At 42.3% G+C, this 71,446-nt stretch overlaps 4 protein-coding genes across 5 annotated transcripts; 3 read left to right on the top strand and 1 right to left on the bottom strand.

Moving 5' to 3' along the window:
• The first annotated feature begins 242 nt into the window (after positions 1–242).
• LOC115810229 (putative SERF-like protein) lies at positions 243–1,673 on the top strand. Its single transcript, XM_030772156.1, is given in 4 exon segments — positions 243–301; positions 303–405; positions 984–1,040; positions 1,611–1,673. Coding segments are annotated over 4 exon segments (282 nt in total).
• On the top strand, positions 971–3,107 carry atp5mj (ATP synthase membrane subunit j). The gene is made up of 4 exons (XM_030771137.1): positions 971–1,040; positions 2,028–2,151; positions 2,322–2,342; positions 2,745–3,107. Exons 2-4 carry the CDS (start codon positions 2,028–2,030, stop codon positions 2,756–2,758), a joined length of 159 nt encoding a protein of 52 aa, XP_030626997.1. The 5' UTR covers positions 971–1,040; the 3' UTR covers positions 2,759–3,107.
• An 11,407-nt stretch (positions 3,108–14,514) lies between these two features.
• ppp1r13bb (protein phosphatase 1, regulatory subunit 13Bb) lies at positions 14,515–54,067 on the top strand. The gene is made up of 18 exons (XM_030772155.1): positions 14,515–14,628; positions 21,543–21,690; positions 25,536–25,655; positions 27,045–27,115; positions 39,670–39,771; positions 41,482–41,656; positions 42,475–42,671; positions 44,132–44,272; positions 44,686–44,878; positions 45,600–45,746; positions 48,065–48,237; positions 48,521–49,028; positions 49,386–50,119; positions 50,439–50,576; positions 50,715–50,848; positions 51,233–51,399; positions 51,524–51,723; positions 52,223–54,067. Exons 1-18 carry the CDS (start codon positions 14,515–14,517, stop codon positions 52,262–52,264), a joined length of 3,504 nt encoding a protein of 1,167 aa, XP_030628015.1. The 3' UTR covers positions 52,265–54,067.
• Positions 54,068–55,890: 1,823 nt separating this feature from the next.
• ckbb (creatine kinase, brain b) lies at positions 55,891–58,832 on the bottom strand. 2 transcript variants are annotated; one of them, XM_030773037.1, is made up of 7 exons: positions 58,640–58,832; positions 57,714–57,910; positions 57,508–57,640; positions 57,105–57,276; positions 56,873–56,996; positions 56,365–56,554; positions 55,891–56,207 (listed from the first exon to the last, which is right to left on the bottom strand). In XM_030773037.1, the coding sequence occupies exons 1-7, from the start codon at positions 58,830–58,832 to the stop codon at positions 56,029–56,031; spliced, it is 1,188 nt and encodes a 395-aa protein (XP_030628897.1). In that variant the 3' UTR covers positions 55,891–56,028. The 2 variants fall into 2 exon arrangements, with proteins under 2 accessions (XP_030628897.1, XP_030628898.1); XM_030773038.1 differs by having other exon boundaries at positions 57,756–57,910.
• Between the last annotated feature and the right edge of the window lie 12,614 nt (positions 58,833–71,446).

The raw sequence follows: 71,446 nt of genomic DNA, 5'->3' as shown, positions 1-71,446 counted from the left end.
ATCAGATGGATAGTGACAGGTATAATGGTGTTTAACTGTCTTGTGGTTGCTAGTGCCATCTGATGGACACTTTGCAGAACCAGCCTTTCTTATGTGCTCTCACAATTAACTGTACTTTCAGTGATGACATTGTTCTCCCCTCAGACATGTTTTGGCCGAAGCACACAACACAGTTCAGCTGGAAAGAATAAAACAGCCTTTTGGGTGAGATTATGTGGAAAACCGGTCATTGTTAAGCAAAAATGATGAGGGGAAACCAGTGTGAGCTTGCCCATCTGAAGAATGCTAAGAACCTGGCTGAACAAGGACAAGTGAAGCAATGAGAGTCTGTTAGCTTCTGCCAGGAAGCAAAGGGATGCTGATATCATGCAACAAATATCAAAGAAGGCAATTGAAAAATCAGAGGCAACACTCAAATAGCAGCTGTTAGAGTACTGCTGATATCACATAAACTCTCCTCAGTAAATGTCATCTGTGGTGTTTTAAGATCTCATCTGGAATTATTTAGATTTAAGACAACATTTATTCAAGTCTCATGATCTTTCTTGGAGGAACATGTTACGTCGTTTAGTTTCACAGATGATGCTGGATTTCCTGAAATTAAAATTCAGTTATAGATTTGTTGGAGTGCGCAGGTCTCACTTTTCTTGAGCAGTGTTTACAATGAAAAAACAAATGAGAATGATAGCTTGTATAACCTGGAACCACATAATCTTGTATTTTTACCCAGCCCCCATGTACTTTACTTGTACCTTAGTAAATTGTAGCTCCTGAAGGGCAAAACAAAGCTAAACTAAACTAAACTAAATTAAAAATCTTGCGCTTATTTTCAGGTGTAATCAATATTTTGTAAATGTATACACTTATTATACATCAGCTGCCAACGCTTTAATACGGCACCGCAGTTGAGGCACTGGAACTTTTAGTTTGAAAAACTGCACGGCCATGTTGTAAAACGCATTACTGTTGCTGGGTTCACACAGGTGTCAGAGTTGGACAGTGACCTTCTCCGTGCAGCACAAGGCACTGATATTCGAGAGGTGAGTTCTAGTTCTTAAGTCTTTAGCGAAATCTGTGAATGAATGAATAAATCGTAGCCTGGTTTGCATAGTTACTTGCCGGTGGAAAAGTAGTAATATTTAATTATATAAGAAGCGGTCAATAAAAAGCTTCTCCTGATGAAGGCCCGCAACCTACCTCCATTGCTAGTGAGTTTCACACGTAGCTAACGAGGCGCAGCTAGCAAAGCTGGAAAATCATTATCAATAATACACCATTTTCAGCCGACAGATTGCATGTAGTCTTTCGTTCTACATTTAAAATTGTTCTAGTGTTTGAATGAAATACATTATGGAGTTTTTTTAGAGGGACTGGGAAGGTTAACGGGCTGTTCTATGTTCGCTGGGGTTAACTAACCTAGCTTAGCCGTCTTGCTATAACGCTAATTGGCAGGTCAGCTAACCTACGTAGCATAGCCGGGTAATTTGGGTTGTAAATGTACCATTTAAAATGTAAAATACAGTAGTTAGAACCCTCGAAAGCTTGCTCCCGAAAAAACACAATTAAACACCAAGACGTTGTTCCCGCTGGAGAACTCTCCCGCGCTTTAGGCGTTTGTGATGGTCTTAACGATATCGTCTTTTGATCATCCGGAGAACTTGCATATCAAGTAGGTAACTAATGTTAGTCTCCGCCAACCATCTGTTAAAATAGATTAAATGTTTTTGATACCATGCTATCTGACCAACGTCAGGGTACTTTTACACAGATTCAACAGAGAACTTGTGTAGTTTGAAATGCGGGCATTCGAATTGAGTTTCCCAGCACATTTATCTAATGACCTTGCAGGCTGAAATTTGTCTCTCTCTAAACTACACTAATTACTGTATGGTTTGATGTGGCATGTTCCCCATACTCATTTCAACTGAACAGGGACCCTAGGCAGAAATGTTTGAGCAGTACCAACTGCTTTACAATCTGTGTGGTGTCCATGGACTGACTGTATTGTTTTTTTTAATGATCTCTAGATGGCAGGTGGAGCTTTCGCTGGCTGGTGGGCCAAGATGAGCCCATATTACACCAAGGCCTACCAGGAGATGTGGGTTGGTGTTGGAATTATGACCTACCTGTACTACAAAGTATCCTATGGAGGTGGGAACTTTTATTATTATTGTTGTTGTAGTTGGCATTGTTGGTTATGGTGGTGAGTCATTCATGTTTTACAAACCATTTAACACTACTACCAGTGAAAATGTCTGTTGTTAAAATACTTGCTTTTCTCTCTCTTTCCCCAATCTCTGTCTCTTGTTCTGGCATTTTAGGAAAGAAAGCAGTGAAGCAGAGTGAGTATTCATAGCACTTTGCATCATTATTAATCGCTAGATGTAATTCTTGGTTGAGCAATTTTTGAGCAGTGATATGTTTGGATCATGGAGAGAATACATCTTGGCTCAAAATCAAATTAAATTTGAAAATAATCCAGGAATTTCAAAGAGTAACTTTACCCAATAGTATATAATAATGTTGTGGCCCAGTTTGACATACATAGCAATTTGTGGACATTAACTATTGTTCTTTTGAAAGTTCTGATTTACCCAGAAACACACAACTTATTTAAAAAAAATAGAAATTCTGCCCATAGATATATGTGGGCATATCATACATGATATGTCAAACATATCATGTTTGCTGTACCCATGAGTTCTTGTATGGTTCTCTGATTTTTTTTTTGTCTGTTTCTGCAGAGCCTGCGCATTGATCGAACAACTAGACCAAGCTGTCACTTCCCCCTTTCTTTCCTGTAAATGGATCCATAGTTCATACATACACACCAAGATCTTTATCTGTGACCCTGTGGGACTAATAAAGTGATCTGTTTTGATCACCCAATGGACAATATCTTTGGAGTCTTCTTATACTGGCTTAGAGATGTACTCAATAAATTCAGAGCACCATTTTTAGGAGACAATGAAGTCTTTGCATTGACAAGTTCTGTTAAGAGACATTTGTCAGTTGACATTGTATTCGTCTGTCAGTGAAACTGAAAAAATGTGGATATGATGATGCATACTCTGCTTAATAAAATTTGAACTCCATTGTGTTTAGTATGAGTTTGTCTGCTTGCATGAACATCATAGGATTATTACATGTATAAAATTAATAAAATAACTTAATGTGTAAATTTATGAACTGAAGTAATCCGTAGAGAAAGTTAAAGTGGTCCGGAAACTGAAATAAAGAAAATTGTGCTATGCTAAGCCACTTAGAAGTGTAACTGTAGTGCCCTCTTTGCCTTTGACTGTTAGTTAAATGTGAAGAAGCCATCAAACCTGGAGTATGCTGATACTGACAACTAACCACTAGCAAAATCATTGGCTGCCTGAAGATGGCTATGTTTGCCATGTTACTTAAGGATATGGCAGAGAGATAAGATTTGTTCTATGGGTATGATAGAGTACACAAGTTTACAAACTGAGCTCATAAAAATACTTAAACACAGGTTCAGGACTTTAATTTGCATGACCTCTTTACTCAATGACATTAATATGCACGCATATACTTGTAATAAAATACAGGTGCAGTTTCTTTATCACCTGTGTGCGCTGTGTGAGTTGACTTAAGAATTTTCAGATTTTGACATTAGGTTTTTCTGAGTGTTCTTTTTTAATAGGGAACGCAGATCCATACATTTATAACGAGTATAATATCGACTATGGGTGTAAGGAGCTTGTCTTGTGGAAATCACATTTTTTGCATTCCACGTCGACGTGTGACATCATTTACTACATTGACAACGGTAGTGTTGTGCTTAGTAAAGGCTCATGGACGGATCATCAACAGGATAGAACTCCTCCGTGTCTGTTTAAGCGAGTCTGGTAAATCGTTTAGTTTTACTTATGCCCTGAAGCAAAGCGAATAAGCGTAATATCAATAAACGAAGTGCTGTTGTTTGGAGCTTTCCAATAATCTGTGCTGCTAGTCGGCTAGCATGCTAACAATCTGGTAAGTGTGTGGAACCTTCCGAGATATTTTTGCCTCAGCTAATCGATATCAAGCTGCCATCACCACCTCCAGGCACCATAGGTTCCTCCTATATATTTAAACAAGGATTATCGTCAAGCTTTATATCTGATTTGTGAGTAAAAATCTGACAGCCTGTTTAAAGCTAGATACATTAACGCTGTTTTTATCTGCAGACTTGAAATAATTTTCATTCGTGGTGGTTAGCCAGCAAGCTAAACACCCTTTTGGTTCGGAGCCACATCTGTGTTAGTGGTTCGCTGTTTTGTGATATTGTCGTTATGTGATACCTTCAAATGTTCTGTTACAATCACAGATGTTAAAATGTGTTGCTTAACCATCTCTGAGTGAAATAAATATTCTTATTTATTATATCGCGTTAGCTTAAACTGTAGTTATGCTTGCCTGCATAGCTAGCGAATAACCAGTCGTTTACTGTTAGTGCATTTACGGGCCAACCTCATTTAGCTAACCATCTCCTAACGTGCAGATGTTGTGGAAAAAATGCATTCTGGCATTACTTGGTAAAGAGCTCTCGTATTACTTGTTTACTCAAGTCTCACTCTTTTCTGATGGATGAGTTTGTGATAATCCGTTAATAGGATGTAGGTGGTTATATTATGTTCACATAAGCAGTGGATTAATGCTATCTAGCAACATAATTTAGACCTCTGAACCAGTCGGAATGGTGGTAAGAAATCTGTCAGTTTTTGATCCTTAACGTCCTGGCTGAGTTAGATAGATAAGCGTCTTTGTAGGTGCTGGAGTAAGTTAGTCTCTCTCTCTTTTTTTCTTTTCTTTTTTAAAAAAAAGTTAAATCAAGGCTTGTTTCAGATATATTTATTTTTTGCTCAGTTCGCAGTGCATGTAATCCCCGGTGCCTAACGCTCTGCATCCCGTGGTGTTGGACTATAGTGACAGGCATACCTTGGAAAGAATCGTCATAACTCGACGTTGAGGACAAGACTAAAGCACCAATGTCCCTCTGACACCTGCAAATATGATGCCTGTAAGTACTTTCTATGGATGAAATGCTTCTCGATTTTATTGATTTTATTTTATTGCTTTATGATTTTAATTAACACACTTTGCGTCTGTCAAATATTGAGACCAAGCTATAGAAAGCCCTTTCAGGTGTCTGCGTCAGAGAGGAAATTCGATGTATGGCCTCTCTATGGTCTCATACTTTAATGATAATCCTGGGCAGTTAAAGGCACTGAATCTTCCATTGCAAAGTGTGGTTCCTGCAAAGTAATGAGAAATGCGTCATTATTTAAACAGGGGTTTGGGATGGTAGTTGGTGAGTACATACTTGAGTGTAAGTTAATAGGTCACACAGGTATGCAGGGCTTATGTAGGCTACAGCTTGGTGAGCTTGTTTTAAAGGTGGAATAACTTCTTTCAGTTATTCTTTGTCGGCTCCTCTGAAAATGAGATTAGTGAAAAGAAAGTGGCATCTTTAAAGAAGATTATCTCTGCCATCTGTGGGGATAGCCCCCCTACTTAGAGTGCTGGTCTGTACAACTCATTAGTTCCCATTTTCTCAACAAAGGGAGCCAACGCTTATGCTTCATTGGATAAACAGGTTGTTCTGTGTGGTAGAAATCCATGACTTTAATCCACACAACATGATGTGTTTTTGAAAGGATACATATGTGTTTTCTAAGTGCTCTGTGTATGACTCTTAACTGAGAGATCTCTCTGCTCACTAATAGCAGTGATTTGTTTACAATGGTGTTTTAATAGCATAGTTGACAGTTTCAGACCAGGCTGCATTCATTCATCCTCAGTGACAAACTAGTTCCAGTAATTCTTCAAGGCCTGTGATTGACATTTGCTTGTGCAGTACAGATTCCATAGAAAATCAGCTAATGTACTGTTCACCCATACTGAACTAACAGCATAAGACGCATACTCAGACCTGTAATGAAAGAATTGTGGAAGCTGTTATTTTTGAGTAAAGTCTTTGTGAAATATCTGATAGCATGCCATCTCAAAGACAAAACTAAATGTAAAATGTAAATGCTGAGTTATTTATTCAGTTTTATATGGCCTTGTTTGACCATCTTGTGGCTAACATTTAGCACAAGAAAGTCAGTGCACTGAATTATGCTCTAATACACACCTTAAATTTGATTAGAAGGCAATGTTTTAATCCTTAGGGGTCTTTGTCAGGGCACTGTATGTAACAGCCACTACAAATGTGAACCAGCCATATAAATTGATTTGAGGTCACAAATTAACCCTGACTGAAGTCACTGGCCATCAGATATTAACTTTAGTTTGGACTTTGCTGACCTCTACCCTGCTCTCGCATTCATTTTTATCCCTCTCCGCGAGCCCATGGCTGAAGGGGTGACCTTATCTGGTGGACTGAAGATAAATTGACCTTGACTGAGTGGGTGTGCAGTGTGGTTAAATACCTGCTATGACTTGTTATCTTGCCTCATTTTGCTGGTTTTCCGGCGCTACTGAAATCTTGCAGTAACTGCACTTTGCTCGATTGAAGCAAACAATGGTATGTTGTTTCTGAAGGTAAGAGAGGTGATATTTTTAGACGATTTGTATTTCCATGTAGGTTTTGGATTCTTTGATAAGAGAGTGCTTGTGTGCTAACTCTTTAGAGCCCAGATGGATTTCCCAACATTACCATCAAATGTTATCACCTTAATGTTTTGTTCTCACAGTGGGTTTTTTTTTTCTTTTTTTTCCTTCCACTTTTTTTTTTCACTTTTTTTGCTGCTTAAGGCTGTGAGTAAAATCATTCCTATCTCTGCCTGTTAATTTGGCGACTCTACTGTTTGTGGAGCTCAGATCAGATCAGATCAGGTCAGATCTGACGTAGAATCTATCCGTGCCATATTGCATTGTGTATATTAGGCTAAATGTTAAGTCTTTTAGATCATATTCAGGTCAGAAGAGTTGGGTCACTTCTCTCATCCCAGCTCAGATTCTTTGGTTGGATTTAGCATTAGCAGTAGCCAAGCCCGTGTGCTCCCTCACTTTAGTGACTGTGACATTTCTCTCAGCGTAACTACGGCAACCGAGCTTGTGCCACTGCAACCAAGTTCTGTTGTTAAAGGAACCACCATGGTGAGAGAGAGAGACAGAGAGAGAGAGAGTGTGTGTGAGTTGCTTTTCTCACCTCATACATGAGGTGGAGTTCAAACTGGGGTCATCTGTGGATGTTATGTGTTATCCATCTGTGTAGTCAGAGACCTAACAACCCACCCCCCAACCATACATACACAGATACTAACAGACTAATTCTTTAAATATCTTTACTGGTTCTACTACTGGACTGACCCTCGAGCCTGCTTTTACAGAAGACAGTGGTGTTGACAGGAGTCATTCCCTGATGTTTTTGTAAAGAATGCTTTCTCACTCTCACTCTCCCAATTTTTTCTTTCCTTCTCTTTTCATCACTGATAAATTGAATTCTAAGAAGTTCGGGAGAACTGAGACCTCACTGATAATTTGATTCTCAGGAATTCCAGCATTTTAAGTGTGGAAGCAGTTTTCAGTTGTCCTGGCTACGCTAAACGGATGAATGGATGTTGATAATACGTATCCTCTGCTATAGTGTTGGGTTAGGTCATGTTGACATTGTGTTTGCTGTCCTCTGATCCTATAGACATTTTGGGTAAAAGAGTGAAGGGAAAAAAAGGTTGAAAATTGCAGAACAGGAGACCCGTTTGTTTTTGACCTATGGCACCACTGTAGTGACCCATTTGCCGTTTCCCACGGTAACTAGCCCCAATCCCATAGCTCTCTAGTTCATATTCCGATGCCTGTGTGACAGCCCCATCACAAGAGATGCCGGCACTGACCTACATTGTTGTCTCGAATTGGGAATGCAGAGGTGCATGATGGGAATCCTCACATACGATCTGCATGAAAACACACATACAGAGCTCTCACAGAAACCCTGCAGTCGTGAACGCGTACAAAAACAGTGAAGGCAAATGGAAACGGTGAACGTGCAATTACGGGGCTATACAGATTCATACAAAATCATTATAAAGATGCTCTTGTTCAGGGACCCTTGAACTGGTCCTGCACAAGCCACCAGTCATCTGTTGTGTGCATGAGAGGAGCTGTTCCAGAGACTGCCGGTGAAATGGCTTAGCAGCGAATCGACAAGGTGCTGTCTGAACTGGCAGATAAGTGATATGTTTACTCCCTGATTCTGGCAAGGAAAGATAATAATGTGTACATTGAACAGGTCAGATAAATAGTCTCATTTGAGTTTAATAAAGAGCGCCATCCTACCGGCCTGTCGCCACATGTTCTCACGCACACCCTTCGCTTGACCTTACATTAACTCAAACACTGAGCCGGCTTTGACACCTTGCTAACGCAATCAGAGGTCTGGAGGAGTGTCTATGCATTTGCAGGAAAGTGATGAGAGGGATAAGTCTGTTGATGCGATGTTAATTTGCTGAATAGATTCTATATGAGGAGACTGTCATGAGGAGTTTTGCAGGGGTATCTAATATGCTTTGATAATGTGACTAACCTGTTGGGGTGTGTGTGTGTGAGAGAGTGTTAAGGTTGGTGAGAGTGTTCTGTTAGGAGTGTCCTGAAATGAAGCATATAGGAATCGTCTGTGGATCTGGTCAGTAATGCCAGTGGACTGTTGATCTCGTTTTCAGCTTACCTTAGTTTCCCATTGCACAGCCTACACGCTCCTCTACATCCAGTCTGTATGTGTCTCTCTGAGTCTGAATTGCTCCCTCTCTCCCATACACAGAATCACACGCCCACTGCTGGTAGCGTTCAGTGTTCAGTAGTAAGTAATCAGCGGTGACCACCTTCATGCATACTGTCATTGTACTTTATATGTGTTTTTTTTAATCTTTGTATGTCCTTTTAAGTCCTCTTTTCTGTTAGATGTTTTAGGCAATTATTATAGTGCAGTACTTTTTTGTTGTATATCTATACCGTAGCCCTGAGGGGTTCTGAACTGTATTAAGGGTCTGAATCTACAGCTGTCTCAGTCAATACTATTGCTCTTTTTCCCTTTTCTTACAAACATTTTCTTTCCACTGTTAGTGATGCACCTTGTATTACTGCTTTCCCATATTCTCTTACAGAAGCTTTTTTCTTGGTTTTGCTGTGAAACTTAAAATTTAATTGCCCTGTAGCCAATGCAGAAAGCATCTACAGACTTCACCTTGGCTACTGTGAGTGCACAGAAGACAGAGCAGCAACTGGCCATTACAAATTGGAAGAAAAGGGGGGAGAATAGGAATAGGGCTCATTAATTTTGATAGCAGCCCTTTATCTCAACTCTATTCATTAGAAGCCTGGTCTGTAGCTTTATTTATGTTATATGTTGTGCTTATGAGGTATGCAAATGAGTATGTAAATGAGGGATTTCCCCTTTAGTATTATGACTGCAGTTACAGTGCATGCAGCAGTCATGTGTCACATGGACACTGACTGCCCTGCACCTTTAGACTCAGATATCTTATTCAAACTGTATATTCAGCATCAAGTATCTTCTAAAAATTTTCCAAAAATGTACTCATCCGGACTAGAATTGTAGATGACTTTAAACATGTTTGACATGAGTAAGCCTAAATTTTTGATTGAAACAGTACTGGAAGGAGCATTCACGTGTTTGTTTTGAAGGAATTAGATAAAGGAGTTGGAAATGCCCTGACGAATCACTCTTGATTCTTTCACATGCTCTGCCTCTCTGCCTGCACTGTGACAGATCTCCTACCAGCCAATGGGGATGACTCTGAAAGCAGTCAAAGGGCCAATGAGGACGTGTGTTAGAAGCATGTGAAGGGGTTGTCGTGGTATTTATCCCAGTGCTGTGCCAGAGTGTGGCATGTGCCCTGCGGTGGCACAGTATCATCAGCATCACACAGTCAGTCAGCTGTGGACTGTGCCCCATTCCCTCTGCCCACATGTGACTCAACCGACCAATCAGGATGGGAGAAATGGCTGTGCAGGCTAATGCGCTGTTGTTGGGGGACTTTGGAACTGTCAAGATCTGACTTCCTCCACTGGCTTTCTAGGATTGAGCTGCAAAGAGGTTTTAAGTCAAACATCTTGAGAAAATGATCATACTCAATGAGTGTTTCAGTGTTTCAGACTGTTAGAAACAATGGTCCAGTTTCCTTCTAAGTGCTCCTGTTAGCCAAATTGTTAGAGTTAATGTAAGTAATACATGCGGTTTACACGAGAGAAAATAAACAATATCCAACTATATCCATTGTCAACTTGAATATTCATGTTGTATGATAATTATCAATTCATTCATGCACATGGTAGCGCCAAATAACATCATGTACCCATGAGTGAATTACATGAATTTACATGTACAGATAATATGTAAAATGCACAGGAGTGTAGCGCCCATGTAGAAAGTTACACACTCATGTAAAACATTCTCAGACTGGCTATGATGAATAATAGCATCTTTGAAAAGCATTTGGAGATTTCATTACAGTTGGGAGGTGTGATTATTTTAAGGTTATTCTTATATTATGTCAGGCTGTGAAATTAGGCTGTATCGATGCAAGTTGAAAATGCTGCCTTCTTTCTGTTTTTTTAGTCCTACATAGCCGAACTCTTTGGCTTGGCTCTGTGGTTAAGTCAAATTAAGCGCTGGTACTGATTTAGAATCATAGCCTAGATGATGAGGAAGTGAGATGTAAAATTTAGGCCAATCATTTGCCAGCTTTCACTGGCTCTGATGATGGAAGAGAAGATTAGATACTTTTTAAAAGATAACCCTTATTTGGCGATCCGGTATGGAGATGTACAGATGTACCTATGTGCAAGTTTATACATTTCTTTTTGGAGGTTTTGGTACATCTACAAAGAAAGGTTTTACATTATTTATTGATTGATTGATTGATTGATTTTCAAGAAAATCTGAAGGGTGCTAAGAAATGCTGTCCTAAAATAGGAACATTCTCTTCTGAAAGTCAGTGACATGGGTGGAAATTATGAGCCGTCTGGACCTGTGTGTAGGTGAATGATTTTCAGGTGACTGCAGATTTTTTTAGTGCTCATTCAGTATCCAAAAACAGTCTCACTAATGCAATCGGTAGGAAATTATTCAACAGCTTCTTATTCCTCCCCTTCTTAACCTTCCTCCTCATCTCGCCGAACTCATTGTAAATTCATTCACTCACGTTAATGCATCCTCCTGATTTTTTTTTTTTGTTCTTTTTCTTTATTTTTGTCCTTGGAATCGAGGAGCTTCTCAAATATGAATGCTGATTGTCACAAGAGCTATGACTCAGAGAGAGAAGACTCCTCACAGACTCGTTTTTTTCCCCAAAAGATCTCCATCACTTTAGTATTAGCCTCTGAGGTCCTATCTGGATGAGGGCTAAAAACCGCTTCAGAATATGAGAGCTTATTAAAAGGACCCCTATCAAATCTCTAGAAGTAGGCTGTAGATCTCTAAGTTGATTTGAATACTAAAAGTTCTCCCTGGTTACCATTTTCAAGGTCTGAATTTACAGTTTTGTAATAAGATTTGTGAAAAATAGTAGGATTGTTTGTTACTTGTTGACACTCATTGTCGACTCAGTGGTGGTGGTTTGAATGCACCGTCACGAAGGCAGCGGCATTGCAGAAACAAAACACTGTTGAGTTTTCGTTCACTTCAGCTACGCAGAGCGACGCAGGAATGTGGCAGCTCGACTGTGTGACTTCTGCCAGAGCACCATGGGAACTCATTAACATGGACAGAGTGGTCTGTTACCTGGCTCTCTTCTCACCTTCTATGGCTCATACTCAACTCATGCACCACGACGCCACTTTCTCTGCCAAAGAGCTAAGTGTTTTAACCATATGGCGTCTGCAAGCTCACGCAAACGTGCGGCTCATTCTCTCTCCCTCCCTCTCTCTCTCCCTCTCCCTCTCCCTCTCTCCTTCTCAGCTATAGACTTGTTTTCCTAATGGATCAGACCATTAAAGCTTTCATGTCTTCCTGTGGTTGCTTGACATGGAAATAAAAAAAAAAACAAGAGCAGGGCATCCTGTGTCTCACTGAGGCTCGTGCTAAGACCATAATTACTGCTTCTCCTGTCATTCTTACCAAAAGTAAACTACTTGATCATCCTTGATCACAGTCCAAAAGGAGGGGTGGGGGTGGCTCAGTATCCTGAATGTCAGTATCTTGCTTCTTTTGGGTGTCCTATCCTCCCGGGATTAGTAGAACAGGACAGATAAATGTTCATTCAAAACTGCTGAATGATTCAAATACAACATTTAGATTTTGTTCTAGTTCATGTTTGTGTAGTCAAAATCGTCTTGTGTAACTAACTTCTCTCTTTACCTAAGTTAGCTGACAACAGTGACTGTTTTGGGCAAACACTAGTTGAAAGGGAATTGGTTGCTAATGTCGTCAGATGTGAGCAAACTTAGGTAATGCAGAGGAAATTAATGATGTAGACTTTTCTCTTTGTTTTGCTCTCAGTATGACTGATGGGAGTCTCTGTTTCCTCCATGGCACTAGCTTTACTCTTTTTGTCATTAGCTATGCTATTCCCATGTCCACCGTCAAAGCTAATGGGGCGTGGCACATTGATAGCAAGTGCTGTTCTGATTTGGGGGGGAAAAAAAGCTGTGTTATTCGGTCTTAGACTGCAAAGGTTAGTCTAATGCATGTTGTGATGTTTTTCTCATTAGCACTGGCTAATTAACCATTGCTAATGAAATTTAATGCTTGGAGTTTTTCGAGATATAACAAGACAAACAAACAAACAAAAAAAAGAAAACATTGTCCAGTGGGTGTCACAAGAAAATTATTTTTCGGGCCAGGAGCTCTCATCATCATTAACTGACACAAGTGTGGAGATTTTAGACAGTCTGCCTGCATCATTGCTTATTATATTATATCATCACACATTATGCAAGTGTCTCAGCTCTGCTTTGGTTTCTCAGACTGGACTTAATGTCATGGGATTTGATAGCAAAACAGACAGGAAACTTGAGACAAATTTCTCTGTAGCCCAGTATTACCAATTCGTTCATCGTTTAAGAGACATCGTCAGAGAAATATCAAATATTGAAAGTGTCAAATGCTTGGAGAGGATGTCTGCAGTGGGTCAGAGCTGGCCAGCTGTAGCCGTAGAGAGCAGTACAGTTGGTCATCTGATTTACAGATTTCAGAACAGTTTTAATCTAATGTCCTTACAGAGTCATTCTGAGAGGCGCATGCACCGGTTTAGGCTCTTTGCTGTAAATTGTGAACCTCGCATACAAGCAAAGTGAATGAATCATAAGCTAAATTCATCACAGAGGCTAGATGAAAACCTGCTGTCTGTCGTATGTTTTAGGGATGGAGCCGAGTGTCTACATGCTGGTGGTCTATCCAGCCTCGCTCACAGTCTCCACCGCCATCATCCCAATAAAAGAAAAAAAAAGTTTCAGGGACTTTGAGCCAACTTGGGAATCTATAATTGAAATCCATCTTATGTGGATACATCTTGACATGACTCATTCGCAGCGAGAGTGCGACTGTCATATCAATGAATGCAATCTGAAAAGATAGCAGCCGTTATTGATGCACCATAAAGAAAAGAGGGATCTGGAGTGTTTCTTTGTGCCTAAGATGTCTTCCACACCCCGATTCAGACAGTATGTAGAGACTGTATCAAACCTGCTGTTATTTGTTCTCGTTTTAAAGTATATTCAATGTATTTTACAGTGCCCTGGAGCCAAATTCAACTGATGCCCATGTATAAATTCACTCTGTGTTCGATTCAAGTCTGTCTCTCTTCCGCTGTTATAAACTTGCACTCTGTCGCATCCTCTCTCATCCACATAGAGAGGGGCTGGTAGAAGGAACCAGCGCCCTAATTGTATTTCTGATTCCCTCTTATTTTTAGCGGTTGTGTCGTACTGGAAATCAAATCAGAGCTCAGTGGCTTGTGCACTGGATTGCTCCAGAGGGAGGTGACTCAATTGGATCTGTCAGATCAAATGACCATTTAAATCGTTTACTCTACTAAGGGTTAGAGGTTAGCCACCACTTTTATGAGACAATGGTCATCAACCCGGCAGAGAGAACGCGGGCTGGCCCGAGGGTGCATCGCTCACCCTGGCTCTGGACCGTCGTGGAGTCAAGGTCCCCTCTTTCCGAGGTCCGTCACCCTGCTCCCGTTAGCTGTCTGTTCTCCGCTCTGCCGTTATCGTCCCACTCAGGAGAGTTTCATTCCAGAGGGGGCACAGTGACGCACCCTTCCCAAGAGCAGATCACCCTCCCTCCCTCTCCCTCCCTCTCTCTCTCTCTCTTTCACTCTCTCTCTCTCTCTCTCTCTCTCTCTCTCTCTCTCTCTCTGAGTCTCTCTGATTTTTCTTTTTCTCCCTCACACACTCTCAGCGTTCACACAGAGAGCTTGACTCCCAAAAGCTCCTCTCCGCTGGGATACGCTCCTTCGCCCGCAGTGTGCTTTATTTTTTTTATTTTTTTTTGCATATGGACACGTGTGCATGGGCACCATACGTACCTACGGGATGAAGAAGTTTGTCACCCTCGTTTTGCGTGGCCTGGTCAGCCTCTCTAAGGATAAGACATGGGGGAAGGAGCACGCCCAGTCGCTGAAGAGAGAGGCCAGGAAAGGATGGGCTGCACCCAAGAATGGCAAGGTGATACGCTACAGTGGCCTCAACAACGCCACGGGTCCAGCGCCGACATCTCTCTTAACATTTCACCACGTCTCAGATGGGGCAATGTCGATCAGAGAGGGCACCGAGAGGTTCCAATATATGAAAATTAAGACCCTGTTTGCTCTCTGGTTGTTTTTTTTTTTTTTTTTTTAGTTTTGGAAGTTGGGGCAGTTATGTTGGGTTGTCATGACCTCAGTCTGTGTTGGTACACTTGGCCAACAGACTGTTCAGACTGAGGATTTGTGAAGGAGATGTGTTCTCTGTCTCTTTTGTGAGGTGAAGCATTCTTTGGTTATGGCTTCATCATGTTGATTGGGATTACAGAGACTGAGGAGGCTCCAGTGTTAATTCTTGCTTGGTTTCTTAGTTCTTTAGACTGGACTCGGTTGTTGGTGACTGAATGCCCATTGTTGGAGAATGAAGTCAGTTGTTGGTGAATGAAGTCAGTTGTTGGTGAATGAAGTCAGTTGTTGGAGAATGAAGTCAGTTGTTGGAGAATGAAGTCAGTTGTTGGTGAATGAAGTCAGTTGTTGGTGACTGGACTTGAGATGGAAATGGAAAGAACAAAAGCCTTCAGACTTTGGATTTACATATCGGTCTCATAGTTTGACAAAGCGCTTTGCATGTACTCAAGGCTACACAACTTTTCTGACCTGTCTGTTTCACTTTCTCTCATATCATATCATTTTCTTCACTAACATGCTCCATCACTCCCATAAATTATTGTCCACATGGGCGCTCAACCTTATCTGTAATTTTTAAGAATCTGTCTGGAAGTTTCATCGTCGCAGAAACGATCATTTTTGCCAATTGTTAAAATAGTTTCCTCAGTACGGTGTCCTTTGGACTAATGTTTTATTGCATGTAATAGATTTGATGTGTATTATGATGCTGGCCTTTATGTGATGTATTGGTTTTGTGAGGGGGATATTGCAGTGGAGTGGTTTTATGGAAGTGTCCTGCACTCTGTCTTGCCTTTGCTGGCAGCTGTATTCCCTAATCATTCCCATCCATTGCTCCGATTAATCTCATCAGAGAAGGACGAATGCTACCGCGTCTCTGGTACTTGGGCATCTGAATTATTCATGCTGTGAATTTTTTTTTTCATCTTCATCAGAGAGAGAAATGAAACTGGGTGCATCTTGTGCTGTTGTGATTATTTTGCTCTTTTGGCCAAAAATTAAAAAAAAGAAAGATTTGAATGTAGAGCATATTGTAGATGCCTAATACAGGCCTTAGGACCCTTTAGTTTGGTTGATCAGTGTAATCTTTCTCGTACGTTCAGTGGAAATTCAAATGCCTGCTCAAATTTGGCTGCAGTGTTTTCAGGCCTAAAATGTGTAGTATATGTGTGTGAATGCCAAGGGAAAGGAAGAATTTGGTCATCGTTTGTTTTGTTTTGTGACTGTGTTGCCTAGCTTGCCTATTCAGTGGCAAATGAGTTGTCACATTCTGCTGTGGGACGCTTGTGCATTAGAATTCTCCAGCAGTATCGATTGGTTCACCTTAAGAGTGTAAAAGCATTTTGGGTGTCTGAGTCCCCTGTGGGAGTATGACTCTGTTAAATCTTAAATCAATTTAATTTTTTATTCAAATTCGGGAGGCGTGCACGCACACACACACACACACACACACATATATATATATAGATATAATTTTTTTTAAATATATTGTTTTTTATAAAGCTTACCTATCATCAACTAGAATGAAATGAACAGTTGAATATAAAACATTTTTTATTTTACCACAAACTTAAATCTAGAAATAAAAAAATAATGTTGTGGATAAAAGTGAATGTGTGGCATTGGTACTGGAGTTTGTGGACTCTACAGTTTGCTGACATCTCCAGTGTTGTGCATCATACCGTGACTTCCAGTGTGCTTACTGTTAATATAGAATATAGAAGTATAATCCCAATACTGTGGGTTCTGCACACTTATAAACTCAGCCGGTTCTGATACACAATAGACTGAAAAAAAAAGAAAAAAAAAAAGACATTTAAAACGATTGTGTACATTTCTGACGTATGCGTCATGTCTGCGGATTGCATCATGTGTATTCTCAAACATAGGAATAACACTTCTCGACAAACTGTTCTGTGCTTGCCTTTTCTAAATGAAATCATTTCAACAGGACCGGTTGTATCTTTCTAAATTCTCTGATTCCACCCATTGCCACAGGGCTACAGTTAGATTGCATGTCGTGCTCTTTTAGGAGAAAGGCCTGTTTGCCTCTGCACCAATCCCACAATCAAACCACTCTCCTTAACAGCATGCTCCCCTCTTTCTTCTCTTAAGAACACGCCCCCACGCTCTCATCTTTCTCTAACGCTCCTAATTTCTGCCCTCCACAAACCTGATGGCGGTTTAGGATTTCTCAGGACCGCCCACGGTCTCGGCTTCGTTCCTTTGCCTTTGTCCGTTCTGAAGTTACGTAAGGCGAGCATTCAGTTTGAGACGTGTTCCGAGTAATTTCTTTGCCAAGTCTTTTCACTGTAACCGGGATCTCTCTGGGCTCGTTTTGACCCGGCAGAGAGAGAGAGAGAAGGAGAGAGGAAGAGAGAGAGAGAGGGAGGAAGAGAGAGAGAGAGGGAGAGAGCTGACATGGGAGGAGGTGACAGATATTCACATCAGATCTGCCTACTGGTCCATTTAGTCTCCTATATAGTCTAATGGATACACTGCCTGCCTCACAGAAACATGCAATGATTGCAAGTTTAAACACACTGTTGTGTGTGTGTTTATGTGTTTAGAGTCTGGGTGGCTTGTCTTGTCTGCATTAGGCTCACCACTTAATTTTTCTGTTTGATATGTTTTTCTCAGTCACATTTTCACTTTTATGTGGTCCTTGCACCTGCAGGTTAGCTCTGAAATGTGTTTCTTAGGCGTCTGGTGTGTACGATTACCTAACTTAAAACATGAAGAAGTAATCTCTGCTGGAAGGCAATACAAACATACCATTATTTGAACAAGTCTGTATTTTTCCTTTTTCTGTCTGTACGGGACTGTGTGTATTCTTACCTTGAAATCACAATAAGACAGTTGTGTGTCTTTGCGCAGTCTTTGTAGGGGGTCATAGGTAGGCCTCCACACAGCACAGACATTCACAGAGCAGGTTTGACAAATCTGCTCTAAACAGTCTCTGTAAACTCCTGAAATGGAAAAACAACATGAGGAAAATATTGGTTGCGTTTATCATATGTGCTTATGTGTTTTTGCTTCTTTAACTGAACTGAAAGCAGCGTGTGTCAGCGTGTACTGTTTTTAAGTTCCCGTCACTGATTCTCTATGGGTGGTTTATCGAGCGTGATCTGCCTGACTTCAGTTTTGTTGGTGTTACTTGCTGTGTTTGCTTTGACACTTTGGGGTTTTCAGAAAAGCTTCTCTTTGGGACTTTGCTGGAATTATGTAGCTTATCAACTAATAACTTTCTCAAAATCTGTCTCATTCCTCCTTCAGACTCTGAAACCCAAAACAATGGTTTACCAGTAACCTGAGCGTCCTCTCCTCCCCTCTTCTCTCGCTGATTCTCCCTCTCTCTCACACACACACACTCACACACTCTCTCAGCATTCCTGACACTGTAAGGCTGTACACAGGTAATAATGTGCTGAAGTGTGTGATCTTTTCTTTTGCTCTCATTAGTCTTGTGATTAGTAATTACCTGTCTGCTCTGTTTCCTGACAACATCTTCACCATCAGATAATCAGAGTTGTGTGTGTGTGTGTGTGTGTGTGTGCACATGCGGGTGCATGCATGTGGGTGTGGGTATGTTTATGTGCATATTTGTATGTGCGTGCGTGTGTGCATGCATGTATGCATGTGTGAGCGTGTGTGTGTCTATATTTGGACTCTCTGGCTTGTGTGGCGGTACGTGTGTGTGTGTGTGTGTGTGTGGAGATTAGTGACCTCCTGTAGAGCTGTGATGTTTATAAAGTTTGACACCTCAGGCAATCATACTGTGTCCTCATACTCTCACCGCTCCACTACAATCAGTCAGATCTGTCCACCCTTATGAATCCGCATGAGCTCTGCTCTCCAGATAGAATCGCCCAGTCGCCTTTGACTGAACACTGAACGTCTGTGAACTGTGCTCCTAGCCTACTATTGTTTTTCTCTTGTCATATCATAATAATAAAGTCTTGGTGTTCTGTTTTGTCTTCTTATTATTACAATCAGAGACATGCATTTTTGCCTGTGAAAGAAGCCATTGTGTGCTCCCACACACCTGGACGTAGCTCAGACTGCTGGGCAGCTGCGGGAACAGAAGATGTAGTCAGGAGAGACACTTGACTGCTGTCTGGAGGAGTCACTTACTCTTTTAAGATGGTGTTTGTTAACTCCGAGCCTGGGGCCCCACGCATTCCTTACCCTGACCCGTCGCTAACACACCTGACACAGCTTGTCTGCCAGTCAAGAGTCATTTAATTAGAGAACCAGGGAACCTGAAGCCACGAGGCTAAATTGACAATGTGCTTTCCAGTGGGCGTGTTTGAAAAATGCAGCTCAGAGAGGTGCCAGAGAGAGAGAGAGAGAGAGACTGAATGAAGTTGTTTTGTGAGGTGGCTGAGACTGGCTGCTGTAACCGTGGGGTAGTCTCTGAGGTATTAGTCCTTAGTGGAAGACCAGTGGTATGCTCATATATTTAATTGACATCTGACAGTTGGTGACGAGAGCAAATGTGGCCTGTACTAAAACAGAAACATTTGACTTATGCACATTATTTGACTTAGATTTTTAAAATGAAATACTGGGCTCATGATCAGAAAGATTCAATAGTCTGCTTGTGTGTGTGTGTGTGTGTGTGTGCGCGCGCGTGCAAGGGCCTTTTTTTTTTGAGAGGGTGCGTAAATGTCACCCTCTCCTGTGGCTGGTCTGGGAACAGGACCACAGCTTCATTTGACTTTGGTCATGATTTCTCTGTGTTTGTGTCTGAGGCGGAGCCTCAGTATGTGGGCAGGAGTGAGACATCATGTAGACATGCAGAGACGCGTCTCAGGACTCTTTCTTCATCACACCGTGCATCTTTACTGAGGGTTCGGTTTGGTCTGTTTGTTTGTTCGTTTTTTTGGGATGAGGCGTTGTTTAGGCGCTGACTCCATCAGCAGATGATGATGATGATGATGATGATGATGGTGACTGGGTGAATGCTAGTGTCAAAAGTTTTAACCACAGCATGATAATGGTTGTTGGGTTAAGGCTAGTGCCAAAGGTTTTAAGCCCAGCACAATGTTCATAGCCTCATCTCTTCTTTTAATTGCCTCTAATGTTCACGGTACAATCTGTACTCTGCTGACTATGTGTTAGTGTGTTGGCTCGGAGCGTGGAGACCTGGGTATGATAGTGGGAATGACGGCTGTTTTTTTTTTTTGTTTTTTGTTTTTATCTGTGTCAGTTGTGTGTACACTGAGAACATGTAGCAGTCATGTGTGAGGCTTTTATTCTCTTCATGTTGGCTGTCTGGAGGTAGTGAGACAGGACTCGGGACTGTGGAGGATAATAATGTGTGTTCATGTCTTGGGTCTCAGAGAGTCTTTGAGTAAACATGGTTGTTTGACTGTGTGTGTGTGACAGCCTGAATGTCAAACTCTCAGGGGCCCGTTTGTCCCAGGCTGTGCCCTGACAGCCTCATACAGCAGGGTGTGTGCGTGCGTGTGTGTGTGTGTGCGCGAGTGTGTGCGTGCGTGCATTTGCGTGCATTTGCATGCATGTGCATGTTTGTGGGTGTGGGTGTGTGCACACGTGTACATGTGTGCCTTTGGCTATACATGTGGGTGTGTGTGTCAATCTGTGAGCATTCATTAAGCAGTCTGTGTGTGTGTGTGTGTGTGTGTGTGTGTGTGCATGCGCGCGGGCGCATGCGTGTGCATACATCTATGAGCATTTGTTAACCGTTTTGTGATTGCATGTGTGTCCTTGTGTTTGCTTTAGGACACGCGCACACATGCAGTCGAGCTAGCGGCATTCTCAGCATGCCCTCGCAGACATGGTAAATGACACAGGCCAGTGTGAGCTGCTCTCATAGTCTTACTGTAGCCTCATCAGCAGGACTTGAGCGTGACCGTATATGCCCCCGTCTCCCAGCCTGTTACTGTGTGAGAGTTAGTGATGTCTCCAACCCTGGCTCTGTCCGCACTGCAGCCCATCCATCTCCTCTCCGCCACAGCCCTAACCCGCTCACCAGACACGTCAATCACTGTCACTCTGACAGGCCCAGGCTCCGCCCAGCCTGCAGCACCCTCGTATTTCACAACTCCTTAGAGCTAAAGGGTGGGGCTTAGGGGCGGAGAAGGTTATTTCTGGCGTGTCAAACGTCAGGGTGATGGAACTGCACATTGATATGGCGCAATGTAAACTACTCACACACACACACACATGCACTCACACTCACACAGTTCAGTGTTTTTATCGAAGGAATCAGTGTGACTCATTGTACAGACATTGCTGGTTTGCCAGCGCACCATTGGCAAACAGCAGCAGTGATTCTGAATATTTTACTGCACCAGTCAGTAGTTTGTCTTGACTGATGGAAAGTTATAGACTGTTCTGAGTCTGGTTTGTTTTGCACTGCTGGCCTTGGCCCCAGAATGAGACAGCATCTCATCGTTAATGTTCAGCTCAGTACACAACACACTGGTGTTAGTCTCTGTAAACACACAATGACAGCACTGCCGGATCCTGTGAAAGCAAACACACACACACACACACACATACACACACACACACACACACACACACACACACACACACACACACAAACATTCTGCTTTTTAGACTGTTTGTTTTTAAGGGAGTTTTTACTGTACTCCCAGCACTGCTGCAGTCTCTAATCTCACTCTCTCTCTCTCTCTCTCTCTCTCTGTCTCTCTCTTTCAGATGATCTTGACTGTGTATCTGAGTGATGGGGAGCAGGCGCTGACGGAGGTCCCCATCACCCCGGAAACAACATGTCGTGATGTGGTGGAGTTCTGTAAGGAGCCCGGAGAGACCGGATGTCACCTGGCTGAAGTCTGGCGTGGCAACGGTGAGAACTTTCCCTCCTCACTGTTAAACAAACCCCAACTAACCTGAATTTTCCCTCCTGTCTATTAAACAAACCCCAGCTAACCTGAGTTTTCCCTCTTCACTGTTAAACAAACCCCAACTAACCTGAGTTTTCCCTCTTCACTGTTAAAAAAACCCCAACTAACCTGAGCATTCCCTCCTGTCTGTTAAAAAAACCCCAACTAACCTGAGTTTTCCCTCCTGTCTGTTAAACAAACACCAGCTAACCTGAGTTTTCCCTCTTCACTGTTAAACAAACCCCAACTAACCTGAGCATTCCCTCCTGTCTGTTAAAAAAACCCCAACTAACCTGAGCATTCCCTCCTGTCTTTTAAACAAACCCCAGCTAACCTGAGTTTTCCCTCCTGTCTGTTAAACAAACCCCAGCTAACCTGAGTTTTCCCTCCTGTCTGTTAAACAAACCCCAACTAACCTCAGTTTTCCCTCTTCACTGTTAAACAAACCCCAACTAACCTCAGTTTTCCCTCTTCACTGTTAAAAAAACCCCAACTAACCTGAGTTTTCCCTCCTGTCTGTTAAACAAACCCCAGCTAACCTGAGTTTTCCCTCTTCACTGTTAAACAAACCCCAGCTAACCTGAGTTTTCCCTCCTGTCTGTTAAACAAACCCCAGCTAACCTGTCACTGCCACCAGCACAGTACCACGACAGCAGGTGTAAGCAAGCGTCCTTCTAGAAAGCCACAGTGTTTACAAGTACATATCTCTAAAGCTATACGCCTGTAATTATGTTTTCATTTTAGGACAATTAGAACCACCCCACCCCTTGCTGATAGGACTTGTGTTGGACTCCTTAACATTAGTAGAGAGAGAAACTGTATGGCAACAACCATAAATGTACTTTGGCCTGTTTTTCTCTTAAGACTATAAAAAGGATACCTGATGCCCTGACAAGTCGACTGTCAAGGTCTCCTGTCAGAGGGAGGAACAGTGACAAAATGAAAAGTTCCTCACACAGTTACATATTTCAGAATGACACACAACTTTTTTTTACCTTGAAGAACAATACCGTCTCCTCTGTCTCACCCTCCTTTTTTTGTAGTTATTTGTTGAAACCTTTCTGAAGCCCTCACCTCAAATACTCTCCCACTCTTGCTAACTGAAAAAGCGTAGTTCATATCTCATCAGTCTCTCCAAATGACTTTTTCCTCTCAGTCAATCAAGGGTCATCTTTTTTGGGGGGGAGGGGTATTTGTTTTTTTTTTTTCAAGCACTAAAACTTATAGTTCTAAACCACACTTTTCAGTCCTGTCTCAATAACGTAATTGTTCATGAACTAGTTATAATGATTGTTTATGACACATCCATGGTCTGTTTTAATATCCTTCTGTCTAAACATATGGTTCCTATTAGAGGATGTCTGTCAGGCTGTTCACCTCGGGAAACCTTTGATTTTCCAACACTGCTTTGATTTAAACGAGCAGAAAGACTTGAATGCCTCTACTGAAGTCTTCTTAGTCGTGTACTACTGGGGTAGCTTAAGGCCTGTCTCAGATTATTGTGTTTTTAGGCTCCATGCAATGGGAATAGTGTGTGTGTGTATGTGTGTGTGTGTGTCAGTTTATGTGTATATGAAAGAAGAAGAGAGAGAGAGAGAGAGAACTCAGCTTATTCTCTCTGTACCCCGTTGCTCTGTCACTCAGTGTTCCTTTCCTTCTTTCGTTCTGTCATTCTCTCGTTCATCATTTTCTCACTGTTTTATTAGTGTGCTGTCACTGTGTTCTGCGCCTCTGTGGCTCTTTCACTGTGTTTTACTCCCAATCACGACTCTTCTTTGTTTGTCAGTGCTCAGTCTGTTGGTGGGGGGTACATTCTCACTCTGGTGTGTGGAGGTGTTTTGTGGACTACAGTTACAGTTTACCCCAGTACTGATCTGCAGCTCCTCTCAGTGAGCCCAGCTCAAAGCCAGCCTTCAGTACACACACACACACACATTCACACACACACTGTCCAGATCTCTTAGCACACCAACACACAGGTTGTGTAAGAGCTCTGAGAGACCACACACATACACAGAGAGAGAGAGAGAGACTTGGTCAGTACAGGTGCAGTCAAACGATCACGGATGAAGTTCCTCTTTTTCTCAAGTCTACATAGTTCTATGGGTTATAAGTCTCTCTTCTGACAGAACACTGCACACTGCTTTAGGACAGCTGTTAAACTTTAACTGGAACGGTGACAAAAACATGTAACCGCAGACTCTTTAAAATTCTAACTAACATTAGACTTACATACTGAATCCATTACTGACTGAACCACTCTATTCTAGATCATTGGGGTTGATTTGGGGATAATCTCATGACGTGATAGTGCAGCTGTATTTCAGAACTCTGTGTGTCCCGTTTGTGTCCCGTTTGTGTCCTGTCTGTGTCCGTGCGTGGGTGTGGGTGTGTGATATTTAGCCCTGTAAACCGTGCTATAAAGGTGAACATTTGAAGCGGAGGCAGCGTTGTGTCAAGCCTCTCTCTTTACTCTGACAGAATGATCTCTGCATCACTGACACAGCAAATGGATCTCTCCCTTCATTACCTTCATCTGTTTTTAATCTCTCTCTCTCTCACACACACACACACACACACACAAACACACACACACACACAAACACACTCTTGTTTCCCGACCCTTCGTTTTCTTTATCTAATAAAGTCCTGCTCCTTGTCCCCACCCCTCTCTTTCTGACTGCGTGTGTGCTCAAACTCCAGATGTCCTCCCACCTGTTCTCTATGTCCAAAATCTGTCTTTTATTTTCTCTCTCCATCTCTCTTTCTCTCTTGCCTTTTCCCCCTCTCCGCCCTGCTAAATTCCTCTGGCATATGGCCAGCTTGCCCTCTCAACCCCTTGTGTGTGTCGTCCTGTTCTTTTCTTGGGCGTGGCTGCCCTCCTCTTCTTTCATCACTCTCTCTCTCTCTCTCTCTCTCTCCGTGGGCCACGGCAGGCTGCGGTGAAACACTCCCCTTGTTTGGCTCAGGAGGGCCTCTGTTTGATGTAGACACACCTCTCTCTCTCTCTTTCTCTCTCCCTCTCTCTCTCATATCTGTCTCTCTAATCTCTCTCTCTCTCTCTCTCTCTCCCCCCTCTCCTTTTCTTCCTCTCTTCCTTCTCTCCCCCCCCCTCTCCTTTTCCTCCTCTCTTCCTTCTTTCTCTCTCTCTCTCTCTCTCTCCCGTTTGTACATTAGACTGTTTTAAGTCATACACAGGGGGCTCCAAAAGTCTTCGGACAGGGAAGTTTATTTTTCTCAATTTGCTTCTTCTTTTGCAATGCATTTCACCTTGTTAATGATATGCACTTGGCTTCTCAAACAAGCAACAAACAGTTGACTTGTCAAGAAGTTTTTACATTGTCTCTGATTGTTTCTGGTCCATCATGATGGCGACCTTCACTAACATTGGTCCTTATGTTTCCCAACTCCAAACACAAAACCTGGATGCAAGACTATACTGCTGTCTTACGCATTCACCGTTAGAGCTCACAGACACACCCATCTAAAAAGACACGATTGTGAGGTCAGTGCAGGAAAGAGCTGGTGCCTAAAACATGGAGACCATGTATAAAATGTGCTGTCATTTCTCAGTGGATCGTCAGAGAGGGACAAAATATCCTCAGACTAAAGCTAACTGTCTGCACCAATAGCCTTCTGTCATTTCAACTCCATAGTGCAGGAGAGCAGAGTCAAAATTATATATATATATATATATATATATATATATGTGTGTGTGTGTGTGTGTGTGTGTGTTAGTATATACAGTATGATACGGTGTGAAATGGAAAAGTGTTTGTAATGGGACGTTAATCTTTATCCCTGACAGAGAGAGCCATTCCCTTTGATCACATGATGTACGACCACCTTCAGAAATGGGGCCCCAGGAAACAAGAGGTTAAGTTCTTCCTGCGGCACGAAGACTCACCTGCCGAAAACAGCGACCAGGGTGAGCATTCTCCCCCCTCATTAGTCAGAAGAACCTGATTCGACAGTTTACTGATTGGCGTACAGAAGCATGTAAACATGTGTCATCACCTTTATGGGGCAGACTCCATTTGCTCCCTTCTCATTGGCTTCCATTAGTCAATGAGACTTTCTCATGAATTCAAAACAGACAATCTTGTACGTAGTATTATGAGGTAAGAGCACTGGCCTCTGAGTCATATTCATTAAGTCATGAATGTATTTCACACATGAATAGGTTTAGATGATGCCAGAGTGAAATGTGTGCTAGAGGAAGGGTCAGCTTTAATAGCAATCCCTGACTTTGCTGGCATTTCAGAGTGGAATTGTTAAGTCGTTAAGTGTGTGTGTGTGTTTGTGTGTGTGTGGTTTAAGGGCTCACTGCTTAATTAGGCCGAGTGTCTGTGACCTCTTGTGCCCTCAGCAGCCAAGCTGTAGGGAAACCACACACTGAATTGTTGTCTCTCTCTTGCTTTCTCTCTCTTTCTGCATCTAATGGATACTTTTGGTCTAATGAACTGGAACATGGTATCTCCAGTGGAGGGTGTAAAGCAGCAATCACCCTCTACTGAGTGACCGGCTGTTACTTGGTCAGAGATGGGCCATGTCTAGTTCTGAAAGTCCAGTTTCTCTCTCACTCTCTCTCTCCTGTTGTCTCTCTTTTGCTCTCTCTCTGTCTCTTGCGCTCTCTCTCTCTCTCTCTCCCTCCCCCTCTCTCTCTCTCTCTCTCTCTCTCTCTCTCTCACTCTCACTCTCACTCTGTCTCTCTCTCTCTGTCTCTCTCTCTCTCTGTCTCTCTCTCTCTCTTGCTCTCACTTTTCTTATTTCTCTCACTAATCTGTGTCATTACACACTCTCCTCTCTTACTGGCATTTTTCCCTCTGTGTGTTCACCTCAGTATTTCAGGAACAACACCTCTCTCCTATCTCCTGCTGCCACCACCCGATCCTCACCTTCCGTTCCCTGTTTTCCTCTTCTGTTTGTCCTCTTTCCGGTCCATTACCATGCTGAGCTCAGGTCCTCTCTTCTAACAGACAGGATTACCCTTACAGGATTGCTCTCCTGGATTAAGGCATATAAACCTGCACCAAAGACCTCTGTATGCCTGTAATCCGCTGAAAGCCCGTCTGTGGGAAAGAGGCTGCTTCATGTCGTCAGTCACTCACATATCCACTGTACGCTGACCTCACGCTGCTCGTACAGGACTCCCGGTTGCATCATCACCGAGCTTTTCTAATCGTCTAGAGTTTCAGATGGCCAATGTGAAGACACATGCCCACGCCGCTTTTCTGGTGTTATGAGAGGAAATGTGTTTGTGTGTTTATCTTAAACTCAGTTTGTGTTTGTTTGTTTGTTTGTTTTCCTTTTCCAGGGAGTCAGCAGTCTCAGGAACAGGCCAACAGGAGAAGTATAAGCAGCTCAGACAAGCACAATGAAAACGGGGTATGTTTAACTCGCTCTTTCTCCGCCGTCACAATCATAAAAAAAACCCCCGCCGAGCGGTTACCTCAACCATACAAACACCTGGGAACGCCGACCTGTTGGGTTAAACGATTTACATTCGATTCATCGTCGCCATCGCGCAAAAAACATCCACGTCAGCGCCCTGAACGTGCGGGTAGAACCCAAAGTCTGTCAGTCAGCATGTCTCAGCTTTTTAGACTGCTTCAAACTTAGAAATTTGACTCCATGCAGTTTCAGTTATGGTTATGGTTCATCTAACTAAGATCCACTGCATGTCTCCCATTCATAGAGTGGCTCTCTCTCCATATTCTCTCTCTCTCTCTTTTATTTGATGATCTACTTTATGATAAAACCTTCCTTTGGCTTTATTCTCCCTCATACCATCTGTCCCAGATTCCTGGCAAAGGGAAAAAAAAAAAAAAACACGTCCTGAGAAGCGGAACTAATTTTACCTTAAGGGACGTGGAGGGGGACACAGAGCATCAGTGCACACGGAGGAGAGAGAGAGAGAGATTCTTTAGGAGACAGTGGCATGAGTAATAGCACAGATACTCATCTGTTTCACAGTCCTTTTCTTTTTTCAGTCTTTTTGTTTTTTTGGGGTTTTTCGCTGTGAGGACGTATGATGTTTGAGGTAGTCAAGTGTACTGCGGTTGGACTGAAAGCCTCGGCTGGGGAGCTTATTAGCAAGGTTTTGTTAGTTTCTGTCACTCAGGTGTAGATTCGTGTTGTGCTGGTGATTTGAACGGGCCTCCCCTGTGACTAGTGAGTGGAGCGCCATGCACACGGATGTTTCCAGAACAGGAAAAAAACCTGTTGGGAAGGACTTCATGCTAAACAACAATGCAAATACACATTGGAATCACTTGTTGACTGCAGCATTCTATGGCAGACGTACAGATGAATTAAAACCAGTGCATTTATTTTGCAGAGAGTGAACATTTGCAGTGGTATGTCTAGTGTAATGTAAACAGTAGCATACAGATGACATCTCACACATTACTCCATTCAGCTCCGAACTCCTGTACAAAACTAGGCGTTGAAATTGGCATTGAGCCATTTACTCTTAAATCTGCTGTTTCACTAAGTACCTAAAGGTTTCTGTCTGGTTCTTTTTTTTTGAAAGAGAAAGATCATTTTGGCCAAAAGCTTTTATCTCTTTGGTCACTCATCCTTCATGTTCTTTTGGGCTGAGTTCACACCATCATGTTGAAAACCTCAGGTTGTAACTGCGGTCTCTTCTGCTCTGTCTTTACATAAGTCCAGGTGTTGGACAGACAGGGACACTCCCTGAGTAGGCATTAAACTGGACTCATTCCTGTATCTAATGTAATTTGAATCTAAATCCTGTTATTTTTCAGTCTGAATGAATGTAGAATCGGTCACTTGCAAATCAACTGCTTGTGGTCAGACTCCCATTGTTGCACACACATACAGATAAGTTGCATATCACACAGAGTCAACTTAAGTCATCTCTTCAAGCAAGTCTACATACCACTGAAAAATGGCTGGACAACATGGCTGGATCAGCGCAAAAACATCCATACAAACATGGCTGGATCAGCGCAAAAACATCCATATTTAGTTATGGTGTGAACAGGGTTTTGGTTGCTAAATGCGTAATTTAGAGACTGAGGTGCAGTTTGTCATGTGAACTGAAAAATAGTTCCTTTCAAGACCTGGATATACCCCAGCACAGTTTTGTGTTGATAAAGCAGGCTGTTGGAAAATCTGGTGAAAAGTTTATGTGAGGTTTAGGCAGGAAAAAATAAGCGCATAATAACAGAGAGAGCATTCTGGAGAGTCATCACGGCACCAGTGGCGTCAATTTCAGTTAAACTGGAAATTTTGTTGGTTCCCATCATGTTCTCTTTATACCACCACTTTCATCTATTTTCTCTCTGTTCACTGAAACTTGGGATAATCTTTGTTTATTCCATTCAAAATGTGACCTTGTTCTGTAGAACATTCCTGTCGGTCATGGGCGTGTGTACCCAAGGTCATAACAGTCAGTAAGGACAATTTGCAGGCGAGCGTGTTCTTCCACAGATGAGACCTCTGGGTCAGGCCTCCCGCGGTCCTGCATTTGTTTGGGCGGTTTAATCGGATGACGTCTCATTGTTGGTCAACTTGGCTTAGTCTACCTCCTCTCTCAGTAAACAGTCAGCCCCAGTTCAGGCTTTCGCCACACTCAGGATACTCACAACTCAGTGAAAGCCAAAACAACAGCAGTCCTGGACCACACATACCAACTCTAGTTTCCTTCTGCAGGCCTCTGTATGTTTGTATGTGTGTGTGTGTGTGTGTTTGTTCAGGAAAGGAGCAGACTGTTTTATATTGTCCTTTTTGCTCCTTTATGATTTTAAGGACTGCACTAGTTTCATGACATAACGTCCCTTAAGAGGATCAGAGTGCTCTTTATCCCCACGGCCTCTCCAGACTAGGGGCTTTTCTCTGCCTGCCCCTTAGTCCAAGCAGGGTGCTCACTGAAGTGCCTGAACACACACACACACACGCACACACTCATAAACACTCAGCCCATTCTGGTAATCCCTAAACACGTGTCCAGTCCAGAGAGAGAAATTAAGATGCAGATTGCCACCGCCCCTCCCTTGTCCTGTCCTCGTCTCTTACATTGTGATCTCTCTCTCTCTCTCTCTCTTTTTCCCTCTCCCTCGCTCTCTCTTTTTCTCCGTCTCTCTCCCTGTGGGCTTAACCACAGAGGGACTGTTGCCCGAGTGCAGTGGAGCATGACTGTGCATGCCGGTGGCTTTCTCATAGAAAAGCCTTTCGCTTCTTTTCTTTCCTCTCCATCCATCTCTCTCCCCATACCTCTGTCTATCCTTCCACGGCATAGCAAGACCTTCGCCCACACGGTCAGGATCCGCTTGCAGCATCTAGGGAGAGACAGACTGGGTGAGAGGTAAGACAGTTTCACTGCTCCATGGGGAGGACAGAACAAACCCACGCTATGCAAAACTATGAACGCTTTCCAGCTCCACAAATCTGTTGATTTGTGTTTTTTTTCCTTTCTGTTGGTCTTGCACAACTTGATTATTTTTATAGACGTATAGTTAACTGTTTGAGAACTGTTTGTAGCAGCAAGGAAAGAGATGGTGTGTGCATTGTTGTCACATCCACCCTGAGCGTGGTGTAAGGGCAGTCAGATGAAAAGTGGTGTCTAAGTCTTACCGATTCCAAAGAGAGCTGACAATTGAGAGTACAGAACAGGAGCCAGGCTCTGAAGGCTTTCCACTGTGTGGGCAGCTCAAGGTTTGCTAAAGTAGAGCTTTGTCTGTGTGTGGATGGCCAGTCTCTTGGGAGGTTACATATTTCTGTTTGTCTCGCTGTCTAGGTTCCTCTCTCTCATGAACAACAACAACAAAAAAACATGCTTCTAAATAGAAGATGTTTGGTACTGCATACATTTTTTGTTGCAGTTTTGAGCTGCTTGAGCCAGGTTTTGCTGGGTTTGTTGTGCTGCCAGCATTTTACCGAAACTCTCAAAAACTTTTTAAGGCCACAATTCTCAGGCTCCTGGAGATTCCAGTCACCCTTCTTTAGGGCTGTGGATTTGGTTTGGTATGTGTGCTTGGCTTGGTGTGTCTGCCCAGTACTTATGCTTTGCTGTTTAAATGTCGCTCTTCTTAACTTTAAAGAGGTTTCTTGGCTGTTTCTTGCGGACTTATGTTAGAATCTGAATGAGTCTCTCCAGTGGCTGAAACTGGCCATTGAAGAGTGATCAGATCTATGCAAAAAGAGCAGTTCTGATCTGTATATTCTCTTTATCTTATGATTTTTGCGCATAACACTCCATATGTTCATACTGAGCGATTTTTCGTTTTACTGGTGGTACAATTTGTCTTATGAATCTTATAAGACACTGGATGACTTGAAAACTAGTTCACTTTTTGTGTCCCAAAATACCACTCTCAATACTTTATGTTAACTTAATTACCTAGTTTTCACTGAAATAATTTCAAATGATTTGAAATTATGCAAGTGTGTGCTAAAGTTTGGATGTGATGGTAGTGCTAAATAGTATTTCAAATGTAACTGGTATTTTGGTAATTGTAGGTTTTTTCCTGTACTCTGAATACAATTGCAACTTACTTATTTAGCTGATGCTCTTACCTGGAGCGACTTAGACTCATTAACATCTATGTTAGAGGTCACACACCTCTGGAGCAGCCTCATGGTTAAGTGCTTTCTTCAGGAGCAAGGTGGGTACTGAGCTTTCATGTTTGGGTTTGAAACTCACGACCTACTGGAACAGAAAGGCACACAGACTGATCTGACCCCACTGATTTGCTGAGATATTCTTTTTTTTCTTTTGAAATGCTTCAGTGTTTTGTGGAGAAGGAACACTGAACACTACCTCACATTCTCACAGACCTGGACAAAACCTGAAATGTAACCGCTGTGTTTAGGGAGTTTATGTCCAGGTCAGTCTTCACCTCTGCATGTGAAGGAGGGGATGGTTTATGGTAAAGCCAGTATTGGCTCACTCTGGTTTTATTTATGCACAGAGATGCATTTTCCGCAGAATTCAGCAAATTTCATCACCAAGTCAGCAACTCCCAACTCAGTCAGGACGGGACATTTGATCAATAGCCTTTGTTAGCAGTTCCCTAATGACAATGTCTCACCATAACCTTCTCTTTCTCTCTGTTCCTAAATCTAATATGCTGTCAAAATAGCTCATTTTCAGAAATGCCCCTCTCAGGTTAGCTACATCTGTGAAACACTATTAAGCTAGCTATAAGCAAAGGGGAACAGACTTTACCCAACAGACAAACGTACACACATATGATTTACCATAAAATATTTAGGATAGACTTCCAAGATTGGTTTTGGGGGTAAATGTGTGAGGCACTGATGGTTGTGGTCATTGAAGCCTGTGGAAATTCCTGTGTGTGTGCGGACAGAAGACTTTTGGTATACAGAGCAGTGGAGCAGCCAAGTCTCTTGAGAACATGGCCACAGGCCTCAGTGACGGAGTGAACAGGCTCTTGTGGAAGGCTTCCCACTGACCTCCTTCTTTTGTCCTTTAATGAGTGAAGCTGCACACCACGCTGCATTAGGTTACATCAAGCATTCAAGGCTATAGTCAGGCATTTCAGTCCTCAAGGCTCATAGAGTGGATTCTCCATGTAAATGTCAGGGGGCTGGCCACACGTAAAGCATACTTCTATCAGGAATAGCCTGGACTGTGTTTTAACAGTAGTTTATAGAAGTTACCACCCAACACACACACACACACCTTCACATGCATACACACAAACACGCTTCCCACCTTTTACATGGAATGCCCCTCCCATACACCATGATTCCTCATTTACCGTATGTATCACGTCATACATTTGCCACATTAATGTCACTCTTCCTGTTTTTCAGGGTGTGTACATGTTTGTGGTATAAAACCCCCCTGCTGGAATGCAGAAACATGGGGCAGAATTTGTACACCTGTGTCTGGTTTAGAAGAGTGAGAGTCTGCATCTGGTTTAGAGAAGCGAGAGCCGTGATAGAGCAGGTCTGGTGAGAGCGGCTTTTTGACCAGAACAGGACCACCACTTTGTTCTTTGATCGTATAAGAACTCGGGAGACTGATTCTGCCTGTGCGACTCCAGGGAGAATCCACATAATCCAATTATCCTGGTCTGTGGGGGTTTCTTGTGTGCTATTGCCATGGAGACCACATTTTAAAGAGCAAATGTAATGTTTTGATACACTCCGGTTCGTGTGTGCAAACAGAAACCGATTCAGTCAGTCCTTGTGCTATGAATCATTCTTCCACCAAATTGAGTCAAGTCATTTTTGTGGTGGTGTAATGAAATTGGGAGTCGTGCCTGCTCTGATGGGAACTGTTCAGAGCTCTTTCATCTCTTTCATTATTGATCATGAAGTCAACTCCACTGAGCTGAGGTGAACTTCACAGGTACGTGCTGGCACTGCATATGCTGCTCTTTCAGGTTGTACCAATGTGTATGAAGACTATAATAGAATACATGAATGTTTACTTTGATGTCTCTGGTAATTCTGTCGTCTATTAGTCTGTCCATGTATTGTGCCCTTTTTTTTCTTCAAATAATAGAGTGATAGTGAAGCTAAGAGAATAAACAGTTACTGGTCAGGCTGAAGCCTAAATTACAGAGGAAAACATACATTTTATCTTTTAAAGGCAGCTTAGATTTGTCTCATTAGACTGGTATCTCAGACCCTCATTTTTTAATCTTATGTGGAGTTATCATCGCTGAAACACTTGTATGCATTAATACATTGATACCAAACATGGATATGTATGTATGTATGTATGTATACGTGTGTGTGTGTGTGTGTGTGTGTGTAACGGAGATATAAATATGTGGGTGTGAATTAGGCACTTAGTATCAGAACATCAGATCTGATTGTTGATCTTGCTTAATTAAGTTGTTACTCTGGTGTACATAGAAGAATTTCTTAATGTAACCTCAGTGCCACTGGCTGGCAGTTGTCATGCTGTGAAACTGCTGTATAATAATAGCAACTCTACCCAGTCCTCATCCAGTCCGTTGACAGTTGACAGTTGAATTTTTATCCCTCCGTGTATGCGTGTGTGTGCGAGTTTGTCAAAGTGCGTTTTCTCCCACGTCATTTTTCATTTTTGCCTCTAACAAGAATTCTTGTGTTTTTTTGGATTGCGTCCCTTTGTCGACTTGAGTTCACAGTGGGTACAGTTCAGGTCTTCAGGAGCTTATTTAAACTACAGAAGTACACAAGGGGAGCATACAGAGGAGAAAACGCTCAGTTATTTGAAGAAAGAAGACAGCGGTTAGAAAGCTGCCTAGCCATTCAGTAATAGCGGAACCGACCGAAAATGTGCAAACATGCGCATATTTTGGTTGTAAGCTCGTGGTTTTATGCTCAGTGAGGAGCTTCTAAAAATAGTCTCTTGCTTTAATGGATATCCTGATATCCTGCCGAAAATGTAAAGTTCAGTTTATCACATACTTATCATATGTGATTTAAAATGACCATTTGTTTGATCCACGCTCGATTGCCAGTCGCACGCTTCTGGAAAAATCCACATGATGTTTCTTTTTACGGATCGGTAATCAGTGACGAATGAAAGTCAATATAGACATCGTGCGGGAAGAGAGTGAGAGACGCACATTTCGCTCTTCTGTAGTTGAAAACGTACGTAACGGTCACTCCGTCTTGTGGAGCTCGAGCTATCCACAAATATGATTTTTAAGTGCGGCTTCGCCGTTTACTGATCACCCAAGACTGTAGAGTGGGCGTCGATGTGCATCGCTGAACATGGAATTTAAACACATGGAAACAGTCCAGGAATTGTCAGCTGAAGGAAAATGCAGTGAAATAAAACTACGGGCTTGCAGAATATCATGGGGGAACTCTTTGCAGGTAGTGTTTAAGTTAGTTCAGTGCTGCGCCATTATGACTTTGCTTTCGTTTATACATTCCATTAAAAGACCTTTAAAACTAAACTGTTGAATAGTGGTTTTCTTTTGACGAAGCATATTTTATGGATGACGTAAATTTCCAGTCTCCATTTTATTCAGTCTTGCCTGGTATTGATAGATGTCGGGGTTGACTTAAAGTTTAAAATACTAAAGCAAGTATTTAATGAGAGTTTAATAAGTGTTTAAACAGTCTTTTAGAAAGGGTTTTTGTTACTATATTGAATGAAATCGTCAGAAAGTTGGGCATGTTTATCGTTTTTCTTCAACTCAGCCTGAGCTCCTATTAAGAATAATGACCAGTGTCACTTTGTTTGCTAATGAGCAGTTCGGAGAGGTTAGAATAGAGCATTTCTCTATATATTTATGAATGACTCTCCAGGAGGGAATACTCAAATCAATGTTTTCGTGGTTTGGCAAATCCAAGCTGAAAAAGGGGACAGAATCCACAGTGCTGTAAAGACAAAATCTCACTTCAGTATGTGCACAGAACAGTGCATTTCTCTGCATTTCTATCTCACAGTTGAGACGGTGATTAACAGAGATCCACAGAATTTAGTCATGTGACAATGAAACTGGTCATTACTATGTTATTGGTTATTCAGTGAAATATTGATACATATTAGGTATGTGTGCTGTCTATCATTAGCTTGTCTTAAAATAGATTTAACTGGAGGCTGTGGGTGACCTATCAGTAGTCCACTGCATGGGGACAGAGAGGGATAGAGTGTGTGGACAAATTATTGATATGCCACCATGATTTAAGATGGAAATCAATCTCAGAGTGCATCAGAGGCATGATATCTTTATTTTGGTAAAAGTTTTAAATGTGTTTTCAAGAATAGAAAAGATGTTAAGTCGTATATTAAGTGTATCCCCCCCCCCCTTTTTTATGTCGTGCGTTTATGTGTTTGTTGGAAAAAGGGGAGAGCACCTGACTCCTCTGGAGTAGATACAGTATGTTCCGTTTTTAATTTGTTTTATAATATGACCATAGCGTCTGGCCAGAGTCTGAGATAACATACTGGTCAAAGATAAGATATCTTTTTACTAAGAGAGCATCACACTTATGGATGAGTGTCCTCCCTGATCACTCCCTGAGACTCATACATAGTGATACATTGTACATAATGTTTTCACACAGTATTTTTACTGTGGTTAATCAGAAAATGCCTTATGCAGTTTCCCATAGTAACTCCTGGAATGCTGTCTCTGGTTATGGGCTGTTAAGAAGAGTAATGCATCAGAAGTACTCATATGACCCAGGATCTGTTCACAGGCTATGTGACTTATGTAACTTCTCTATGGATTTCTAAATTTCACGCTTCTCCTGTCTTCCTGTGTCAGCCTGTCTTGGGGCTTGAATTGTGGACATGACTGATGGCTCAGCAGGGCAATTGATTTTAGCGCTGTGTATCGGCAAGAATCTGGTGATACGATACGTATCCCGATACAGGGGTTATGATTCAATACATTGCGATATATTGCGATAGTGTAAGCAAGGTGATATTTTGCGATTTTTTTTAAATCTAATTTTAGTTCCACTTGTTTAACATAAGCCATCTGCTGTTCCATTAGCTGTACATCAGAATGGTGTGTTGCTAAGTGTGCTCTCAGATTCGTTGTGTTCCCCGAGTATTTGATTTTGGCATGGCACATTTTGCAAACGGCATGGCTCTTGTAGGTCTCCTTAGTGACTTCTTTATCGTGGAAGCCGAAATGAGCTCACACTTCATCTGTGTAAGCCGTGGGAGCTGGTCTAACTCTTTCAGATTCAGCCATTGGTGGTAACATTAGCATTAGCAAACCTAATGCTACTGTAAGTGCACGATCCGTCCACTAACGTTAGTATTAGGTTTGCCAGTGCTAACGTTGGTGGTGCGCCAGAGAATTTCTAAATAGAAGAGAACTTCCACTCTCAGAACTTCCTGTTTCATAGGGGGTGCTTGTGACAGAGTCCAGAATGAATGGGGGCCTATGGAACTGTACCCCCAAAAATGTAATTTTCATGGGGTAAAAGTTTTTTTTCTGGCAATTATCAATTTTTTCAATATAAGGGGTCAAAACAATAGATATAGCTCCATTTTTAGATTTTTTATGGTTTTCAATTGTAGTAAAATGCCTTTCTGTAAATATTTGTGATGTCACACACCATGAGCCACTTCTAACGGCGTTAAGGCTTTATGGCATTTATTACCATATGTGGGATGCAGAATAACAACAACAAAATATACCTTAAACTTGGCTTTATTTTAATTTAATTTCCCAATTCATGTATCGTGTAGACATACAAAGAACACAGCACTCAAACCATGACTGGCATTAATGACTGCATGGCGCAGTCATTAACGCCACCATGACTAGTTAGCATACTGTTACATTCGCAATCAGTCGTAAATCCTTAACCAACCGATCACCATACGTTAGCAGCATTCTAGCATTTTATGGGCAAAGCTGCCTTCCCTGTGAGAAAAACAAAAGGACATTAGTATTTTTTCATTTCAGTTCTGGTATATAATCAGTACTACATTTGCAAAAACTACAATAAAATTTGGGCTTTTTTTGTCTAGAACCAGGTGTAAATAATTATTTTAGCCCTTTTGCTTCATTCGCTCCCCTTCATTGAGGACTCCCTTGCCAGTGCCCCCTAGGTGAATCGCAGCCAATTCCAGTACGACGGCATTAATAGGAAATGGACAGGCTCTATGTAGATACACCCTTGTGCTACTTCCTGTCTCAGTTTACGTTAAGTTGGAGTGGAACAGTCCAAATGCTGAAGAAAGATTAGCCTACAACACTGCTATCTAGCGGTCGGAGGTTTAAACACAACACAAAATGAACCACTGTCTGCCACGAATCTTTGCATGTAAACTATTATTTGAAAATTGATACAGTGTTTTTGATAATCGATACAGTATCATTGAACATAGTATCATGATACTTGATTTGATCAGTATTTTCTTACACCCCTAATTGATTGGTTGCTTTTTAGAGTAAGGGTCAGATGTTCCAAACTGGGCCAATAGGAGATGAGAACATAGAACAGCTTCTCCTCAGTACAGTTCAGACTGAACCTAATTAACTTTGTGCCCGATGCCATTAGTATTAGTTCTTCCTCTCAGCTGGGTCCTGCGTCATCTCATCGTTGTGATGAGTATTCTGAATTGAAAGCCTCAGGATTTCAAGGTTTAAGATAAGAGAGTATACCCAGTGCATCCTGGTTATGTGTGTGAGTGCGTGTTTATCATAACTTGGCCTTATTTAGTACAGTGCATCCTGTGGATCAAGTGAAGTGGTGTGCAAAAATATCTCTTTTTTTTCGATTAATCGTTTTTTTAAAATTTGTCCAGTTCGATATTGATTTATAAAATTTATGGATTGATCTTTTAGGCTAATATGCATTTTTCCCGGTTTTCTCGTTTCATTTCTGCAACAGTTAAACATAGGCTATGTCAGAGCCCATCTATTTAATTCTGTGGCAAACTGTCATATTAAAGGCAATGACTAGTCCCCCCATTAGGTGTCACTCTCTTGTTTACCTTGTAACATTTAACGAACTGCAAACACATAGAGGAAAACCCGCTACATCAATTTTTTTTTTTTTTTACTGTAATGCGACCTCTCAATATTCACCATGGCTAATGCAAGCTCCCTACTATCGTCTTCCCACATGAAAGCTGATGTGTGGAGCCACTTTGGATTCTATAAGCTTGACACTGGCATTGCAAATAAAAGCGAAGCACTATGTAAGATTTGCAATGCTGAGGTGAGATACAGCAGTAACACAACAAATTTGTGTTCCCTTTAGAGCTTTTTAAACATATCTCCAAAAGCTGCTATATAGTATTTCATGCCTCATTCCTCTCAAAAAGATATCCAATGGAATTGGATTGAATAAAATTGTTAGCTTGTGAATCAAAATCGAATTTTGACTGTTTTAGGCTCTCACAGACTGATAAGAATACAGTCAGGGTGGGCCACAGGTTTCCTCATCTAGTTATTCAGGCATTTTCAGTCTTATGATCTCTCTCGTGGTCACTTTTTTTATTTTATTGGTCTATCCCTCTGTGTCCATCTCTCACCAGGTTCCTGATTTGAAAGGCAGGGAGAGAATTGATTGCCTATTCACTCAGCCTCCCCGTAACTCTGACCGCTATCAGCTTTTGAAACCACTTCGCTCATCAATTCATTTTTGTGCCAATTCTCTCTCCCTCTCTCTCTCTCTCTGCCATCTGAGTGATATGGGCTATGTCCAGTCTTACCAGCTATACTCCTGCTTTTTCTACACATTTGAGTTTCTTTTAGACCTTTTCCGATCTCCTTCAGTTTTGTCTCCACTCTACATTTTATTTTGTACTGTGCCCTATTGAGTCTGACTGCTTTGCCGCTGGAACCTAATTGGCCTGTATCGTATCTAGCGAAAACCAATTAAACGGGCATTCAGTCTGCTTGTTCTTTCCACTGTGTATTATGTTTACCGTGTGGTAGTTCTGCTCTGCTGCCATGGTGACACCATGACGACAACCTCTTTGATGGACAGCTTGCTCTTATCTCCTCCAGTGCAGAGTGACAATGTCTCTGGCTGCTCTGTGCTCTCACGCAGCCCCGTTTACCACTGCCATTTCTCACCCTGATGAGCTCAGCACAGCACAGGGCTACGTTAGCATTAGCACGCCACCTATAATTAAGCCCTTAGTGTTAACGCACTGTTTCAGGACCATTTCACACCCTGCTCTCACTAAGAGCAGACCCCTACAGACAGTTGTTTTCTCCCCACTAAATCCAACTGCTATGTCTCAGCAAGACCCAGGCAGACCACAGACATGCTGTTATTGCTGTTGGTTTGGAGATGGGACAGTATGGACTGTGAATAGAACCTAGTATTTTATCCACTTATTTTAAAGTCTTTTAAGTTGGAGTTTGTCAAATGAAAATCTAACCTTTTTTTTTCTCTCTGTCCCCTCTCTGTTTTTCCCCTACTGCTTTCTCTGTCCTTATTTTGCTTGCTTCTGTCTTTCTCTCTGTCATTATTTCTCTCTCTCTCTCTCTCTCTCTCTCTGTGTGTATGTGTAGGTTGGGAACCCCCGTGTGGAGCTCACTCTCTCTGAGCTTCAGGAGATGGCCACGCGGCAGCAGCAGCAGATTGAGGCCCAGCAGCAGATACTCGTTGCTAAGGTAACAAGCTCAGATGTCCACAAACCTTGTGGGTGGTCCTTTTATGTTTTTCTGTGTTTATTTCGTGTGTGGCCATATCAAAAAACAGGCTCCAGTCCAAGTCTGCTTAATATTGCTTGGTCATCAGTGTCTAACTGCAGTAGGTGTAATTGCAGAAATTACAAGACAAGGACACAGTAGTTATGTGTGTGTGTGTGTGTGTGTGTGTGTGTGTGTGTGTGTGTGTGCGCGCGTGCGTGCGTGCGTGCGTGCGCGTGTGTGTGTGTGTATGTGTGTGTGTATAGAGCCCAGGTCATTGTCGGTAGGTAATGCTTCCTTTGTGTAGAGTGCATTATATGTATATTAAGTGATAGGGTTATCATTTACAACTGTTATATAGCTACTGCTTTTGACAAACGGAGAATGTTTGTCTGCTGCATTCAATATATTTTTTTTTAATTGAAAAAATATAGTGTTGTCCTGATGAACAATACAGTGAGATTATTGTCACCTGTATTTTGCAGACATTTGTATTATGACATGTGGAACAGCTATTTATTCTGCTCTCATCTGCATTTTCTATGACATAGTGATTAGCTTAGGACTTTTCCCCAGTCTGTGTTTGTGACAAAAACTCGGCTGACCTGGAATTTATTGACACGGGCGGTCAGTTCTGACTGGCAGACAGCGGAGATGTCAGTTTCTTCATGATGAGCAGGGAAATCTGCCACTACACCCAGATTCTTACTGCCCACAGTTGGAACTGTAGGCTAAAATTTTTTCCAGATATGTTATGCTAACAGTTAGAGTGAACAGTCAGTTGGTGTGTGATGGAGAGACTGTGTGTTCTAACGCTGACTGCCCAGTCAGTTTTTTTCCTTCACAGTGTTTGGCTATGTGTGGACTTCTTAAAACATAATCCGGTATTATTTGTATGAAAGCTATATTGCCTGTTTTGAGTTGCATGCATACATGTGTGCTATAGATGCTTAGAGTTCTTAATTCCATGCATTAATTCTTTTGTTTGAGTGTTTGTTATTTTGCGTCCCTTTGTTGAGGATACAGATGTGTGTTTATGTGGAAGCAAGCTTAGATCAAGCTGACAGCTCTGCCAGTATCCACAGAGTGCCTGCAAATTGTCTTCTCAACGTAAAGCCTTTTGTGAAGCACGTGTCCGTATCCGCTATTGGTCACAGAGCTGCATACTGCGTAATTCGTCGGCATTGTGTGTGTGTGTGTGTGTGTGTGTGTGTGTGTGTGTGTGTGTGTGTATCCTGAGTGCACTCTATTCCCTGACAGCTACACAGCTGCCCCAGGCTTAGAGAGGTGCTGCTCTTGTCTATAATGCACTGAAGTAAATGGTCCTGCTAAGAGCTAAGCTTTGCACTGTCATCATAACTATCATAAGCCACAAACACAAGGGATTGATTTTTGAGGGATTTCTATTCATTAGGAGATGTTTACTCTTGAGTAATGAATGCATAGCTTTGCGTGCGTGTATGTGTGTGAGAGTGTGTGTGTGACAGTGTGTGTATGAGTGTGTGTGTGTGTGTGTGTCTTGGCTCGGTTTTTTGTATGTAGCATTTGTTGCTGCTTGTGTGAATGTATATGTGGATTTTTTTTTTCTCCTTAATTTTTTTTCACCATCATGCCCAGCAGCTGTATCTTTTTCTGACCACCCCCGCTTCTCCCTCCATCTCCTCTTTTTTCTCCCTCTGTGTGCTCCTGTAGGAGCAGCGTTTGCGGTATCTGAAGCAGCAGGAGCGGAGGCAGCAGCAGACGGCCTCTGAGGCGGAGAAGTTGCAGAGGCTAAAGGAACGAGTGGAGAGTCAAGAGGCCAAACTGAAAAAGATTCGTGCCATGAGGGGTCAGGTCGACTACAGCAAAGTCATCAACGGAAACCTGTGTACGTTACTGCTAACTCTCATTGTGTGGAACATTCTGTGGTGCATGCAGACTGTTGCCATGGCACTGCTCAAATCCAAGACAGGACATAGGACAAGTGTATGAGTCAGTGAATGGCAAATTCACATGTGCTGAATGGAAGTTGTAGTAATAACCTACATAGACTGTAACTCAGTAGGAAAAAGTTTGTCTTTCTCTTGCCAAAGCTCAGCTTGGTGTCCTCAACAAACACTGTAAACCTGCAGCAAGAGGTGAACTGCACTGGAACATTAAAGACATTAACATCAGCGTCATGATGTCCGGAGACTGCTATGATTTAGTACTACACCATAATAGCGAATATTGTAGTAGGTCTAGCTGTACTGTTCAACATGTAAATATATGAACTTGACGTCACGTCTGAAAATAGACCCTTTCAAAACCTAACTAAAATAGAAACTCCATGGATTCCACACTTCACAACCTGACAGAGTGTAGGTGTATCAGACAATGATGGAAAATGAGTCCAAACTGTAAGGTGAGGTGAGGGGAGAGCTCTACAGAAGAGAAGGGGTGTGGGGGTGTGTGTGGGGGTGTGGGGGGGGCTTGTATGTTACTTCCTAACATACAAGTTCTAAGTTCTAAAATTACCTGTATGCTGCCAGCATGGAACAGCAAGACCCAACAAGCTGACAGATCAGCTAGGCCATAGGATAGAATTTAAATTGGCACAAGTGTGTATACACTGTTGTACCATAGTACATGGGACAGCCTTTTGGCCATGTTCAGTCCAGACTCCCTGTGTAAAGGTTTGTGTTTTGGCGTGTTTGTGTGTATTAGCAGCAGAGATAGAGCATATCAGCGGACTGTTCCAGGAGAAGCAGGCAGAGCTGCAGGCAGCCATGCTAAGAGTGGACCAGCTCAGTCAGCAGCTGGAAGACCTGCGCAGGGGCAAACTCAACGGCCTGCAGTCGCTCAGTGGTCAGGTCACAGGGAATGCTGCTCTGGAGCTCCGCAAACTCTACCAAGAGTTACAGGTGCATACACACTCACATACACCTTCTGTCCACATCACTGTAGAACCAACTATATTGCACATCCTCTGTCCACACCGCTGCAGAGCGGGCTCTTTCACACCGCAAGATTTCTCAGTTTAGGCGCTTTCGCACCGGAGGAACTTTTCCATAGTTCTTAGAACTGTTGGAGAAAGTACCCCCTTTTTCGCATGTTCACACCGCAGGAACTTAGAACGATTATAGTTCTTAGAACGCTGTTTTGAGGGGCTTTTTTAGCTCCTACTTCAGGGTAGGTACTTTCGCAGCGCAATAGGAACCTTGTGACGTAGGTGTACAGCCATTGGTCCAGATGCAGGTATACGATGATTGCAGGCGCCATTTTTAAAGATCCGTGCTAAATATAAAGTCTTGGACCGTATTACATTTTGTTTTTGATATTTATGCCTAAAAATGTCTTAAAATGTCTGTAATTGTAGGAGGGGACTCTTGGTTTTTATGTTTTATTTTACCGGTATTTTATATCCCCCAACAATCACCATTTTGCAACGTCCAATGTATATTTGTACATTTGTACATTGAAGAGGTAGCGTACACTCCGCTTCGGTAGTTGCTTGTGTGTCCACTTGTGTGGCTGTGATCCGCATTTTACACTAAAATAAGAATGTGTTTATCCAGCTTACGATTTGATCACTGCGGCGGGGAAAAAGGAGAAAAAAAAACACGATGCTGCGAGTAAGCGTCAGGCACAAGCGCTATGCTAGCACCCGAAAAGTACTATGCCCATCAAGTCATTCACTGCTACTGCGGTGGTAAATGCATAAATACATTGGGAAATTATTTTTTCCATTGGACTGGGTCTATCGCCATGCAGTTTTATTTTCGTTAATGAGAAGGCAGTTATAAGTTATCTAATGTGCTATCAATATTTCTGTCATTCAAATTCAATAAAACTCATTGTTTATACTGTAGTCTAGTTTGTCGATTTCTTTTGCTGCAGTAATAGCTCTTTTTTTCCTTTTGGAGGTATTTAAAAGGTCTTAAAAGTGCAGCTATCCTGGTTAGTCGTAAACAACAGCTCTTAGCTGCTATACCGTCGGCCGGCTTACGTCACTTCAGCGTTCCTACTGGCGGTGCGAAAGCAAACAGAAAAAAGGCCCTAGAACGAATGTAGTTCTAGGGGAAGCTCCACAGGGGGTAGTTCCTATCGAATTAGACCCTAGAACTGTTCGGTGCGAAAGCGCCTTTTGACTACTTGTTGCACTAAACTTTATCTAAATGATGGTTTGTCCGATTGCAGAAAAATGAGATTTCCCACCAGACAACCTTTTAACTGAACATGTCTGTTTAACGGAGAACTTTGGTGATTAAATTATCCCAGAGGTCTATGGCCTGTATTTGAGCTGTGTCACTTATGATTTGTGTATATGAGTAGCTGACGTTGGCGTATGTGATGTGGTTTTCTGATGGAGTTTCTCCTTCAGATTCGGAACAGACTGAATCAGGAACAGAACAGTAAGCTGCAGCAGCAGAAGGAGCTGCTGAACAAACGGAACATGGAGGTGACTCTGATGGACAAACGCATTAGCGAACTGCGCGAACGCCTCTATAAGAAAAAAGCTGAGGCACGTCAAAAAGAAAACCTGCCAGTAAGGCCAGGACGACTCAGACACACACACACACACACACACACAAACCACAAATACATGTTTCATGTGAACATTGTATGCAGAACACATAAGTAGTTGACCAGTTGGGAAATGGAGCATATGTTAATTATAGACTATCATATCAAGATTGATTTGACAAAGTGACAAAGCTGCCCAGTTTTATTTAACATGCTATCAGAAATCCGGACTTTACAGCAGTAGTATTGTCATATCAAGCAATCAAAATCAAGACATTTCACAACATCATATAAAAACATAATATAAGAGTTTGTCTGAGGTGTGCTAATTAAAATATTGTTTTTGACTAATATCCTATCTCTTTCTCTCTATCTCTCTCTCTCTTGTTCTCTTTCTCTCTCTCTCTCCAGCTGAACAGAGCTAACGGTCCTCCCTCACCCCAGCCAGCCCCTGGTAGTTCAGGGCGTGTGGCAGCTGTGGGGCCCTACATACAAGTCCCTGTGCCGGGCAGGCAGGATGGGGGATACGGGATGCCACCAGAGCCCCTAAAGCCTCAGTCACTGGGGGTTAACAGCACAGGCAACCATGCCCGCTCCAAATCAGGTCATTATCTAAACACACTCAGACATTCTTTAAATGGTTTTGCTTTGTTCATCTGAAATATAATATTTTCATAGTTCTTGGATAAAAAAAGCAGGGGAACAGCGTGCAGGTTTGAGTTTAATCAGCTGCTATATTTGACAGAATTATCTGTAACCGTTTAACTGGCTTTAGTGGAACTGAGAGTAGATTTGCTTAAAAAATTAAACTTATAAGTCAGTTGTGTCAGTCTATAACTATCAATGGCCAATGCAATGCACATCCTGACCAGCAGAGGGGGCCTGTGTGTGTAGTTTGCCCTCTATCAAGTAATTTTCTGCGACATTGCTTTGGCTGAACAGTGGTTTGTTTTTGCAATATGTGTTCAATATTCAGCTCAGTTCAGTAGGATCAGCCAGTTTCAGACTTTCAGACGGGATCGTTTTAAAGTGAAGATGTTTAAACAAGTACTTTTGTGCCTCCATAATATGTCAACTCCTGATACTCTTCATTTACTTTTCATTTTTGACCTTTTCTTTCTTTCTGTCTTTCTGTCTTTTTTTCTCCTCCACCAACTTTTTGTGTGCTGTCTTATGTGTGATATATGTGTTTATGCACACGTATGTGTCTCTGTCTCTCTCCCCTCCCTGTACTATTCCTGTCTATCATTTTCTTTGTGACATGTGTCTTACCCGTGTGTATGTGGCCCGCTCCTTTTTTTTTTTTGGTGGGGGGGCGGAGTCAGATGGCGTGAGAAAGGCCCCCGGCCCCTGGAAGGTCTCTGATTTAGACATCATAGTGGACCCTGTCCCGCCGTCCCCTCCAGAACCCCGGCCGGGCCACGGGGCCCCAGCCTCCTCTTGCTCCACCTCGGGGTCAGACGGAGCCTCTCGTGAGTCGGCAGGTGTTGGATGGTGGGCTGGAGGGATGGCCTCTGAACCTTACTCAGTGTAGTGAACAGGATCACCTCAGTGCTGACCACAAACCTCCGGCCGATGTCACATTCATATCAAAATGGAAACATATATATTTACATATACATCTATATGGAAATACATTTAGTGCCACTTACAAGCAGAAAATGCCTGCATTTAGGTGCTAGGCAAAGTGAGCCCACACTAATACATCCACATGTGATACTAATACACTCTTCCTCTTTCACAGTAAGGGTTATCTGATAGTCAGTAACAAGCACAGTTAAAAATCCCTGAAATAGCATTGGTGAGTCAAAGGTTAACAATTTCACAGAGATGGACCTTGAAAGAGTAGGATTGCCCTTCACAGCAGTGTAGTTTCAGACTGTGAGCTAGGCCAGGAAACCACACAGTTCATAATGGTTGGATCACTCTCTCAAGCATCAGATTCTGGACCAGACTGGATCTGCTCAGCTCTGAGACAACAGGCTCTTCAGCATAGTGCTGATCCTGTGCGTGCGCGTGTGTGTGTGTGTGTGGGTGTGGGTGTGGGTGTGTCTGTTTGGATGTCTGTTGGCATGCGTGCGTGCGTGCGTGTCTTTGTGAGCAAGAGAATCCATCCGCATTAATATGCTGGAATGGCGTTAATGTTGTCTGTGTAAGAGTGTATGTGTGTGTCTGTGTGTGTATTTGTGTGTGAGGGAGAAACTATGCTGATAAGGTTCACTGGGCTCTCTCAACCTTCAAATCCTTAATCAGTACATCATCCAGATTCATCTCAGCAGCAGTTACATCAGTAAATCTGAGACTGGTTTCATGTCATACCACCCTCTCACTGCATAGACTAGTCAATATAACAACTTCCCCACATAGCCTGTTCTGTGTAGAAAAAAACAAACATATGTTTTTTTTGTTTTTTCCTTTTTCCTTTGTCAAAGTTCATCAGTCTGTTGAAGGATGGCATTAGTAATTAAATCTCTGTTAAAAACTACACAGAAAAAAGTAACATTGACAAGAACATCTCTGTTTAATTACGTTGTGGTACGGACATATTAGCCAGAATTTATTCCTGTTACAAGTCAGCCATGCGTTGGTAGTCATATAAATTCAATAATTCATCAAGGGCTTATTGATCAAATGTTGGGTTGAATTAAGTGTATTGCTGGGTTAGATCACACATGCACACTACTGTGGGCTTTCAGGACTGTGGTTTGGAAAGCACTGCCCTGATGTGTGAAATTTGTCAGAAACACACTCCAGTTCTTTTGAGGTGGCTTTGAAGGAAACAGTGTGCCAGTATATACGCCGCTGAGCGCTGCATCCTTCTGCAGTGTTGAGATGCTATCTGAAAACAGTTACCAAAAATTGACTTCACATCTGTCAAATGCTCAGTAAAAATGGCTGAGTGCTGAGAGAAAGAGAATTCTCTGGCGTCATCTGGTCGCTGATAGTTTTGTGTCTCATGTGTGTCATCATCATCATCAGTCAGTCAGTCAGGGGATTATTTCCCAGCTCTGCTTCTGAGTTCAGCACCACAGGACCATTTGATTGCACATTCTCATTCTGCTTGAGCGCCAGTGTCTACCCGACTGATAATCAAAGAGCAGACGTTGACTTGAATAAGGTGTGACCGTGCTGTAGTAAAATAGTAGTTGAAAGGGTTCAGAAGTTTGAAATGAAAGGGGAAAAGGGTTAAAGCATTGCGCAATATTTCATTAGTCTGCAGCCTTTTTCTCTGGAACATGTCACTTTCTTTTTTTCAACATAGCCACGTTTAACACGAGCATAATATATATAGTGAGTTCACAGCTTTAGTGTGTAAGATGTTTTAAGTAGTTGCTTTGTATTAATGACTGATGGTAGTTTTGCATAGGGGCAGATATTACCAATGATGTAGTGAATATGACACTGACAGTCACGGAAACCAATTTTTGCCAAAGTGCATTCTCCATTTTTCATCATAAAGAGAGTGGTTGTTTTTTACATTTCTTCAAGTCTTCCACTCTTCCACATCTTCTATTTCTGAACACCGATTCAAGCTCTACAGCGCTTCATATTTTTCTCCATTGTAATTTTGAGAGCAAATGAGGCCTTCAGTTTTAGGTCGGTGACATTGTAATTACTGGCACAAGCCTCCTTCAAACAAAAACTACATTATAGTTTAGATACTAAAAAGTCTTTCTGACTCTCTGTAGATGAAATTTTCCATTGTAGAAAGCATAGGCTTCATCCTGGCTCATCTTGACTAATTTAACCACAGGTCAGAGTACTGGCTTACTGAAACACATCTAATCAGTGTGGATGTCATGTAATTGTGTTTCTTTCTCTGTCGCTCCACTTTTAGCTAATGATGCTGGCTGGCCAACCATGGGCAAACCCAGTGCTTCTCTGAAGCCCCCGGATTTAAAGGAACCTGGTTCAGATACGCTCATCAAGACTGGCTCCTCTGCCAGCATTCCCGCAGACAAGGTCATCCACCGGCATCTCACACATTCAAACACACACTCCTCCTCTCGTTCCAACTCTCGGCTTGACAGTCCCTCTAGCACTTGTTAATTGAATGTCGTTTCAGAGAGACCATTTCAGGCTTGGCTTCCTGAATCTGGATCTATTTGAATTCTATATTAGGTCTCTGTTGTTTGTGACATGGGTTTGCTTACAGTGCTACTACTTACTTAAAACCAAACTCTGTTTGTGTGTGTGAGTTTGTATGTCCATTGGGGTAAATGCTTTTGCATATCTGTCCTTGTAGATTCAAGACACTTCTAAGACAGGCTCAGGTCCACCTCTCTCTAAGCCCCAGCCTCCTCCATACGGTGCCCACACAAGTTCCCATCCCAGCGTCAGCACCCTGTCTTCAGCCAACTCTGGTTCCACCAGCTCTCTGGACCGCCGTAAAGATGTCCCACTCCGACCTGTACCTTCCCTACCCACCAACCCCCCGAATCCTCCCACCCAGCCCCCGGCCTGGCCACGGGTGCCTCCCTCCACAGGCTCATCCTCCCAACAAATCCAGCAACGCATTTCCGTGCCTCCCAGTCCCACCTTTCAACCCAGCTCGCCTCTCTTCCCCCCTGGAGAGAGACCCGATCCCCCTCTGGCTGTGGCCGTGCGCCCCTTCATCCCAGATAAGGGTTCACGGCCACAGTCTCCCCGGAAAGGCCCGCCCACTATGAACTCCAGCTCCATCTACCACATGTACCTACAGCAGGCAGCACCCAAGAACTACCCACTGGGCAACAAGCCTGCCGTCAAAGCAGGTAACACACCAGTGTTAGAACCTCTTACCACACTGGGCTAGATACAATGTCAGTGGCAACTAGAGTAGAAAACTATACAGGAGAAGTATTTCTTTTTAGAAGTTAAAATTTGTCCTGGGTATAAATTTATACTAATTTGATATGTATTTAAAGGTATTTATGCAGATGTACTGGGTCTTTCTCTAAGGATGGACATTTTTATCTTAAATGTGATGTTTCTCTTAGTTTTACAAATGTCAAAAAATGGACAGTTATATTTTGTAAAAACTTTTTTTTTTGGATAGCGTTAAATGTGTTTTGCTTTCTTTGCGTGTCATATTATATGTCTATATGCTAACTAAGTATTCTTACCACTAGTGTATGGTAAGCCAGTATTACCATCTAGCTCCACGCCACCCTCTCCTTTACCCACTCCTCACATGGGGCCCTTCCCTGGACTCCTGGTCTCTGGAGGAGACGGGGTGGATGGTGATGGAGACCTAGAGATCCAGATGTCTGGTATTCCGGATGCCCCTCCGCCCAGCGTGGAGCACATCCCACGTCCTCTCAGTCCCACCAAACTCACCCCAATGGTCCATTCGCCAATGCGTTACCAAAGCGACGCCGATCTGGAGGCACTGCGGAAGAAACTTGCCAATGCGCCGCGGCCACTCAAGAAACGCAGCTCCATCACGGAACCGGAGGGACCCAGCGGACCCAACATCCAGAAACTTCTCTACCAGCGCTTCAACACGCTGGCCGGGGGCATGGAGGGAACGGGTGAAGGAGTAGTGGGTACTCCATTCTACCAGCCGACCTTGGCACCGGGCGAGGGACTCGCTGATGCAGACAACGGAAACCCACCCTCCGAGACGGCCTCCGTGCCCTCTGCTACCACCGTTGCCGAGGGAACGGCCTCCGACCCCCTTCCACAAAGCGACGCTAACGATAACCAGCCACCACAGCCTCATTCTGAGACCCCTCCTGAATCCGACCAATCGCAGGATGACAACAACAACAACAACCCGGCCGGATCCTCTGCCACGTTACCCAGCCCTGTGCACGAGGTCTGCACACCTGAGGAGACAGGAACATCACCCTCTCAGCCAACGGTGGGTTGTCATGCCTGTGGGCAGCCGTGGTGACCAGACGGTTGCCGGTTTGATTCCCAGGCCCAACATCCATGGCTGTGTGCCCTTGAGCAAGGCACTTAACCCTAATGCTCCTGCGTCTGTTGTGTGTTCACTACTGGTGTGTTGGATGGGTTAAATGCAGAGACAAATTCACTGTTCACAGTGTGTGTGTGCAATTGTGGAGACTTAACTTAACATACCTAGACACACCACCCATCAACTGAATAACCGAACCTCCACAGTACAGTAGCATTGAATGTTCAGGTGTCTAATTTTAATGTGCCATCTTGTCTGACAGGAGAAGCGCACAAACCTGAAGAAGCCCAACTCTGAGAGAACGGGTCACGGACTTCGGGTCAAATTCAACCCTCTGGCTCTCCTGCTGGATGCCTCATTGGAGGGAGAGTTTGACCTGGTGCAGAGAATTATCTATGAGGTAAAAAAAAATATCCAGTCAGTCAACACACGCTCACACATGCAAAAGCACCAGTAGTCATTCTATATAATCCTGTTACAAGAGCTTGCAAAAATATATAGGGTAGTTTCTTAACAAAGTGGTAACTGCTCTGTTCAGGTGGACAACCCCAGCACCCCCAACGATGAGGGCATCACTCCCCTACACAACGCAGTGTGTGCTGGACACCACCACATTGTCAAGTTCCTTCTCGACTTCGGTGTCAACGTCAATGCTGCAGACAGTGACGGCTGGTGAGGACAGTTTAGATTTTTATGTCCAAGCTCTCCTGTTTGGATACCAACACGCAGCTTGGTGGAATGAATTTCAGTCATGCTTCATTCACTGTTAAATAAGCATTTAAAAGTCTTTGGAGAGAGCTTGCTGAATAAACCCATATGCTTTCTGTTTTGTCTCCGGAGAAAAGCGTTTGAAATATTTCAGTCATTCAGTCATCAATATTTTACTATAGCTGTGAGGGAAAAAAACATTTAGTTTGCATGTTTCTATAAATCTGAGGTAAAACATTACATTAAGAAGATGTAAGAAAAAACACAACCAGTGAAATTGATGGTGGTGTTTGTGCTGATTACTCTTTGTGTGTGTGTGTGTGTGTGTGTGTGTGTGTTTATGCGCAGGACGCCGTTGCATTGCGCTGCATCCTGTAACAGTGTTCACCTGTGTAAGCTGCTGGTGGAGTCTGGGGCAGCCATCTTTGCCACCACCATCAGTGACGTAGAAACGGCGGCGGACAAATGTGAGGAGATGGAGGAGGGATATATCCAGTGTTCTCAGTTCCTATATGGTGAGAGCCAAACCTCTGTCTGTCTGACTAGTCCTTCAGACCACTTTAGATGACCTTTGTGTTGTTTTCTGTTTTGGATTTACACCCTCAGTTTTTCTCTCTTTCTCTCTGTCTCTCTGTGCAGGGGTTCAGGAGAAAATGGGAGTGATGAACAAAGGTGCAGTGTTTGCTTTGTGGGATTTTGAAGCTCAGAGTGCAGATGAGTTGTCTTTTCAAGAGGGCGATGCCATCACCATCCTGCGTCGTAAAGATGACACAGAGACAGAGTGGTGGTGGGCCAGACTCAATGACAAGGAAGGTTACGTCCCACGCAACCTCCTCGGGGTGAGTCACCAGCAGCGATACTCAATACTCGATACACGATGCATGATATGTGATACACAATATCCATCCACAGCCTTCCTTTTGTCACGACTGATCTATTATCAAGTCTGTTCCTGAGCATCAATAGTTACATAACTGCTTTATTCCTCAGTCAGTTCCCATGTGACCCACTCCTCTGAGTATTTTAAATCTCGACCAATCACATTAGTCTTCTTACTCTGTTTGCTCCAATGATTTTATCTGCAATTTGGATCAAAAGGAACATCATAATCCTTAAAGAAATGTAATGTGTCATTGTCATGCGGCAATAAAATGGTTCACACCGCTAGACCATATAGGAATGGACTGAAAGAAACTATAAGATGTAATGTAATGTGTATCATGTATTGTAATAGGTTAAGACATAAATCGTTTTTTGGTATGTTTTTGGTGTGTTGTGTGCAGGCTGTTGGGCAGTTGTGTTAAAATGTTGGGTCTGTCTGTGTGTGTCCATCTGCAGCTGTATCCCAGGATAAAGCCGAGGCAGAGGTCCCTGGCGTAGCCCACACAGTCTGTCTCTGCCTCTCTCCTGGGTTAACAACTGGACTGCTATTTGATGGGGGAGGTTTCTGGCCCCCCCCCCCGCCCTCCTTCCCTTTGGGTTACAACTCCTCTGGAGGACTGAAGCTGCTAAACCCTGAATCCTCACTGGAGGAACAATCAACACGAATCCACACACTCCTTCACACACATACATACACACACACACACACACACACACACACACACACACACACACACATACACACACACACACATACATACACACAAAAAGAAGCAGATCAAGGAACCCTGAGTGTCTAGATCAGCTTTCCACCCAAACCACCCCACCTCCTGGAGTCTACCTGCTCCTGCACCCTAACACTCTGACCTCATCTCTACCCTGGGTCACGCGCAGAACTGGAGCACACACCTCTCCATAGAGATCAAAGCACTAACTGCTCAGAGTTGAACAATTTTCTTCATTTGGTTTTGCTGTTTTTTCCTTTTGTTTTTTTGTTTTTGTTTTGTATTGAGGAAATATACCTTGTGCTCCAGGCTGGTTCAGTCTGTTTTGCTGGTGTGTGCATTTCCTTCAGAGCTGTCGATCAAAGAGGGACTTCTGATGCTGTGAACAGTCAGTCCACAAACCTCTAAGCTTCTTATGTATGTATAAATTAATTAAGAACAGAGAGAGAATATGTATGTGGCATTCGCTGGAAGGGATTTCTCACATGCTGTATCCTCAAATGAGGAAATTTGAGGGAATATGAGTGAACGTGTGGAAGTTTCTGGATCAGGGGTAGAGAACCTTTCTACTTTGGAGCTGGTGTGTGTGTAGGTTGTGATTGCAGACATAATAGGACACATTTGATTCAGCTTGTCATGAGTAGAGGTAAGCAGCTGATTGGCTGAACCAGGAGTATTAATTTGATGGCACTGAAGTGTCCATGCACGCCACTTCATGGAAGGATGGTTGACCTCTATTTCAGAACAGACATAAGCGTGAGATTACAAATATATGGTATGCGTAGAATAAATTTATTACAGAGTCCCGATATGTTTGCTTCAAAGGATATGCTTATAAGAGAGGACTGGGACTGGTATGTGTGTTTGGTGTGTGTGTGTGTAGAATGGATATTGAGTGTTTGAGTGAGTTAATGTGTATGCTTTTTCTACAGGGGCAAATGTATTATGAGTTATATGGTGTGTATGTAGCATGTGTGAAAGAGAGAAAAAGAGTGATGAAAATAGATGATGTCTAATAACTTGTGGACGGAGAGCGAGAGAGACAGAGAAATACACAAACATGTCTAAAGCAGAAGCCAAACTAGTATCTCTGACCAGTTTATAGTGACTCAGAAAAGGCAAGTGTGAACACTACTGTCAGATGCATTTGAGACAACACTGCGTCAACAGGTCAAGGTGGGTGCAAAAACAGCACTTGGGTTAACACAAGAAAATGCCACTGAAGTCTTACACTAGCAGATGAAAAAAGGTCTGTCTTTTAAAAAATAAAAAAGCATATTTACAATTTTTTTTAAATTTTACACTACGTTCTGCTTCTTCTAATGTTGCATCTCATCAGGTGAGCTCAGTTCCCCATACCTGTCATAATTCCGACGAGCTGACGTTTTTACCCTGCCTCTCAGGCAGCAAAGAGCTTTACTGTGGTTTTACCATGTACATACAGTGAGAGAAGAGCTTTGATTCAATGCTGTAAGATAGAAACTGCCCTGGTGTGATTTGCTGTATGGTGTAAGGATACAGTGAGTCACACACCCTGTTCTCTAAATGTGCACAATAAAAAGAACATGTCCCGGCATGATACAGTGTCACTTGCCTTCTTTTTTCTGTTTGTCTTCGTCTTCAGTCTTTTTCGTTGTGTCCACTGTTTCTGGTATGGTCTTACATTGACATACCTCACTAACAGAGCTCCGTCAGGTATGTCAGTGATGTGCAAGATTAAAGATACACAGGCCTCTGGAGCCATATGGAAGTAGCTGAGAGGCAATGTTCACATACATATATCGGTATACATATAAGTGTGCAATGTTTTGTGTTGTGTTTCATAATAGGCCCAACATTGTGTATGCAAGTATACAGGCAGTTTAGCTTCACTATGGAGTTTTAGCCACTATCCCGTTCTCCACTGTGGAAAGAGTAGAGAATTAAACCAGCGGAGGTCTACTACATTTTTCTGATTAGCCACTTACTGCTATGAATAATTCATGTATTTTGTACATGCTGTTCCCCGGGAAGTAGATGTTTGTCACACAGTAATAACTTTGACCTCAAGATGGACCTCATTTCTTTTTATAAATTCAGCTGAAAGGATGAGTGGTAAAATCGTAAGCCATTTGAGAATAATACAGGGAAATGCAGGATAAAAGCTAAATGCACATAACAAGCTTTATTGGGTATCATTTTACAATGTCTTAGCTGTGGTTTATGATGCGTTTGTATCTCTGGACTTGCTAACTGCATGATACGATACAAATAGTAGCTATTTACAAGCCCAGGGATAATAATTCAGTTTTTCCTCGGTCTTAAGATGACCTGCTTTTTAAACTATAGTGGAAGACCCAGGCTTTGTGAATGCTATACTTCCTAGCTCAGCAGTCTGAAGAATGACCACTGGAGGGCAGCACAGCATTTCTGAATGTCAGAGTGGTCCTCTACTGATATCTAACCCACCTCAAGACCTTTGTTACAATCTCAACGGGTTTTTCTGTTCCTTTGTAAAAGTGATCGTTCTAAAAGTGTATTTGTGGATATAATTCCCAAGCGTGCATGTGTTAAATCAGTGGCTTGTATTTTTTGTTGTTTTAAATCTTTGTATTTTTGGTACAGTTGTATCTCTTTTCACTGTAACTCAATTAGAAACTTTTGTAAAACCTGTTTCCAAACAACTATCCCATATTTTACTAGAGATAAAGGGTGAAAGTAACAGTTTATAGCTGCACAGTGATGCAAATAAGGTAGGGGGGCACCACTCCACACAAAACCCAAACTTGTTGGAACCTGGAACATTTCTTCTCCTGACTGAACCCATTTTTAGGGCTTCACCAGCCTGAAGAAATTGTGTTACACTAAAATCTGCCTTCGTAACATGTATGTTTGAAGACTATACCTTCAGTGAGACGCTGTCCAAAGGATGGTGATAGTAACATCACTCTCCTCCTATTGAACAGAGCACTAGCATTTCTGACTGTCCTGTTTGATCATTTCTGTGTCATTTGAGTGTTAAGACCAGATTTGAGGCCAACAAAATTTACCTTTAAGGTCACTCTGCAAGGTCAAATGAAAGAAATGTGTAAAAGTCACAGGCCTCGTAAATCAGCATCATTTGAGTATTTTCAAATGCAAAGAACCTACTTGATGTACATTTGTCATTAAAGATTCAGCATACATGTATGAACCCACTTATTAGACTGACCTGGTGATTGGTGAAAGTCATTTGAATATTCATTATCATTTCCTCGTAAAATGTTATTACGTGGTGCAACTAAAAATGGAATGACACCACAAGTAACTCCATGGGCCAAAGAGACTTTATTTCAGATGTTAAGATCCATCCTCAACACTGCAAGATGTTTGAGATACAAAATCCTTCATCAGACTGATGGAAGACTCGTCTACCTTTAGTGCCACTAACGATTGGGCCGAGTGTATTCCTTTCATGTAGTTAAGATTATTGGTTTTTGAGGTGGGGGAGGGGTCTGGTGGAGGGATACTGGGGGAGGAGGTGGTCAGTTAAGTCAGGGAGGAGGTCGCGAACAGAGTTCACTTCTGGTCGGGCATGAGGTCGTCAATCGACTCGCCGGCCTCCAGGCGTTTCTCCATTTCGATAAGAAGTTTCACGCCATCTACCACCATCTGAACCAGCTCCACCTCGGAGAAGCCCAGGCGGTCTGCATTAGAGATGTCAAACACACCACCCACCGCGGCGGTGTCTACTCCACCTGTTCAAGTTAGAAGAGAGAGGGCGAGTCAATACAACAACCATGGCGAAGAGCCTTGGAAAACTGGTAAAAGATGCCAAATTCCCTTAACTGCCCTAAAACACACATTCACATTGGATTTTGAGGGTTTGATTTTGTGAATCACGGTGCATTTTACCTGTTCCACGCTTCTGGAGCCTCAGCCTCTTCAGGATCTCACCAAACTTCTCATGTTTGCTGACGTTTGGCAGTTTAACATGGACACCACCACGTAGCCCTGTGCCCAGGTTGGAGGGACAGGTGAGAACATAACCCAGGTGCTCGTTCCACATGAATTCATGACCCCTCTCTTTGAACAAAGCCTCAATCTGAGAAAAAGAGAGAGAAAAAAAAAAGGGACAAAACCAATTAATCCACTTATATACAAGAATCTCATCTCTTTTGCTTGCTAGTTCTCCAATGCATTTAAAATGGAGATTTTAGATTTGAAAATGTGTTCAGTCCAAGGGTAGGTTACTGCAAAGCAGGATTTCTCAGATAGCTGGACACCATTTAGCTACAAGTCAAAACTACTTAATAAAAAAAAAAAAAAAGGAATACTGCTTTGATGGCCTTTGCTGTTTAGCTAACTGTAAACTGAGAATGACCTACTCAGTACAGCTCTCTGGATTGACTGTGCTACACACCTTTGTCAGGCCTGTGCAGAAGCGAGTGAAGACTTCCCTCATATTGCCACCTTTCTGCATGGAGATAACACGGAGGTGATCCTCCTCATTCACCCACACTAGGAATGTCTTGTCGTCATTATGCCTAACGTGGAAAAGAAAACACAAAACCACATGATAAAACTGATCTTTATCATCACTCCCAATCACAACTGACCATGTTTAAGAGGAAAAGGGGCATTTTCTTCCTCACCAGATCCCTCTGGCATCAGGCCAATCACGAGCCATACCAGATGCCAACAGCAGTGGGGACACAGGCTTGTCAAACAGGAAGTGATCATCAATCAGCTGCTGTTGCTCTTCCTCAGTCATATTCTTCAAGGCATAATATTTCCCTTTAAATTCACCATCCAGAACATTCAAACCTGGAGACACAAAAGCACCACATGGCCTCAATCCTTATTCATGGCTGCATAACAAATTCTTAGGGTTTTTATTTAAATTTCAGTGTTTGCCAAGAGAGACACCATTAAGTCTTCCATCCTCCATCCTGTACTACTTTGATATTCAAAACAAGCAAGTCTGTCAATGTGGTAACGTTTATTGTTATTCAGATTAAGTGTGCTGGCAGTCTGAGTTATTTATTATTTATTTACTCTCAATAGACAGGTTCTCAATGGCACGTCTCTCCCCGCGGCTGCAGTGAGGTGGTAGACAGAAGCCGCGGATGCTCCTGCCAGTTCGCACTCTGGAGCTCAGAACGTAGTTGGGGTCAAGGTCATCTCCACCCTATTGGAAAACATCAGGGGTAAAGCACAGGAATCTTGTAGTTCTATTCAAACAAGAGGACCTAATGCAATGCTGTAATGAACAGGGTTGGTTTAAGCGTAGAGTGAGGGTATACCTGAAGGTTTTCTGGGTTCAGGTCAGTCTTGTGTTTGTCTGTGGGCTTGTATCCACCATGGCGGTCTTCAATTACAGGGTCTAGAAGGTCCTTGAACACATCATATGTCTCCTCATCTCCAGCAACGCAGCCGACGGTCATAATGAATGGGTGACCTGAAACAGAGACGAGAGAGTGACCGTGGTAAGGCCAAGCCTTGGCCGTAAGACGTTTGGGAGGGGGACGGATATGTGGGAATGTAAAAACCACGATGGCAGAATCCAGTGCATTATGATTTTCAACTCCCGTCGATGACGCCATCAAAAACCTACCGGGCCTAATCGCTCGCTGATAACTCTTGATTTTATCATAAGTTAAGGTGACCAGCGTGAGGTTGTTGTCTAAGGCAGTAAAGTGGTTAACTTTACAGCTGGCACTGGCTCCATCTAATCACATGCTGGATTGTAATTCAAAGCCCTGCCTCAGTTACAGAAATCTCTGCCTTGTTCACTTAAAGGCATGGAATTAAAACTAGCCACTGGGGTTCACAATACTAAATAATGAATCCCATTCAAAAGCCAAAGTCCAAGTATGTAAGTTTATCACTGGAAATGTTCTGCATGGCATGGAGAGTGTAAAACTTGATGGAATTGAGTGAATACAGTACATTTGTACATTGCTATATTATTTCTGTGAGTAGCCGTGCACTTTATATATAGAAAAGCCTTCTGAATTGAGGGGAGGTTCTTCCAAATGTTTTAAAAAAGGGGGAGGTCTCCACAGGAGGTTTGGTTGACGTTATGACTGAAATTACGCACTAAGCCAAACTAACTGAACAACCTCAAGTGAGCTTTGAGACGACAGAACAAATGGCTTGATAAACAAAGACCAATAAGGAGCTTTACCTGGGTTATCAACCCCAGTTTGAATTACGTCATCCAAGGTAAATCCACTGGGCGTTTGTTTGTCCCGCAGGGCTGCATACATCTCAGGAGTCAACACTTTAGCCATATGATTATTATGCTTGGTGAGGTCCGGGTACTCCTGCTCCGCGGAGTAGTTCATCTTCAGCAGGTTGTGGGTGTTACCGAAAGGCATGATTGTTTTCACCTGAAGCAAAAATAAGAATCAGAAACGTGTTTGTTAGGAATGCCTGACAAAACTAGTTAAATCCTGTTTGGAACACAAGGACAAAGACCCATAGCCGTATTAATCGTGACGTAACGGTATTAAAGCGAACATTTTATGCAATGAGCAAGTGACTGGAATTTGTCTGAAATTATTCCCTGAAATAAAGCAGTATAATCGAATCTCAATACAAACGTCATCAGAAACATCGTAAGTTGATTGATCGTGTCCTTGCTGACATCTCTAAATGGCAGATGCAATCGAATGATGCAAATATGATGGAATGTTTCGAAAAGGTAAAATACGTCCAGTGTAAAATCAAAAGGTATGTAAAGTAAAAGACGCATAAAGACTTTCACAGCTAAAAGTGTGCAAAAATGGTTTCACATTTGCGCGTTTTAGCGCACATATCCGTAATACGCAGTATCCTACAAAACACATCCTTAGACCTTGCAGAAAAATGAGAGTCCGCAAGGTCGTTGTTGAGGGTGAAGAGACACCCTCTATTCTCTTTGAACGCACAGCATTTTTAACAATGAACGATATCAGGCCGTTTCAAATGCCCAATATTGCTCAGTAAAACCATAAACTGATATGTCGAATATAATCTGTAGCATTTTCCCAGCAGGAAAAATAGACTTTTAAATGTCAAGGCTTTGTTCCACATCTTAAAGCATACAGCATTTGGTCATATACGGCATCATTCCGTATCACTTTTCATGGTTAAATTTCTAATGTGTCAGATTTAATCATACCATTTTGCAATACATGCATATGTTTGTCTTACCTTAGACTTCTTTTCGTTGGAAAAGACAAAATCCTTTTTTTAGTCCACAGACGAACACACCAACGTTAGTAATGGTGTCCAGAATTAAGCGGCTTTCCGTGGTTTTTATATACCAGAAGAGCTCTTTTTTGATTGGGTGCTATTTGAGTCCATTCATTCTATTGGAGAAGGAGCCTGGATCGCGAAGCCCCATAGCATCCTGCGAATGCACACATTATTTTTCTCATTTGACAGCCCTCTTCAATGTGATTGACAACAAACGTGAATTGTATGTAATTCGACGCTTGCTTGTACCGTACTTAAACAACACACCGATTATTTTCAACGAACAATTAGTTAAATTCGCTCGCTACTTGCTCCGATTAGTGACTTGTAAAAGTGCTTATACCGTAAAATAAGCATCTATGTAAGTACGCGAGGGCATTTTAGCTGTTATTTGAGCTGTCTGGTGAAACTACAATGCATATGAATAACTACGTTGGAAGTCATATTTGGCGAAGAAATGGGCATTTTTCAGCGATCAATAAGATTTACCATTGTAGAAACGTAATCGTCGTTAATGATGATCTGACATGTTATTGTGGTACTTCAGAGTTGTATAGTAACGCAAAGTTTTATATAATGGTCCATAGGCACAGATGATAATTTTACATTTGTACTGTTTTGAAAGAAGATTCTCAGTGAGACCTACGCTGATGGTTTCACTTTGGCCGCTAAAATCAAAGTCATACCACGAACACGTAGTGGTCACCACAAGAATACGTTAGAGCTGTCCTTTACTCTGATTGCCACAAATGTTAATGTCAAACGCCTATGTGCCCAGACTAGTTCAGTTTTGCTCCGTCACCCTACTGCGCCCCAGACCCAAAATATAATGGACACAGATAATACTGAGCGGATGAATAATCCACGACCGATGTTTACGTGTATGTCTAGCTGAACAAAGAATATGCTTGTTGAACAGAACTGGGTATATTAGCCTTCAGCCAAGTGACTGGCTTATTTTAGTACCTAGTTATGTTTGCATGGTCCTCAACAAGATTGCTCCGTGAGGCTGGAAATGTATTCCACAATTTCCTCCTCCACGGAAATGGCTTTCCCTGATTTATTCAAACATATTTTAACTTATGCAGTGGTGGTTATCTCTGAACAAATTAAACGGCAAATGACTTTGTTTGTCTCCGAACAAAGTCATTTGTGGCATTCAGCCCCACGGATAGCACATCCCATTTTTTCTGTAATTCATGAAAATTGTTTTTACCCTATAAACTCACAGCATGCTTTAATTCTCTGGCTGTAAGCCTGAATGTTCATCTCTGGAGAAAACTCAGGAGTAAAGGTCAAAGATGGTTTAGGATCTTGCTCTATAGACTGCACCCGGTCACCTAAGATGGCTTTGTATTGTTTCACTATACTGTAATTCCACCTTGCAGGTTAGCAATCAGACCAAATGTCTCCTCTTTGATGACCGTCTGTATCATAACAGATAGCAATCATAGTGGGTTGAAGGCTTCCTTTGGCTTTCTCCTGACATAAACCCATCCAGTTATGGGAAAAAGAGTAAATGATAAACCTACAAACCATATTACCTTTTTTCCACCACTCAGAAATCCAAGTTTTGTATTCAGTCTATGAGACTGTGCACCACTGCACTCTGGTCTTGGCTGTAAACAGTGTCCAGTAGACTGCTCCAGCTTTAAGATGAGCTTTTTTAAGACTCGTTATGTACAGTGTTTTGTTCACACGGGGTCACAGAGGCATAGATTGAGTTTTGCTCAATCTATGGCCCTTTTGTTGTCTTTTTTATGGCCCTTTTGTTGAGATTTGTAATCTTCAGAATCTGTCCTGTTAAGTGTTCATCCATTCCTCCTGTTTGCTAAAACTAGCAATTACTGTTCCTCTTGCCCCATGCAGTTTTTTCTTGGTTGACATATGTCAACATAATTTTGGACATTATTTGCCTTGAACCTTTACGTCATCTTCCAAGTTGTGTGTCGGATGCACCTGCTGAATAAACCTCTTATCAGGTGAATTGAGGGAAAAGAAATGTGCAAGACATTGACGTCTGAATTGGAGTTCTGAGGTTATTACTGATTGGAAAATAACTGTCCTCTGTTTATCTCAGTGTATAGTTTATGCATTCACCTCAGAGTAAACTCTTATGCAAATCACTTATCATTCTGTAACTGTTATGTATTGCTGTCCAGTGAACTGTACACTGCCCTGCATTAATGATATCAAGTTAAACTGGTGATTTTCTGCACATTTCTATTGAGGACTGCTGATTTTTATGGTATGTTTAACCAGTTAACCCGTTAGGGGAATGTATGGAGTGTTTGTGCGTCCACACTGTGATAAAAATAAATCAAAATTCATACTTGGATATGGACAAAATGAGTACACTGAGTCAGATTTGCTCTCATATGTTAACTGTGTTTAACCTGTTAGCCCTACATGAGAATATGTTTGCTCAATAATCCCCTTTTGCGTAGTGTAGTCAGTCAGTGTTTGTCTGTGAAGGGAAGGAGAATGTGTGGCGTTCTCTGGTGACTTTGCATTTTAAGCTGCAGACTCTGAATTATTCACGAGCTGAAGTGTATGTCTGGTGGGAGGTCTCGCATGCATGTGTGTGTATGTGTGTGTGTGTGTGTGTGTGTGTGTCTGTGGAGGAGGTAATTTGAGAGCTGAGGTGGTTTGTTAATTTCTTACAGCAATATTGACACAGTGCTTACCTTAGGCATTGCTTTTGCCACAGCCTTGCACCTTGTCTTTTTACACACACACACACACACACACACACACATGCACGCACGCACACACACCATTTTAATATTCCTTACCCATCAAGCAGAGCAGATATCAAAAGAGCAGATGGCTGTAGACAATACTGCTACAATCCTCAGGGCCTGGAGAACAACCAGTCATCTTAGATATTTACCATCACAACATGGATTGTAAAATATGGATAATTCCTTTCAGACAAAGGCCTTGCTGCTGTTTGACTCTCAACAACTAAACAGTTCTGTCCCTGAGTGTGCATAAAAGGGCAGCTTGGTGTACTGTGGCTAGTCACAGTCTTAACAGAGAACGATGTGGATGCGGAGAGTGGACGTCTCTTTCTTTTTAAAAGACTGCAGAGGAAGTATGCTTTTGCTCCCACAGACCCTCTGTGAATACTCATGCCAACAACATCATGGGCTACTGTAGTGACATCATACTTTGGAATACCTCTCTGTAAAAGGCAGGAATGTGACAAAAAAGATGAGTTGTTCTCAGAGTTTGACTAAAACAAAAGGAACAAACGAGCTACTGCCATTTTGAATTCCCTTACCTTTATTTCAGTGACACACAGGTTGTCCATTAAGTCTGCATATAAAGACACTTGTCCACTCACTGTGGAGCTCTCTGGTGATGGCTAATTTGCCTCTTTTTGGAATACAGTAGTCCTTATCTGGCCTTGCAGGCCCTCTTTAGAAGACCTAATATTTCAAAGGGCTCTGACAAGAGGCTAAATTAGTTCTTATCATGGAGTTTGAATAGTAGGCTAGGGTTTAATTAGTTGTCACTGAAAGCTGAGAAGAGCAGAATTCTCAAAAACACTGTGACCCCATTTTAATGGTCTTAAATAGCTCCCTTTGAAAGGAAGGTGAGAACTATACCTACATTTGGCTTATAACTTGTAGGTTTTCTGTGTGTGTGTGTGTGTGTGCGTGTGTGTGCGTGTGTGTGTATGTGTTTATGTTTGTGCATAACTCTGAGAGTGTGTCTGTGTATGTGTGGTCTTATGTGTTAATTTGGCACCAGTAACACTGATCTGAATGGACAGCATGTCTGTTCATTAATGATGTGTCACATCACCTGTCATTACAGAGACTGCCAGGACTGACAAGACTGAACAAGGGCCAACAGAAATTTCCATCAAATAAGGAAGAGTGGGAGAAAGCTCTATTCACTCCTTTCTCCATTAGCTACATCTCCAAAAGTGCTTTTTAAACCAGAGATGCTGTAGAGCCTTTGTCTATTGCTGAGCTGTGTTTTTTTGTAATAGTTTTTCTTCACATTAGGCTGAAGTGGCATTACAGGGAGAATAATGACCTCTATCTCAAATGAAATGGCCTTTGTTTGAGTACTCCAGCAGGGCTGGCAAACATACAAGCCAATAACCCAGTATCCTTCTTACATGCTCCAATCACCTGCCATATTTCCAGGAAGTAGAACGAACTGTGAACCAATGAGAGCTGTATCGTTGGACAAGGGGCAGGGCCTGATCTTTGTTCCTAGCTGCTGAGAGGAAGGGCGTTTGAAGCATCATACCTGCTGGCTCACCGCCACACAGGAGGATAAGACTGCGTTAGTGGAGAGGGAGAGCTTCCGTGTGTTATAGATTTGCATTGTGTAATCATTACAGTTGGAAACCTAAAACAAGACACCAATGAATGTACGTTCACTTAAACAGTCTTTGATCAAGCCACAAAGGTTATGTGCAATAATTAAAAAGGAAGAGAAAAAGAAGAAAAAAACAGGTATGGAAAAAGTTAAATGATCTAGTCGATATGCAGTGGAGGAGTCTAGTCTAACCTCTTGAGTGTCAGTACAACTTTTCTTTTTTCATGATAAATCAGAATTATTTAAAACTGTTAAGCCATGTAAGGGCACTTGCATGCCACCATGGCCTTTTTATCAATGTGTTGGTTGCAAAGATGAAGCAAAATCCCAAAAATACCCCTATCCTCCAAGAAGGATACCACTTAGTATGCGGTGTAATACACTATCGTAACAACAGCTCTTTGAGATTTGAGGATGACAGATGGTGGAACTGTTTAAGTCAACAGGAACAACTGAACAAACCTTTAATCTCCCAGCCACCCAGGGATGGATGTGTGAGAGCTGGGTCAGTCCAGTTATGGGCAGAATCTACTCTTTCTTTTTTCCATGCACCCTAATTAGCAGAGCAGTGGACAATAGATGGCCTTTAAATTTTAACCAAGCAAATGAATTTAGGTCAGCTGCACTCTTCATAAAGGCTTAATTATCTAGCATAATAAATCCACCACCCCTCCTCTCCCTGTGGAGAAAGGCCTTGTGAAAAAGAAACTATCCCTTCTCTAATACACAGCAGTGCCAAACAGACACTAAGCCGCTGCTCTTTCAAGGTCACACCATTTAACAGTCCAGGTAGACTGCAGCTATTTCAGGGTTACACCACCTGACAGTTTAAGTTGTTGTGCTTGACATTGCAGAACATTTTGTTATGGCTGGTGCAATTTGAGCACTATGCAGTTTCTCAGAGCTGTGATTCTTCAAGTCTAGTTCTGGGATTCACTGCATGACAGTGAGAAAAGCACTGCTTCAGGACAGGAGGGGCAGAGAGAGAGAGAGAGAGTCTGGTTTGTCTGCACAATCGTTCATAACATGGTGGGTGTCATCACTTCTCACTCTGTTTAGCAACAGGAAGGGGAGAGTTATTAGTCAGCAGCAGAGAGAGAGGGGGGGGGGTTGTTTTACTGTATTATTATGGTATGTAGTCAGCAGGAGGTGATGAGAGAGAGAGAAAGAGAGAGAGAGAGAGAGAGAGAGAGAGAGAGAGAGAGAGAGAGAGAGAGAGAGAGCACCTGCAGTTCAGTAGAGCTGTGATTGTCACCCAGCCCCCATACTGTCTGTAGCAGGTGATTTTAAGGTGGAACTAATGATAGCCCATTCTGTCTCACTGCAGTACAACCCTGTCTCCCATCACAAGCAAGGCGTGGATCTTCCTTAACAACTGTTCAGACAGTGTGAAGAGCTTCAGTCCCAGCAGAGCTTTGAAGAACAACCTGACTGAATAAGAACAGTTCTTTCCACATTTCATTTTGGATGAGCCTCTGCTGATATCCTCCCTTCTGCTTTAGTGCATGGCAAGGACGAGAATCACGCTTACCAGTCTAGTGCATGTTTGTATGTTTAGCTGTTTGTGTGAGATAAAGAGCAGAGATCCCAGCTGCAAATGCCAATGCAGCAGACTTTCAGCATTGCATAACTGCCCTCACTCTCTACTAGAGACACGCAATGGTGCATCGCATGCTGGTGTCAGGGAACTGGCAGTGCTTTATCAAAGCTTTATTGGTTTGGCTATAATAGAAATCTAAGGCCAGGTTATTTGTGCTTGTATTGAACACAAAGATTTGACAAGGTCCATTGAAAGGTTCCTTTATGAGGATCGCTATTTTTCCTTTCCCTGGCGTGCACTCGTGGGCAGTCTCGTCCAATGCTCAGCCCCTTGCCCCTCCCCCGCCGCTTTCAGGCTGGTGTCAGTCATCGTCACGTGAGCTCGCACACAGATGGCACGTTAACATGGGTCAAGTGAGTTCTAGCTTTATCACTGCTTCACAAAGCCCAGCACTGCTCCGAGCCATTCTCACCTTCGTGAGAGTCTTCCAACACTCAACGCTGTGCTATTTTTACTCTGAACACTCAGATACGTCTAAAAGCCTGGATACGAGGCCGTATCCTTGGTACTATCCGTTATGGTATACAGCCAGGAGATTTCAGTAATGTAACACACAAATGGAGCCCTAATTTGTCCATGATTCGTTTTATTCCACAGCTCTTGTGAATTGTGCCTTCAAGTTGTGCAATAATTTCATTTTAATTTGTACTTTTCAAAAGGGATTTCATTAAGGGATTATGTCTCTGACTGCTGAGTATAAATTTGCTGACACAAAAATTTCCACGGCCACTCATTTTCCCCTTACAGCACACCCACCTATAGCTCCTCTGTCCAATCAGGACTTGATCAGTGGGTGGGGCTTCTGCTGATGAGGCATCCTCCTTTTCTTACATCATCATCTCTTACATCATAACATGTGGTGCACTGAAACACTCGGCACATTAATTGTTATGCCATGAGCAGAGAAATCCGCATATTCTTACGTATGTTTTTTAGCTTCTGCAAAAGTGTTATTGCTCTGTGACTGGTTAAACTCTTTGTTACACACTCTTCATCAGACATATGTAAATAACACATGTAAACAACGAGTGAGACATGTGATGGTCTCATATGGTATTTTAGTATTCATGACATAACCTTTCTGTCTGCTTCTCAGAACCTCTCTGCTTTTCTCGTCAGTGGCTGGTCTGAACAGTGTTTTCTGTCGATCAAGACTGTTTACTGTTTGATCCATCCTTCAATTTCTCCTTGCTGTGTGGTTGCCTTCAGGCGTGTTTTTTCTTTCTTTACACGATCAGCTGTGTATTGTTGCTTTGATGGTATGTAATGGCACATGGTCATGGTTAGTTAGATCCTTGGTATAGGAGGATGTTGCAATCTGGCTGTTAAGTTCTTGGCCTTTGTTGTATGGTAACTACCACCACACGACAGAACTGGTAACTATAGCATTTACCCATAAGGATTGTCTGTTGCAAGCTTAGCTGCGCATATATTGTATGTGTTCATTATGTAAATCGTTGTGGATAAATGCATCTGCCAAATAAATGAATGTAAATGTAAATGTTGTTTGCTTTTATGAGCCTTGGAGGCTTTTGGACCTCTTTTTTGCCCCTGATTCACGCTTTCTCTCTCTCTCTCCACTATCTCTCCAACTCTCTCTCCCTCTCCACCATGTCTTAATTGATTTCTGTTCTTAAGGATGAAAATGGAGCTCCTGCATAGCCCGTGTGTCAGCATAGCTCTATCTGTCTCATCCAGGCAGAATCTTGATAGGCCGGCTGCAGAAAAAGCCCGCCCCTCCCCTGCTCGTTTCCTCCCCTCAGCTCCTTCTTAACTTCATTCAGCTTCGGCTCATTTGCATATGAACACCACAGACGCTGTATTAATGAAACATTGTCTCTATTGTTACCATGAGAACAAAAGAAACGATGATGTCATTCACCCACCGACACAAACCAAGCCTCAACCCTCCCCTGCCCCCCGCCACGCTGAATGAATGTACACCTCAGGTTCGTCTCGAAATGCTCTTCTGAAAAAGCATGGCCTGGCTGCTCCCGTGCTGTCTCAGTACCCAGTCTGATTCAGCAGCCACAGCGTGTAGGCACAGAATGCTCTCAGCCCGCTGTGGAATAAAACCCCACTTCAAGTGTGTGGAGCGTGCAGAACAAAGCATGTTTAATGGCCTCTGGACATGACACATACACAGATTCGTGTGTTTACGACAAGAACACGTTCAGCTCACTTTCCGATTGTTCCTAATAATAAACAAATGTCTTATTTTTTTTTTTTATCTCATGTCTTCTTTATTTGAAAAGTATTGGTGTGATGTTTACTGCAAGTAGAGAAATATCTTATCGTAAAATTTTAGTATTCTAGCCCTTGATTGTCTTTCATTTGATTTTAGCATAGGTGTATTTACATATACAAGAGTGTCAAAGTTGACCAAGTCAGAAAAATAGTGGATGATGTTTTTTATGATCCACTAGTTTTGATATTGGGAGTTTTGCATGAGTCATTCTATAATTTGGGGCACATATCACATCCACAAAAAAGTGCAAAAACAAGGTTCTTTCTCAATAGAACAATAATTCAAGTTAGTAAATTCCTTCAGTGTAACATATCCGCTAGTTGCAAAGCTTAAACATTAACAATTTTTTTTAAGGGAAAGGATGTGCATTATTACTATTTATTATTACTATTATTTATTATTCATTACTACTGTTGTTTATTTATTACTATTTAAAACAATTGGATTTTTAAAAAATATGTTGAGGTAGAAAGGGAAAGTGTGTCCATATGAGTAATGTGTGTTGTGACATATGTAGACTGATAATGATAATGATTTGATAATGATGACTGATGATGTAGACTACTGCGTAACTTAGTTGACAGGTAACATCGTTGACAGTTTCCTTATTTTGACCCATAATTTCAATGGTAGGCTTTGCCTGGCTGTCCATATGTCATTTTCATCAAATTTGAACATATAATTGAATTAAAATCACTAAAAAATTGTAAACCATAACAATGTATGTAACCTAGTTAATGGTCAATTAGTATAGTCATTGACAATGTGCTATTATAGATAAAATATTGAAAAAAATGAGAGGACAGTCACCACAGTGTGTTCAACATGTCCTCCACAGAGGAAAATCATCATGTGATGCTGGCCACATGGTAATGGGACAAACAATTTTTGAGTTGCAAGGGGGAGTACTGGCAGTAACATAGTTGACAGAGCTTTTGCAGACATTTCTTTAGTATGTAGACTCTTGAAGTAAATAAAAAATAGTAGTTGTTGACTTTAATGACTTTTATTCATTATTCTGAAACTGAGACACCCTTAGCTGAAAAACAGACGTAGCAAAAACTGTCAGTTTAGGGCAGCACATGGCCTAGAGGTTAGAGAATCGGGCTTTTGACGGAAGGGTCGCCGGTTCGATTCCCAGAATAGGTAGGCAACATCCACAGCTGAGGTGCCCTTCATCAAGGCACCTAATCCTCAACTGCTCCCTGGGTGCAGGTTTGCTGCCCACTGCTCCTGTGCTTGGGGTGTGTGTGTAAGAATGGGTTAAATGCAGAGGATAAATTCACTGTTCAGTGTGTATGTGTATGTGTTCAATCACAGGACTATTCTGTTTTATCATGACAAATTTCAAACTAAATGAAGCACATAATGTTTGTGTGATATTATAACATGCTTTCCATTAATAGGTAAAATATGATACATTTGAATAAAATGGTATAAATATAATTATCATCACCGGACATGGAATGTACCCCAAATTATAGAATGACTCACATGCTAGTACTGTAAACAAAATTTACCATTCTTCTGAAATAAAATAAAATAAATTTTCCCTTAACTTTGTTTAAGGGAAATGTTACTGTGTTCACTCATCAAGGACAGGCATTAAGGACTGACACAGTGAACCTTGTCTTGAGCATTCTAATTAACACAAAATATGTCTACTGCATTGAGGTTTGAGCTGTTTACTGGCCCTTGCAATGCTGTCAGGTTTCCTAAGTGAGATAGGTTGTGTAAAATTGGACACTATGTAATTGTCACCACAGATATGGAGCTCACAGAATTACATCATCAGCACTTACAGATCAGTACACTTTAATCTGATAATAGTTGAAAAATGCAACCCCATCAGCGACCTTGGGACACCCAGTCAAAGGCGGTATGCGTGCGCACACATGCGTGTGTGTGTGTGTATGTGTGTGTGTGTGTGTTTTGATGAGGTGAGAGCTGCTGAGGGGGAGATGTGGGAAGGCAGGATTTGTCACTGTAAAGAGGAGCTGAAGCTGGGCTGATTATCCACTTGGTACACTCTGAAGAGCAGACACACACAGGGCGCTGGGAGTGTCTGGTGGGCTGAAGTGCTGTTCTTTTGTTTAAGAGGGAAAGCTACCTTTCTCCAAGACACTCTACTGAGAGCCTGAGCTGTTCCCTCTGAAGACCACTTTGAAGCCCTGCTTCCTGTGACTCAAGAACAGCGGGGGTGGTCTCTGCCAAGTAATGTCATATTCATATGAGGAGGCATAGATTAATTAACGAGTGTTATGAAATAGCTTAGACCTGCTGGCCCCTGTATACATCTACATATAATTAAGGTTATACTGAAAGTCACAGAAAGACCGGAGCACAAAACGGCCCCAAGGATGTTCAGACACCTTTCCTCTCTCCTCATGTAAGCTTTTTTCACTCTAATGCAGAGAATACTGATCTTCAGGAGCATTACGTAATCAAGCTAAATGCCAGCATCAGTCATCTCTCCACTCCACTGTTCTCAGTGGCTCCTTTTTTATACAGCTAAGGGTAATATTAGAAGCCTACTCTTATACTATTACCATTGATCACAAACTTGATAATGTTATCTATTTGAATACAGGAGGAGATCCAATGCAGTTTGAACTAATTATTGGTGTTCAAACATTATGTTTTGTTTTTGTACTCTAAATTGATGTATGATTTTTAAGTGCCTCATATTGAACAGGTCATACAGATTTCTGTGTTATTTTGAGATGTGATATATAAGAATGTCTTTTACTGAATGGAGAGTGTCTGGTAGTTTCTCCATGACAGAGCAGTGTTTTTCTGGTGTAGTGTCTCTGTTATTTCTCAGTGGGGTGACATTCCACTCCAAGAGATTCACACCACTGCTGTGCTCACACTGTTGTTTTTACCTCATTTATTCCTGGTACCTTCTTTCACGCTCTCTCTTTCATTACTTCCTTCTCTCTTGCTCTCCCTCTCTTAAAATCTCCCTAGTCTCTCTGCTCTCTAAACACCTTCTAAGATTTTGGAAAACCCTGAATCCATCGTCGTCCGTGGTTCAATAGCCCTCCCACTGTCTCATTCTGATTGGCTCCAGGTTGTTTTCCCATTTGACTTTAGTAATGAATCTTGCCCCTAGTGTATTGACCTGATCCTCAGGTCAGTTCCAATAAAAACCTGCAGGTTTCACCAGGTTTCATTTTTCAAACAGCAGCCAGCAGTAAGCACTGGTCTACTATCAGAACTATCCCTGTATTTTTTGGTGTTTTTGAGAGACTGTTTGGTTTCAGTGGCTCACTAGGACACTGCACTGGTCCTGCAGTGTTCCAGTATTAAGTTTGAAGAACAATTCCAACTGAAAATATTTTGACTCCCTCAAAATGTCTAAAATATTCTGGAGCTCATCTCCATCCCTTTGTGTTTCTCGACTTCATTCTAATCCTACTGGACTCTCTCTAAGATATTTTGTGAGGTTTCTGAACAGTTCTCCAGGCCGTTTTACTCTGCTGCTCTGTTAATATGGAGAACTTGGAACATGTTTTTTTGCAGTCATGAAGGATGCATTTTGATGGTGTGCTCCGATGAGT

Source organism: Chanos chanos, chromosome 4 (genome assembly GCF_902362185.1).
Source record: "Chanos chanos chromosome 4, fChaCha1.1, whole genome shotgun sequence".
Lineage (NCBI taxonomy): Eukaryota > Metazoa > Chordata > Actinopteri > Gonorynchiformes > Chanidae > Chanos > Chanos chanos.
Note: the sequence above shows the minus strand (reverse complement) of the source record. Positions and strands in the feature narration are given on the sequence as shown.

Bases quoted from the DNA above. Each gene is read 5' to 3' on its own strand.
- atp5mj (XM_030771137.1), top strand. From the start codon at position 2,028: ATGGCAGGTGGAGCTTTCGCTGGCTGGTGGGCCAAGATGAGCCCATAT. The intron at 2,152-2,321 runs GTGGGAACTTTT...CTGGCATTTTAG, and splicing joins CTACAAAGTATCCTATGGAG to GAAAGAAAGCAGTGAAGCAG.
- ppp1r13bb (XM_030772155.1), top strand. From the start codon at position 14,515: ATGAAGAAGTTTGTCACCCTCGTTTTGCGTGGCCTGGTCAGCCTCTCT. The intron at 14,629-21,542 runs GCACCCAAGAAT...TCTCTCTTTCAG, and splicing joins AGGCCAGGAAAGGATGGGCT to ATGATCTTGACTGTGTATCT. The intron at 25,656-27,044 runs GTGAGCATTCTC...TTCCTTTTCCAG, and splicing joins TGCCGAAAACAGCGACCAGG to GGAGTCAGCAGTCTCAGGAA.
- ckbb (XM_030773037.1), bottom strand. From the start codon at position 58,832: ATGCCTTTCGGTAACACCCACAACCTGCTGAAGATGAACTACTCCGCG. The intron at 57,911-58,639 runs GTAAAGCTCCTT...TCTCTGTTTCAG, and splicing joins AACTGGGGTTGATAACCCAG to GTCACCCATTCATTATGACC. The intron at 56,555-56,872 runs GTGTGTAGCACA...TCTTTTTCTCAG, and splicing joins TCTGCACAGGCCTGACAAAG to ATTGAGGCTTTGTTCAAAGA.